This window comes from Aedes albopictus, chromosome 3 (genome assembly GCF_035046485.1).
Source record: "Aedes albopictus strain Foshan chromosome 3, AalbF5, whole genome shotgun sequence".
NCBI classification, from domain to species: domain Eukaryota; kingdom Metazoa; phylum Arthropoda; class Insecta; order Diptera; family Culicidae; genus Aedes; species Aedes albopictus.
In genome coordinates, this window is record NC_085138.1 from 428,208,146 (window position 1) to 428,280,234 (window position 72,089).

The 72,089-nt window shown below is 39.8% G+C and overlaps 1 pseudogene; it reads right to left on the bottom strand.

The window, feature by feature from the left end:
- Positions 1 to 13,617: 13,617 nt before the first annotated feature.
- Positions 13,618 to 47,085, bottom strand: LOC115268190 (chorion peroxidase-like; annotated as a pseudogene).
- Between the last annotated feature and the right edge of the window lie 25,004 nt (positions 47,086 to 72,089).

The window sequence follows — 72,089 nt, forward strand, 5'->3', positions numbered from 1 at the left end:
GAGTATCAAAAACACTCGCAAAATATATGTTTCAATTTTATCACGCTCCAGTATATCACGCTATTATTTTTTTTATTCGTGATATAATCGAAAAAGTACTGTAATCGTATACGATGTTGCATAAGATGATAAAGTGGAGGCCGTATGCGTGCATGCCTCCTTTTAGGCGCATGAAAAATATACGCATATCGCCTCCATTTTAACATCTTATGCAACATCTCATCAGAGCTGTACAATATCTGTCATGTCAGTTGACAACTGATATTGCACCTCCATCACTATCACTGCAGGCCGATCAATATCAAGACGACAATGACAGGCACTGACTTGATACTGTCCCGCACTTCAGATCACCATCACTGCAACTGAACTGACATTTTTGCGATACTTGCAAAGTGTTAAAATTTTTAATGATTAATATGCAATACAGTAATTTTTCGATTATATCACGAATAAAAAAAATAATAGCGTGATATACTGGAGCGTGATAAAATTGAAACATATATTTTGCGAGTGTTTTTGATACTCAAAATACACCTTAATACATAAAAGCAAATGAAAAACGAACGAGACATCAAACCACGCAATGGAAATTGAAAATTTCAAGCAGCATTTTGGAAAAAAAAGCCAACTGTCGATAAAGATCAAGAAGTCATCCTAGACTGTATTTATGTTGCATTGTAGAGCAATGTGAAGATATCCCTTCAACGCCTCAACTAACTAGTGAAGACGAAATGGAGCCACATGAAATGGAACGCATTAAGTCTGAAATGGCACTCAATAGTTTCCTCGAGTGAGCAAGCAATGAGTAGCATTTTCAGTCTTGAGTATTATTCAAATTATGACATCCATGCTGTCGGTATTTGCATGGTAGCAATTGATCATTGATCATTTCATAACAGCCGTTTAAGTGATTTTAATGATCTATTCTGACGAACATCTTTGGATTCTCTTATGCTAAGAAACTTCCTAAATTTATATGAAGTTCCGAACGGAATTCTATTTAGAGCTTGAATTTTGACATTTTATCAAACCAACTTTGATTGAAATGAGTTAAAATTGCAGTTTTATATAGCTTTTTGTTTGTTAGGTAAACATTTGAGATGTTTTAGAATGCGATTCTATATAATCAAGTTCAGTACCCGGTCACCTTTGTCACTGAAACCATTTAGGGTAGAAGCATTAGCTTTGGCCATAGTACAGATTGAAACCTTTCATATTGGCATATTGGTAGTTTTAATTGGTTCATTTGTATTTTTTTTGGGAAAGGTTTCCCTTAGACTGACGAAAACTGGTGAACGAACGCTACTAATGTGCAAAAGTACCATACTTATCACAATTCATATGTCCTACTTAGTTTGAAATATGCACTCGAAAATATTTCTATCAAATATCATAGCGTGATTAAATTGAAAAAAAATACCGTGCTAGAATCGAGCGTGATATAATGGAGCGTGATTAAATAGAACCGTGACAAAATCGAAAAACCACTGTACTTGTTATTTTGTAACACATACTAGAATATCATAACGGTCGGTGTTTATTTGTATTTTTAAATGGATTTTAAAGATGGCCTATCAGTGATATCTACACGCCATCACAGTCATTCCAGTCCAGCAGAGATGGAAAAAGAAAAGTGAAAGTGACTCAACAGAGCACACGCTGACTTGGATCGCAGTTAGCCTATCAAAATCGGCGATTTGCCTACCATTGATAGTGATAGAGTGCAACTCTGCATCTCATACGATCACTGGTTGACTGGGCTCTGAAGTACACTGAAGTTTTTTTTACGCGGTTTTTTTTACGCGGTCCGTCCTAAAAAAAACCGCGTTATTTCAAGACCCGTCGTAAAAAAAAACCGCGTTATTTCAAAAACCGTCGTAAAAAAAATCCGCGTTTTTTCAAAAACACGCGTAAAATAGTCAGCACCACTTCTAACGTGACTTGACTTTTTTTACGACGTTTTTTGAAATAACGCGGTTTTTTTTTACGACGGGTCTTGAAATAACGCGGTTTTTTTTACGACGGGTCTTGAAATAACGCGGTTTTTTTTACGCGGTTTTTTTTACGCGGGACCATTACCGTCGTAAAAAAAAACTTCAGTGTATTGGATGGATCAACGATCGAGATGCTCTAACCGTTACGGCTGTGCTGACAACTGTGAGCTTTCGCATCTGGCAGCACATTCATCAATGCGCTTTCATTCAGTGATGCGCCATTCATATATGAACACTTTCGTTAGTAATTAATCCTAGTTTCTAATTAATAAAGTTATTTCTCTACAGTAGTTTCCTGCACTATATAGTTTCCGCTGTTATACAAAGAATGGCCCAACAGGTTATGGTCCCGGTAGTGTAGTGGAAGCTGTAGGAACAATCTTCCGGTGGAATCGAAGTTGCATCTCGTGGAAAATTGTTCGGTTCGGTAGCGACGTCGCGTGTGTGTGAGAAGCAACATGGCGGACGTAAAAGTATCGTTCGAAAAATTGAATGACAATAATTTCGCGGTGTGGAAGTTCAAGATGGAACTTTTCCTGGTGAAGGAGGAACTGTTCAGTGTTGTTGTGGAAGACAAGCCCGGTGCGCCGACGGCCGACTGGATCCTGAAAGACGGGAAAGCTCGGGCCATGATCGGACTGGCTGTGGAGGACACGCAACTCGTGCACATCATCAGGAAGACGACTGCAAAGGAAGGAGATGTGGGACTCGTTGAAGAAAATTCATGAGGAGTCGTCACTGTCATCCACATTGCACGTGCTGCGAAAATTGTGATCGATGCGACTATCGGAAGAGGGTAATTTACTGGACCATCTGAACGATATGACGACATTGCACAATCAGTTGGAAGTGATGGGGGAGGGATTAAAGGACAGAGTGTTCATGGCGTTAATTCTCTCGAACCTTCCGATGGCGTACGGTAGCCTCATTACCGTGATTGAGAACCGACCGGAGGCGGAAGAGACTGTAGAATTTGTGAAAAGCAAATTGCGCGAAGAGTGGGGTCGTCAACAAGTGTGTGGGGGTGGTGCGGAGAGCAGTGAAAAGGCTCTGAAAATGGTGAGTGGCAAAAACAGATTCGAAAAGAAGAAGAAAAGTGCTTGCCATCATTGCCACCAGCCCGGACATTTCCAACGTGATTGTTCGAAGAGGATGGAGCAGTCCGACAAGGACAAGGTGAAAGACACGGGAAAACTGAACACGGTAGCTGAAGTGTCCAGTGGAGTGATGGAAATGTGTTTGGTCGCGGCGACTCCGCGCGAGTCTGGGAAGTGGTACTTGGATTCCGGAGCGACGTCGCACATGACGAGTGACGTGAAGCTGCTGAGAAACGTGGATCGAAGCAAGAGTGCGGAAATCTGTCTGGCCGACTGAACCTGCTTCAAGTCCGGTGGTTCTGGAACTGCAAAAGTGGCGTCGATAACGGGAAGTGGCATCCGGATGAACCTTACGCTGAACGACGTGTACCACATACCGTCCCTCGCGGGTAACTTGCTGTCCGTAGGTAAGATTTGTGATCTTGTGTACAGTGTGGTATTCGAGAAAACGGGTTGTCGAGTCCTTCGTGACGTCCTGGTAGGTGAGAGGAGCGGTGGGTTATACCGACTGAAGCAGTTCCCGGAGCAAGCACTGGCGTCGACTGTGAACCATCCAGAATTATGCGAGCATTTGTGGCACCGTAGGCTCGGTCATCGTGATCCGGAAGCAGTAGCGAAGATAGTGCGACACGAATTGGGATTCGGTCTGAAGCTTCAGAAGTGCAGTGTGAATTGCGTCTGCGGCGTTTGTTTGAAAGGGAAGATGAGTCGGAGTTCGTTTCCGAAGCAGTCCCAGAGTAAGTAGTCAGCGGTCGGAGATCGGACGTCGGTGGTCCAATGGAAGTTTCCACACCCAGCGGTAATCGATTCTACGTTACTCTGGTGGACGATTATAGCGGTTACACAGTGGTATATTTGTTGAAGGCGAAGTCAGAAGTTGACATGAAAGTGCGTGAGTATTGCAGTCTGGTGAAGAATCAGTTCGGCCGGTATCCTCGTATCATTCGTACGGACGGCGTTCAAGCAGTTTTTGGCCGAGAACGGGATCGTTTTGCAGCAAACCGCACCCTACTCGCCGCAGCAAAACGGTAAAGCGGAAAGGAAGAATCGGTACGAAGTCGAAATGGTTCGTTGCTTGCTTCTCGAGTCGGGCTTGGACAAAAGGTATTGGAGTGAGGCTTTGAACACGACAAACTATTTGAAAAATCGTCTTTCGTCGTCGGTTCGTGAGAAGACACCGTACGAGTTGTGGCACGGCAAGAAACCGTCGTATGTTCATCTGCGGGTTTTCAGTTCGGAGGCGTACGTCCATGTGCCGTAGGAGAAACGAAGGAAGTTAGATCCGAAAGCAGTGAAGTTGGTCTTCGTCGGTTACGCGGAGGGGAGGAAAGCATATCGTTTCCTGAATCCCGAGAACGATACGGTTCTGATTAGTCGTGATGCGAAGTTCGGGGAAAAGCGTGATGAAGAAGTGCCCCACGGGCGCCAGGAGGGACTGGAATCTCCTGAGGACGAAGTAGAAGTGTCAGTGGTTCCTGAAATGAAGAAAGAAGATGTTATTATTTCGCTTGAGGGGAAGAAAATTGAAGAAATTGTTCCAGAACCCGGAGCCGAAGAAAGTAGTGATGAAGAAGAAGCGGATGAAGAGCAGTTGGACATTTCTGAGTATTCGTCTGAAGGTTCGTTCATGGTTTTCCTATAGAAGAAATCGCAAGAAGGTCTCAACGGTCAACGAAGGGTATAGCTCCACGGCGTCTGATTGAGGAAATTTTCGTGGCAGGCACTCTTCCCCCAGAGGAGGAGATGGAGCCGAAAACGCTTCAGGAAAAGAGTGCCTTGAGCTGTGAAAAGAGTGCTGAGTGGAGAAAGGCCATGATGGAAGAGCTACGGTCTCACGAGGAGAACGGAACGTTGAAGCTGGTGGACCCCCGCCTCGACGGAAGTCAGTTGGGTGCAAGTGGGTCTTCAAGATCATACGGAACGCTGCTGGAGAGGCTGTGAAGTACAAGGCTCGTCTGGTCGCCCAGGGTTTCAACCAAAAGTACGGGCAGGACTACGACGAGGTGTTCGCACCGGTCATCAAGCAGACGACGCTGCGGACGCTTCTGGCCATCGCTTTGAAGAGGAACTTGGTCCTGAAACACTTCGACGTAAAGACGGCGTATTTGTACGGCACTCTGGAAGAGGAGCGTATATGCGGCAGCCGGGTGGCTTCGAGGTCGCAGGACAGGAGAGGAAGGTGTGTAAGCTGGTGAAGAGCATTTACGGGCTGAAACAGCCGGCTCGGTGCTGGAATCATCGTCTGCATGCTGTGCTTCTGGGGCTCAAATTCAGGCAAAGTCGAGCTGATCCGTGTCTTTACACGAAGATCGTTAACGGGAGGCGCATCTACTTGCTAGTCTTCGTCGCGATTTCCTGATTGGTTGCGACAGCGAGGAGGAGATCGAAAAGGTCTACGCGGCCCTGAACAAGAAGTTCGAGATGGCCAACCTAGAAGATGCGAACTACAGCTGTGTTCATGAAAATAGCAGTGAAAGCCGTTTTCCATACAAAATGACCAACTTTGGGCGATTGAGCTGAAAATTTTTCAGCGAACTACAAATATTGTGAATATTGTAATAGCAAAATCTGAGAATTTTCAAAGCACGTGGAAAAAAATTAAACACTATGTGAAATCGTTCAAAATAATAGCAGTGTAAATAAATTGAAATGTAGCTTTACCTTGAAGAAGCAAGAAATATTTTCGTATGCTATTCTAACAGTTTCCGCCTGGGTTACACGATTATGTTTAAATTTAAAAATTTTGAAAATTTTTGCTGGGTATAAAATATCAAAACAAACACTGCTATTATTTTGATCATTTTCACATAGTGTTGAACTATTTTCAACGTGCTTTGAAAATTCTCAGATTTTGCTATTACAATATTCACCATATGTGTAGTTCGCTGTTAAATTTTCAGCTCAATCGCTCATAAGAAAACAAAGTTACAGCATGCCAAACTTGGTCATTTTGTATGGAAAACGGCTTTCACTGCTATTTTTATGAACACAGCTACGAACCAATTACGGTCAACACACGTCGCTGATTGGATTGGAACGTGCGTTCAATAGAGTTGGCCACCTTTTCGACTTCCACTTGTCCCGCCAAACGATGCGCCAAATATTCCGCAGATATTTTACGAACAATAACGAACTACCTGAAAGAAACTCTGTAAGAACTTCTGGCGCTATTCTTGAAGGAACAATCTACTTATTGAATTTTCTTCTGATTGTACCGAAATCATTAAGAATGCTTAGTAAATGGTAGCGATGAAGCGGTCATGTAAACACTATTCAAATCACTATGTCACGTCAAGCGTCCAAAACTGTGTGAATCAACTTTACAGTGTGCATTACATATCGGCACCCAACAGTTTGAGAAGGTCTCGGGAAACCATACAATCACCATCACCGATCACCGGTGGTGCTGTCGGTACGCGAATAAGTAAGCCTGAGGGATTTGTTCAATGTTGGTGGCGAGTGGTGACGGCGTCTACCTAGTCCAAGTGGAACGGACAGGTTGATTTCTAAAACGGTTGCCCATTATTTATGGCTCACCAGGTGCTTTAGTTTTGTAATTCTGAGCCAATTCGGTATGCTTGGCTTCCATAGTGATTTATAAAATTAGCTCTTGAGCGAAAAGAGTTGGGGTTTCAAATTCTGATTGAGGCAAAAAAGTAAAATTTTCAATTTACTAAAATTGATTTCTGTTCCTTTGCTTTTTATGCTCAGTGATTCTACCAAGTCCAACTGTGAAGATTCTACAGTTTTTAATTTGAAAATATTCTTAAACAGCTATGGCAACACGACTTGCCAAACTCAAACAAAAACCTCTGCTCAGTTATTTATAAAAAAAAATGTATGCTTCTCGATCTGTCACAATGTTTGATACGTAAGTAAATACACTCGCACCACATTCCAAAGAAGCCTGTCATCGCTGTACTTTGCTCATGTAGCTAATTAGTACGATCGAATGAGTTAATTAATACCAATTAGATCAATTTAGCAGCTATCAATTTCAATTAACTGGTTTAGACATGATCTGACTATTTTTTCCGTTGTATACCGTACATAACTTAATCATCACCGGTGGCAATGAAACAATGCATTATGATGACATACCTGTCCATTTTTGTTCAACTCATTAATTTATCCACATAGCCACATAATGAGGTGGCCCTGTAATACAAGTTTATTTCATTAATTTGCGTACGTGTTTTAATAAATCGAATAACGCTGCAATTTCAGTGACCAGAGCAGGGTAGATGAACCAATTGTGGCAGCTGTTAGTATAACGTTGCATTTAAGGATCCTAAGCTTGTACTCTACAATGACATCGAAAATTGCCTTATTGTTATTTTGGAAGTAAAACTTTCATTACATTGCTGTTTACCCTATGTAACAAAACTTTCAGCAATATGTACGTGTCAAAAGACACGGGACCGACACTTGTTAAACGTTCAACCACAGAGCAGCAAATTTTCACCATTTTCCGGAGCATAATCATGTACGGCAACATCGAACATCTGCTCACAAGTGTGTACCTATGTAACTACGTGCGTATACCGCCACCCGTAATGATTGGTAGAGTAAGTGTACCAATTATGGCTATAGTACCAATTATTCGCCATAGTTAATTTTCACCCTTTAACGATGTAAATCAGCAAGAAAAAAATTTGTGAACAACAGATCACGTTCACAAAAGATAGTCGCTCTCATTTAAATTCCACATTTTCCTCAAATCATGGTAGAACTAAATCATTTTCCTTAAAATTTCTGCTTCCTTGCACCCTTTTTCGCCATAGTGTACCAGTTATGGCTAACCCCATAAGGAATGCATGCAAATAGTGCGAAAAGGAACCTAAGTCTAAAAATATGACCATAACTGGTACAGGGTTCCTATCATTGGCACACGCTGTAATCAATACTAAAAGTAGTTTTGGCTCCGTTTCTATATTTTTCCTGTAAAGTATGGAAACAAAGCTGTCTTTTAACTTATTAATGGCATTCGTTGGTCTTCTCGTTATTTTTGTATGAATAGCTTTCCTTAGGTAGTGCCATAATTGGTACACTTACCCTAGTACAGCGCAGACAGATTTGGTTCTTTGGTTTGTTTGGTGGGTTGGTTCAGTCGGCCGACATTGATGATCATCAGCGTCATGTATCCGGCGTTAATGATGTTGTAGAATGTTGTACGTGCAGTTTGCTTCCATGTGGATGCACTTGAATGAAATCGGGTATCCATATTGACTGAATTGTTATGATGGCCTGTATTGAGAGTGCAGTATGGAAACTCAGTGTCGTAATTGAGGGAAAGCTCAGAGGGAAAGGGTTAATAATAAAAAGTTTCAAATTTCAATATCTCAGAACATTCATCCTTTTCAAGTTTGCTAGAATTTCTCCACTTTTAACAGTGTACAGTCTCACGGATGTGTCAATAAATGCTAGAGTGACGACTGAAGGCCTTGGTGAGGTGATTGAAAGATGGAAACAGTAGTTTGAAGAACACCTAAATAGCATTGTATCACCTTGAGTAAATAAGGGGCTGTCCATAAACCACGTGGTCATGAGGCCGGGGGGGGGGGGGGGGGGGGGGGTGGTTCGGCCAATGACCATTTTGTATGGACAAATAAAAAAATTGTATGGACCAAAGACCACGCGGGGGGAGGGGGGGCTTGAAAAGTCCCAAAAAAATTACCACGTGGTTTATGGACAGCCCCTAAGTGTGTTCTGAAAAATTTCTTCTCGGTCATCTTCATTCTTCTTCTGGCGTAACGTCCCAAATGTTACAAAACCTTCTTCGCAGTGTTGGTGGTCTAGGAGCACTCCCACAGTTATTAATTGAGAGCTTCTTATGAACCGACAGGGAATCGAACCCATTACTCTGAGCATGGTCTTGTTGATTAACCCTTCCGTTACCAACCCCCCTAACGATAGGGCGAAAATACACTCTTTTCGCTATAACTTTTTTGTTTTTCAATATTTTTCAACCATATCCTTCAGGTTTAGGGATTTTCCAGAGATTTTTGGAATGGCTACCTGGTTCCGGAGTTATTCCGGAATTTAAATGGGTCATTGGAATTGGTCATATTGGATAAAGTGAATTTCCGATATGAGAACAGTTTAGTTTTTAGACCTAAATGAACTAGAATGATCGAAACGTATGTCTGGAAGTCCATACCGGTCAATAAGTGCCTTGGAACCAGTTTTACGGATTTTCCGTGGAACCGGTTCCGGGTCAATTTTTTAATATGATTCAATACCATCATGCAACACCTCAAACTTCGTGATTTTTCAAGATACATCATTCTAAACGGTTTTTATGTACTTAATCCGAAATACTTTTGGTCATTTTGGAATCGATAAGATTGTGGCCTGGGATTTCTCGAGAAATTTCTCATGGGATTCCTTCAAGAACTCGTTTCGACCTACCTCCAAGAATTGATTGCCTTCTATTCCTTCAGGGACTCTTTCACGGATTTCTCCAGAATACTCCCAAAGATTATTCCAGGGATTTATATTCAAAGAACATCTTTTAAGATTCCTCCAAGCATTCCTTATGGGATTTCACAAGAGAATCCTCTAGTAATACCAACTAGTCTTTAGAATAATCACTATAAGTATCACCAGAGGCATTCCTGCAAGTATCTCAGCAAGAATGTCAAGAGAAATCTGTAGAGGTTTTCCTGCAGGTATCATAGTAAAACTTTCTGGAGGAGTCCTAGCAGGGATTCCTAAAAGAATCATAAGAAGAATCGCTTGCGGAATCCCAGCTGGAGCTCCAGGAGGAATTCCATGGGAATTTTTTTAGATATCCCAGGATATAGTCTGTGTAGTAATTTCTCGAGGAAACACCACAGCAACTTCTGGGAGAATTGTAGAAAAATTGCCTTGAATCATCTCAAAAGTTTTCGAAGGAACCTCAGGTGAATTTTTAAGAAGAAACCCTAGATGATTTTCGGGAGGTATTACAGTAAAAATTTCTGGATGAGTCCTGGGTGGAATTGTTGGAAAGAAGCAGTGGTTTGAGGAATCTAGCAGGAGCTCTTTCAGGAAGGCCAATTTCTTGAAAAATTTATGAGGGAATCTTTGGATAAAAATTCTTTTATAAAAATACCTGGAGGAATCTCCGGAGGTACTTCAGGAAGAATCGTAGGAAAAATCTCTGAAGGAATTCTTAGAAGGATTCTGAGATTTATCATTGTGTAAATTTCAGCAGAAGTTATAGGAGGAATTGCTGGAGGAAACTATGTAGGACTTTCTAAAGAATCCCCATCAAAAATTTCTGGAGAAATCCAAAGAAAAATTCGTAGAAAAAATATCTGGATATCTAGAGAAGTCCCTGGAAAAACCGGTAGAGGTATTCTGGAGGAACTCATAGAGAACGCCCTGAAGAAATCACAGGAGGAAATGCTGAAAAAATCTCACGAAGATTTCCTAGAAGTAATCCAGCAAGAATGCCAGGATAAAATCCTTTAGGAATCACTAGAAGAGCTCCTGGAGGTACCATAGTTAGAATTTCTGAGACAGGAATTGTTGGAAGAACTGCAGGAGAAGTTGGTTGAGGAATCTTTGGAGGAAGGTCATGAGGAGTTTCTGCAGGTATTTTAAGGAATTTCTGGAAAAGTCTTTGGATAAAATCTCTGGAGGAATTCCTGGATGATTCGTTGCAGAAATCCCTGGAAGAACAACCGAAGAAATTTCGGCAAGAATTCCAGGAGGGTTGCCAGGCGGGATCCCAGTAAAAAAGCCACGATAATGCTCTAGAAGAACCCCTAGCAGAATTTTTGAAGTTTCACAGTTAGAATTACTGGAGGAGTCCTAGCAAGAATGGTTGAAAGAACCGTAGGAAGAGTTTGTTAATGAATCCCAGCTGAAATTTCTGGAGGAAGTTCACAATGAGCTCCTGAAGGAATCCCGTGAGAAATTAGTAATAGAATCCAGCGATAAAATCTCTAAATGAATTCCTAGAAGAATCGCCGGAGGAACTTTTTGCAGAAAGTTCAAAACATTGCCTTAAATAATTCCAGCAAATATTCTTGAATAAATTCCACAAGAAATCACTAGAGAAATTCTAGAAGAACTCCTGAAGGTACTAATAAAGACAAGAACTTTTGGAGTCCTAGGACGATTTGTTGGCAGAACCACAGTTGCAACTGCTTACGAGATCCCAGCTGGAATTCCTGAATAAAATCTCTGAAGTCGTTCCTGGAGCAATCACCGGAAGAACTTCTGGAAAAGCTTAGATTATATCCCAGGATTCCCCCACAAATTTCTCATGGCAATCCTCCAGGAGCTCCTCTTGGCTTTACTGAAGGAGTTCCAGCTGGATTCGTCAAAGCGATTCCTGCTGTGGTTCTTTCAGCAATTTCTCCCAGGACTCATCAGAAATTCTTACTGTTATACCTAATTCTTCTAGGGTTTCTTCTTATAATTTCTGCTAGGGTTCCTTCAAAAACTCTTGGGATGATTCAAAGCAATCTTTCTACGTTTAACGTTTAACTTTATCCTGGGATTTATCCGAAAATTTCCCATGAAATTCCTCCTGGAGCTCCAGCTGGGATTTAACAACCAATTCCCACTGTGTTTCTTCCAGGAATACCAGGAGTTTTATTGTGATACTTGCAGGAAAACCTCTATGGATTTCTCTTGACATTCTTGCTGGGTTTCTTTCGAGTAGTCGAGAGGAAAACAAGGATTGCAGAGCGAAAGGAAGATTAAAAGTGTGAGGAAATATGAAAAAATGAATGGCATAACAACAAAATGAACAAAAGAACGAAGTGGTGAAAAGAAAGACTGTAGCCAAATGAAAAAAAAAGTGAGAAGAAAAGAAAAACGACAATATGGGTGAAACAATTTGAAGATGGTGAAATTTGAAAAGAAGAATGCGCGAAGATAGAACAATGCAAAGATAGTGCTAAAAAAAAAAAATCCAGAACCCGATGCAGCGAACCCAACGATACAGCAGAGGATACATAGCAGGAACCCATCAGAACCAATATCCAGCTAAACTGTTTCTTTTTTTTTATTCATTATTAACTGACACGAATGCACTCTTAGTGTAAAATGTCATAAATAAAAAAAAAAAAAGTAGTCTTCTCAGGATACTTCCAGAAATGCCTCTGGTGATACTTTTGGTGATTTTTCTAAAGACTAGTAGGTATCACTAGAGAATTCTCTTGTAAAATCCCATAAGGAATGCTTGAAGGAATCCTAAAAGATGTTCTTTGAATATATACCAAGAGGAACGCCTAGAGAAATCCCTGGAATTGCAGGCAATCAATTCTTGGAGGTAGGCCGAAACGAGCTCTTGGAGGAATCCCATGGGGAATTTCTCGAGAAAACCCAGGCCTGGAGGAATCGCCGGAGAAACATCTGGAAGATTCTCAAGAAGATTGTCTTGAATAACCTTACCAAGAATTCCTGAAAACAAAACCCAATATAAATCTCGAGAGAAATCCCCAGAAGAATTGCGGGAGGTATCATAGTAGGAATTTTTAGAATAATCCTAGGAGGAATTGCTGGAGAAATCTCTGCGAAAATGTCTGGTGAAACTTCAGGGTTGCCTGGAAAAAAACCCAAGAGAAGCATATTGAAGAAATATCGGGAGGAATCCATAAAGGAATACCTAGAGAATTCACTGGAAGAATTGATAGATGTATTCCTTGAAAACCCCATGGAGAAGGCCTTGAAGAAATACCAGGAGGAAGTATTTTGGATAACACAAAAACAGCTCAGAATGATGTATCTTGAAAAACCACGAAATTCGAGGTGTCGCATGATACTGTTTCGTTCACATTCGAAAAATGGAACCCGGAACCGCTAGAATCAATTCTCGGTAATCAGTTTGTCGATTCCAAAATGGCCAGAAGTATTCCATACAACGCAAAACTAGCACATAATGGTGTATTTTGAAAACCGCGATGTTTGAAATACCAGATGACAGTATTGCACCATTTCCAAACCTTTCTTTGGTAACGGAAGGGTTAATCGCGCAACTACCACTCCTGCTATATGAAGTCTTAAGTGCTCCTAGAATACATCATCAAAATGATTCTGAAAAAAGCTTTTAATTGTTGGAAATCGACCTGGCTGGCTACACCCATGCTGCTCCTGTCGAAACAACCGACAAAAAAAGTATAAATTCGTTTTAATTACAATTAATTAATGTAATTCCGATGATAATTTGGTCTCTCAGCACGTCCACAGACTTGGGGCGGAATGGACCAACTTTCCCGTCCATTTTCGGCGGTAACCATAGCCGTCGCTTCGAATATCACTCCGATAGGTGTAATTGGTATAAGTGTCAATTTCGTCCGAGAAACTGCAAACCAATATCCTACCTGGTCCCTCTTATTCGACCGAGAGAGGAAAAAAACAACATTTTCCAGCTTGTCGGACTTGCCGGGCCATTGACTGTCTCGGGACGGACAAGGTGGGGTCGGGCCTGACGACCTGGCGGAAGCAAAAGGTCAGTGTGGCTGTGTGGAAAGCCCAATTTATATGTTTTCCAGTGTGCGATTGTCTCCATCAGATGGGGTAAATTACGTGAAAACATTCATTATTTTGGCGCGGTATCGTGTCGGTAGGGTGTCGTTGCTGGTGGTGGTGGTGGTGGTGGACGGTGGTATTTGCGATGTGTCTGAATGTTGCCACGAACGAATCGATACGGTTGGCTGGGTGGATGGTGTCAGAATTGGCCGCCGGCAGAAAGGTGTAAGATAAATTAATTTATCATGTCTCACCCGGACAGCTGCCGCCCGGCCGGCGATGGGCTGCTGTTGGTAAGCAAACGAAGATAATTTTAATTACTCGTTTCGAGTGGCGAGGCCGCTATATAGCTGTATGTTTTATTTGTCCTGCATGGTGTTGTTAATAATGATGTGAGGGGAAACATTCGCGTTGCAATTAATGGTGACAATCTGTGAAGTAAAGTGAAGTCATATGTACCCAAAACTACTGGAAATATCAACATGATAATAACACTAGTTTACAAAATAAAACGAATGTCATGAACTTCTGTCAATGACCAAAATTTTTGAAGCATAATTTAGTGCTGATTTCGAAACCGTGATTCAAAAAAATTAAAGTAGAACAGTTTTAGAGTTTTAGCTCAATATTGAGTTTTACAACTTTTTAAAATATGGAATTTAACAAAATTCAAATATCTTGCGTTTTGTTCAACCAATTTTAAATCTTTTTCCATAAATTAAAAGCTGAATATAATACCATTCGATCATATGAACGCAGGTTTTGCGTCAGACTGATGAAATTTAAGATATTGGCGAGTTTTGGGGACGATCTCCTTAAATTTTAGCAAATTTTCCAAAAATATATGAAGCAATGTATTTTTTTTTTTTTTGATAAGAAAAAATCAATTTAAAAATTCTCTCTCAACGTTTATTTGACGAATCATATGTAGGCGAGTTACAGTAAAAAATTCAGCACAATCGGATCATTGATTACGGAGAATGAGATGTGTGAAATGAGCGACTTTGCATAAAAATAGAACAAAAATTGATTTCAAATCATCAACCTTGTATAAAAAGTCGAAAAAATTTCCGCTCTACTGTATTTTTTTTCCTTCACGTTTTCGAACTCAGGGCATGATTCTTCGCCAAAAACGATCATCAGCTTACCGAGTTCAAAAATGCTGTAAACTAGTGTAATCTATGCAAAGGTTAATTTAGTAAGTTAAGTAACAGAATCTTTGAATATACTTAGTGACGATTTTGGTTTCATTATCAATCCCTCGACTTCTTTTACATGTCTTCCCTTTTAAATTTATTTTGAATATGTAATGTTAAAGTCGCGAGAGAGCGATCGAAAGCATGAGGAGCCAAAGCCGTAGCCCCTCAGCGCTTTCGGCTCTCGAGAAGGAAGTAAGACGCTTATGTAGACGACTCAAATGAGCGTGACTGGACTCCCTAACTGACGAAAGCGAGAAAGCACATTCATCGCCTTTACCATGTTTCACGTCCCCTTAGTGGGACTAAGATGAAAACTATGATGCCCGTGAGGGACACATCTGGACAGCTATTGACCGACCCGACTGACCAGCTGAAACGCTGGGTCAAGCACTTTGGAAACCTTTTTCAAGTGTCGGCCACGCCAGAAACATCTCAGCATGATATGCCAAGGGTTCGATCCGTGCTCCACCGAAGCTCCATCATTGCAGGAGAGGAATTCCACGGAGTCATGTCAGTCGATCCTGAGCGACCATTTCAAAAATATCTGAAACTTTGCACAGTTTTTCAATTTCATCTAAATCGCCATTTTTCGATATCAAACCTTCATATTCACTCACGACTAACTTTTCAAAAGGGTGTATGCGAAAATAGTTCAAAAATATTCTAAAAGCTGTACAGCAAAAACGGATTGTTTGATTGTTATGAATTTTTCAGCAAAGTTAGATAACTAAATGATGATTCCTTAGAAAATATACACTGTAAAAAATTTCTTTTTTACTATAAAAAAATATGATCTTTGTCACAAAAACTCAAATATCTCAGAACCCTATCTTTTTACCAACGTCAATTTTTTAGGGAAAATGGCCCATTATATCAGCTATCTCCCATAAAATTTTGGTGATGGTAAACTGATAAACAAAAAAGTTATGACATTTCAAACATTTCACAATTTTTACATTTAGTAACAAAAAAAATTTTTTTTCTGTGTAAATTATTTGGAGAACTATATTTTGATGCTGATTTTATTGTAAAGGCTACCGGATGAATTAAACAAGTAGTTTTCATGATATTTTTGTTTGATTATTTATAATTACTATAGTATCTATTTGAACCTTAGACGCGATCCAGTGTTGTGATCAAAAATATTGAGATTGTCATACTTTTTATTGTACGTGACTGGTGAAAAAATCCCTTGATAGTGTTGAAAAGCTGTTGATCATAAGAAAAATGGAATTAAACTTATTTTGAAGACGAAAGCTGCATAATAAAAGTTTTATATATACGCGTATACGTCTAGTTGATCTGCAAAAAAATACCTCTTAGAGAACAGACTTTATGATCGGAAAAATGCGAGTAACTTCAACAACAACAAATGCATGAGAGGTACATACCACAGACAAACAGACGAAACGCCTAGAACAATTTTCGTGAAAATCCATCGCCCAGTTCACACTACCACCACCTGGTGGAAATGTTTCACGAAACACTGCGTTGTGCAATATCGTCATCAGAAGGCGCTAGTGTGAAACGTCAAACGCAAAGAAAAACGATGGGCACTCTTCTGGTTATGAAAGCCACAACCAAGATTCAAAATGATCGTTAAAGGCGTGGTCAATGAAAATTTCGTCAGTGTTACGTTTGTTTGTCTGTATACAATAACTTATTGCCCGGTGGTGCTTAACATTTAACATGTAAAGGAATAACATCAATAATAAAATCTCAATTTTTGGCCTAAGTTACCAGGCGAATAACTTTTTTCACAAGCGTCGGATCACTTTGCGGTCTTCGGCAAAGTTTCTCGGCATATCCTAGGCTATACTTTAACGTTATTAGTTACATGGTATTGAACAAAAGAATTCAACTTATGAGTAAAATGCAAAAAAGTACGTTTTCCCATACTAACTTCCATACAAATTTCAATCGCAATGCGGAATACGGGGACGCAACCAATCGCTCCCAAATTTTGCACAGTTGTTTTGGGCGCTAATATAGATTGAAAAAGCTTTGTTCCGGGTTGATACGATCAAGTTTAAAGTTTCTCCATACAACGTTGACCCACTCTAGTATACATACCATGAAAATGCTCACGAAAAAGCAAAAAAATACTACCGCTATGGATATTAAAAATTTTATAGTAAATTTTTTCTTCGTCCAAGCAAACAACACCAAACTAGTCAGTTAAAACTAATAAGTGATTTTGTTTATTATAATCTAACGAACAACATGAACAGTCGCTTTCTCAAAGGTCTTCAACTCAACGCTCTCTTGTAGACCGTTTGTGAAAAAAAAATGTTCAAAAGAGTTACGAAATCTCATAGATAAACTGAAAGAGACTGGTTATGCCCAAATTGAATACAAATTTACGCATTTGCACGTCCTGCCGTCTAGACTTTGACAAACGAGCTATCTGTATATCATCGGTAAAGCAGGGCGCAGGAAGTTCGAAAACGACAACAACTGAGAAATTGCCAGAAGTGCTAAGTGCAGAGAGTCATGCCACCGTACCATCAGCGACATCTGTTTAAACAATTTAATCACCCCTTTTTTCAAAAATGCTTTGAAATATACTTCAACATTTATACCCATTTCAATATTTTTAACGTTGCAAAACACGCTTTCAACATTCATCTTGAAGAAGAGGGAAAACACTTGTCCTCAAATGTAACAGCAAATTAATCAATAAACGACTAATGCGCGGAGGGCGTGATAAAATCGGAACAGTACTGTACATATAATATACATAATACATAATAAAAACAGATTGTTTTACTCACGCAAGGCCATTAACAATAAAATCAGCATCAAACTGCGCTTTCCGGCCGAAATAATTTACACTAAAAAAAAATTATTACTAAATGTGAAAATTGTGGAATGTTTGAATTGTCATAACTTTTTTGTTTATTAGTTTATCATCACCAAATTTTTATGGTAGATTGCTAATACAATGGACCGTTTTCCCTAAAAAATTACATTGGTAAAAAGATAGGGTTTTGAGATATTTGAGTTTTTGTGACAAAAATGATATTTTTGCCTTTCTCGTACACTAAGTGTACTGGAAAGGCTATATGTTCACTCCAAAAATGACTTTTTGATAGGAGGCCCGGAGATTCGAGTCACATATACCAATCAACTCAGCTCGACGAATTGAGGTGATGTCTGTGTGTGTGTATGTGTGTGTGTATGTGTGTGTGTATGTGTACAAACGAACTCACGTCACTTTTCGGCAGTAAATCTCAACCGATTTTAATGACCGACGGTTCATTCGACGCGGATTCTGGTCCCATTGTTTGGTATTGAAAATGGTTCGGATCGGTCCAGCCGTTCCGGAATTATGGCCATTTAGGCGTTCCGGATCGGTACCCCAGGAAGGGGCTAGATATGAAAATGCAACAAACCCACGCAAGCGACACATCAAATCACGGCATTTTCGATAATATGGTGAACGGTAAGCAAGAAAATAGTCTCAGACCATATCTGAACCGGTAATGTTCCGGAACCGGTTCCGAAGGTCCCACCAGAAGTGGCCAAATATAAAAGTGAACCAAACCCATACATGCGACTCATCAAATCGCAGCTTTTTCAATAACCTGATGAACGGTTAACATGAAAATAGTCTCAGATCATATCTGAACCGGTAGTGTTCCTGAACCGGTTCCGGGCGTCCCGCCGGAAGTGAACAAATATAAAAATGAAACAAACCCATGCAAGCGACACGTCAAATCGCGCCTTTTGCGATAACCTGATGAACGGTTAGCAAGAAAATGGTCTCAGATCACATAAGAAACTACCGGTGTTCCAAAACCGGTTCCGGAGGTCCCGCCGGAAGTGGCCAAATATAACAGTGAAGCAAACCCAGGCATGCGACACATCAAGTCGCGGCTTTTTCAATAACTTGATGAATGATAAGCAAGAAAATAGTATCAGACAACCTAAGATTCTACCGGTAGTGTTCAGGAATCGGTTCCGTATGTCCCGCCAGATGTGGCCAAATATAAAAGTGAACCGAACCCATGCATGCGACACTTTAAATCGCGGCTCCTTAGGCGATTTGATGAATGGTTAGTAAAAAATAGTTTTAGACCATATTTGAGACAACCGGTGGTGTTCCGGAACCGGTTCCGGGTTCCCTCCGGAAGAGACCAAATATTATTTTTTTTTGTCTTTATTAACGAGATTTTTAACTCGAAGCTAGTTCATCTCGGGACCCTTCCCTTCCGAAGGAAGAACCTACATTTTGTGAATATGTCAGGAGTGGGATTCGATCCCAGGCCCTTGGCATGATAGTCTTCCCGAGCAATGTCTGACAGCAAATTGAAAACAAATTTTGATGTTGTGATATTGCGAATTATGATAACTCAGGTTGTTGTCGTTTTGGTCGTTTTAACGGTTAAAACATCAAAAATGAGAGCAGAAAAATGTTCCCGTAACAGCAAGTTGAAAACTATTACTGCTATCAGTGATAGCAAATTAATAACTGTTTTTGTTATCAGTACGATAAAATGGAAAATCGTTAAATATAAGGATTTTCGATTGATAAGAAATCCTAAATGCCATAAGATAATTACACTAATGGTAAATTCTTGTGGATGATTATACAAGGTTACCTAGAAGTTTTGAAATATCTTAAAAACTTATTTTTTATAATAGTTTGAAATGACAGCAAAACGAAATCTAAATTTGAAATCAAATTTAGTCACGACAAACTGATATCAAAATGTGATATCAATTTGCTGCTGATTACAAATCGAGTTCTCGATTTGCTATCATTTTGTTGTTAGACTCTGCTCGGGTTGTGTTCTAACCATCAAACCAGGCCCGCTCCACCGCCAAATATTTAAGTGAACCAAACACATGCATGCGACACATCAAATCGCGGCTCCTTAGGTAACCTGATGAACGGTTAGCAAGAAAATAGTCTCAGACCACATAAGAAACTACCGGTAGTATTCCAAAACTAGCGTTGGGTGCTTCGTCGGAATTCAAAAGTGAGAAAAATTAAAGCAAGCGATAGATATCTTGACAAAACTAAGACGATCTCATCCAATCACACCATTTCAGATACCTGAGATGTAATAATGCAGAAGGATGGGTCAACGTTGTATGGGAAAATTAAAATTTAATCGTAATAACTCCGAACAAACTTTTTCAATTCTCTTTCGCGTCTAAAATGACTGCATAAAATTTTTGTGCTACTGGTTGCTCCCTCACGCACTGTAATGTGGTTGAAAGTTGAATGGGATTCAGTATGAAAAATTTCAGTTACTTGCATGTTTTAGTCAAATTTTAAATGCATGATAATAAAATATAGCGTGTGTAGAAGTGTGTAGAAAATTCTTTGTCGAAAATCGTTAAGGTATCTGTGTTTGTGAAAAAGTTGTATCGTCTTGGTGTTGATCGGTCTCCAACGATAGTGAAGGAGGTCAAGCTGTCAACTGAGAGATCTGATATTTTCCAGCTCTGCCTATACGTTGAACATAACGTCGGAATATGTGCCATCAATAAGTTTAAAGTCAATTCAATGATGCAATGATGGCTCTGATAAAATTCTAAGTAAAGTATTCTCATGATTCAGGAACATTTTCAGCTCACGTCAACGAAAACGTCATGAGTACATATTCGACGAGAAAGGCACTATCACCACTAGGTGGATCAATCCGGGTTTTTAATGCTAAAAAAAGATTTTTTTTTCACAGTGTACATTTTCTTAGGAATCACCATTTAGTTATCTAACTTTGCTGAACAATAAAATCTGCATCTAACTGCGATTTCTGATCGAAATAATTTACACAGAAAAAAATATTTATCAAATGTGAAAATTGTGAAATGTTTGAAATGTTATAACTTTTTTGTTTATTAGTTTACCATCATCAAATTTTTATGGTAGATTGCTAATACAATGGACCGTCTTCCCTAAAAAAATTACGTTGGTAAAAAGATAGGGTTTTGGGATATTTGAGTTTTTGTGACAAAAATGATATTTTTTAATGTTAAAAAAGATGTTTTTTCACAGTGTATATTTTCTTAGGAATCACCATTTAGTTATCTAACTTTGCTGAAAAATTTATAGCAATCGAACGAACCATTTTGGCTGTGCAGATTTTTGAATATTTTTGAACCATTTTCACATACACCCTTTTGAAAAGTTAGTCGTGATTCAAAATAAAAATTTGATATCGGAAAATGACGATTTAGATGGAACTTGAAAACTGTGCAAAGCTTCAGTTCAATAGAAAATCATGAATTAAAAAATTTCCTTAATTTTGATGCTGTTGCTTGGAATCGCTCAGGAGATAGAAATAGCCAACCATAGCATGGGATGGGTGACAAAACGTCGAATGCCAAAACGTCGAAAAGTGTGTGAGTGTTTTTTTTTTTTGAGATTTTGTGTGGATCGATTTAATCCTGTTGATTGCCTGAGAGGTGTGGCGATACGGTAGATCCACCAAGATCCTGATGTGTTGTTTCAGGGAGCCTCAGGAAGGCTTCCCTCTGAACTAGTCGGCAGATACAAGTGAAAGAATGAGTATCCTTCAAAAGAATAAAGAACTCACTATTTGCTTAGATTACTCGTTTTCGACGTTTTGGCATTCGACGTTTTGGCATTCGACGTTTTGTCTTTCGACGTTTTGTCCCAAAGCCCATAGCATGACATCGAACAGGGCCCCGGGGGTCAATCGCATATCAACCGAGATGCTCAAAACTGATCTCATAGTATCTGCATAACTGTTGCATCGGAGTTCCATGACACTTCTGGCCGACTGGATGCAACTCGTCTTAGTAAAGGTACACAAAAAGGGTGACCTGACTGTATGCGATAATTGGTAGAGCATCATGTTACTGTGTATCGTTCGGAAAGTTCACTGCAAAGTGATCCTTAACTGGATACAAGAGAAAATTGATGAAACTCTCCGACAAATGCAAGCCAGATTCTGTGCCGGACGATCCTGTGCATATTGTCACTTCCGGATCATATTGCTTCCACAGCCCCATAGAAGTCCTCCTTGTGATTCGCATTGGTACAGATGATACTGGCCAGCGTGGTGCGTTTCAGCTTGACCAGCTGCTGTAGAGTGATTTTCCCCTGGACTATTGATAAGATAGTAACGATCGGGCAGACAGCAAGACGACGAACGTCGCACCCGCAACGGTACCTTCTGATGGAAGTTCCATCATCGCACTAGGTCGTATATCCACACCGTCTGGGAATTCTTAAGCCTGCGTCAATGGTGCTCCCACTTCTCCCACTTGCTGACTGAAATCAGTTATCCTTCTCAAGCCGGCCCACTCTCTGCAGTTGCTGTACAGACACATGACAAAGCATGCCAATTCCGACCTGAATGGTTTGCGTCCTTTGAAGAGAAACTGCGTCAGACCGAACGTGATGCAACGGTCCATCTGTTCCATCATCGGTTGCTGATCTAACGAGAACATCATTCGTAACTGTTCGGTTCAAGGATATTGAAGATGTCCTTGATGGAAACGTTCTCCGGTGGTTCTTCTCAGGTGAGGAATCTGAAGAAGCTTTCTATAAGAGTAATGTCCGTAGCGACGCAGCCAACAATCGATTGCATATGCTGTTGAAAGTTGTGCTGAAGTAGAGGCGATATGCGTACACTTCACACGCAGTTAACCCGGAAGCGGTCGCGTCGTATACTGAGTACACGCACAATTTTTTTTGTTTTGTTTTTATTACGCTAGCAACCCAACTTCCGGAGCGATTAGTGAAGGGGAGGGAAGTATGGAAGAGAAGAAACGAAGAGAAGCGTGCCCGAGCAGAGGAGAATACCGAGTTAATAACTACGAAATCACATAACCAGTTTTTATATCTTGTTTTGTTATTATTAAATTATCAAGGCATAGCTTTTCCATAACAAATTTTGTTGGACAATCTCATTTTGTTATAATCAAGCTATTGATATACATTAACTAAATTACATTTATATAACATGTTTTGTTGTACTCTTGATCAACTTATCAGCAATAATACAACAGTAACAAATTTTTAAATCACAGCAACAATTCGACGATTATTACCTGTCTCTTTGTGTTGTTCCATTTTTGTATTCAGGTTAGAAGTAAATTTCTGAACGACTCCTTTTAAGAATTCCTTAAATAATTTTCGGATAAGCACTTGGAAGTTCTGGAGGAACCTTTCGATAAATCCATGGAGAAGTCTTCAAGAGAACTTCTGGTGCAATTTTCTTAGAAATTCCAAAGTTAATTCTTCGGAGCAATGTTTAGAATTCTTGGCAAAATCTTTTGAAAAACACCTGGAGAAACATTCGGAAAAACTTCTGATGAAATCCTCAAAGAAATTTTCAGAGAAATTTTAAGTTGAACTTCAGGAAATTCTGAAGAAATTCTTGAAGGGATTCTATGCAGGATTCTGGAGGAATTTCTAGAGGAGTCTTCGAAAATCCATGATAGATTCCGTCGAAGAATTCTCGGAGAAATTTCTGGAATATTTTTGAAGCAATTTATGGAAAAGTTTATGATCAAATCTGTCGACGAATTTCTGGAAGAATTTTATGACAAAGTCACTTGACAAACACAAAAGGAGTTTTTGACGGAATATTTACAGTAATAAATAGAGGAATTTTAGAAAAAAAATTGCAAACATTTCTAGTGAAAGTCCTGTAGGAATCATCAGAGGAAGTTCAGGAGAAATAATAGCAAACTTTTTGGCGGAATCCTTGTAGAATCCAGGAGGAATATTCGACACAATTCTAGAATCCAGGGAAAACAGGAGGAATAAAAACAAAATTTCCAGAAAAGTTGTAATAATCTGTACAATATTTCCAATATCCCAAACATTGTCTGCAAAACTGTTGAGCATTCTAAAAATTCTTCAGTTTCTACGCTAAAAAAAAACAAAACAAAAGTCACAAACTGCTACCGACGATCAAACTTTTTCAAATACACGTGTTGATTTCAAAACCGTGCTCCGAAAACAATAAACGTAGAACCTTTTATGAATTACAGGTGAAAATCGAAGCTCGTCGTATTTGATAATATAGAAATTACTAAAGTTCGATTATCTTGCGACTTCAAATCTCTTAGAATTTAATTCATTCTGAATGAGCTGAATATAGTATTCTTCGATCATTTGAAAATATTTCTTACGTCAGAATCAGCAAGCCTCGTTGGATAAATGTACGACTCGTGCTGAAAAAATCAACTTTTCGCAACTCGTTACATAAATACCGTCGATGGGGGTGACAATGGGTCTGGGGGGTGAGATTGGGTCAAAACGGAGAAACATAAAACTTGAAATAACTCATCAACTATCGCTAATTTATATTGAAAACTTTATATTATTTCAAAGAGGAGATGTTTTTAAACGTCATGATGCAGAATAGAATATTAAGCAATAATCATTTTTTGTTAAATTTGTGGCTAAACTTATGTGATGAAACTTCTAGTAAATCACTCTGAAAAAAATTCTCCTTCGCAATGTTCCACACAAGCACCTAACCATAAATTTTCTTATAAGGAGTTAGCTGTAGGTATTACCTGGTTGATGCAACGAAAAAAGTGGGCTGTCCTTGCACTTTTAATTTAAAAATTCAATATTTTCGACCCTATGTCTAAATATTAAGAATGGGGGTGAGATTGGGTCAAGCAAGTTATCGAGTGCACATAACCTTAACTAAAAATTCATCTTGTTATCCAGTCCCCATTTGACTTTAAAGTGGTTCCATGTTTACCGTATCTTCATAAAAGCACGCTTTTTTCGAAAATATGTCGAAGAAGTGTCAAGCGAGTGTGTTCATACGTTTAGTGCCTAACATCATTTATAAAAATACACCCATGCGTTTGGACAGCTCCTCTAATCATCATCTAGCCTTTGGTGTACTGCATATTTGTTTAAATGTTATTGTGAGAGATGGTCTTACAATGTGAAATGTCGTGTAACATAATATTTGAACGACCCTCTATCTTGAGAGGCCAATGATCATGTACATAAGAGTTTATAACGGAGGGTTTGGTTAAACATACTAAAAATTTCATGTTTTGCCTTTCTCGTACACTAAGTGTACTGGAAAGGCTATATGTTCACTCCAAAAATGACTTTTTGATAGGAGGCCCGGAGATTCGAGTCACATATACCAATCAACTCAGCTCGACGAATTGAGGTGATGTCTGTGTGTGTGTATGTGTGTGTGTATGTGTGTGTGTATGTGTACAAACGAACTCACGTCACTTTTCGGCAGTAAATCTCAACCGATTTTAATGACCGACGGTTCATTCGACGCGGATTCTGGTCCCATTGTTTGGTATTGAAAATGGTTCGGATCGGTCCAGCCGTTCCGGAATTATGGCCATTTAGGCGTTCCGGATCGGTACCCCAGGAAGGGGCTAGATATGAAAATGCAACAAACCCACGCAAGCGACACATCAAATCACGGCATTTTCGATAATATGGTGAACGGTAAGCAAGAAAATAGTCTCAGACCATATCTGAACCGGTAATGTTCCGGAACCGGTTCCGAAGGTCCCACCAGAAGTGGCCAAATATAAAAGTGAACCAAACCCATACATGCGACTCATCAAATCGCAGCTTTTTCAATAACCTGATGAACGGTTAACATGAAAATAGTCTCAGATCATATCTGAACCGGTAGTGTTCCTGAACCGGTTCCGGGCGTCCCGCCGGAAGTGAACAAATATAAAAATGAAACAAACCCATGCAAGCGACACGTCAAATCGCGCCTTTTGCGATAACCTGATGAACGGTTAGCAAGAAAATGGTCTCAGATCACATAAGAAACTACCGGTGTTCCAAAACCGGTTCCGGAGGTCCCGCCGGAAGTGGCCAAATATAACAGTGAAGCAAACCCAGGCATGCGACACATCAAGTCGCGGCTTTTTCAATAACTTGATGAATGATAAGCAAGAAAATAGTATCAGACAACCTAAGATTCTACCGGTAGTGTTCAGGAATCGGTTCCGTATGTCCCGCCAGATGTGGCCAAATATAAAAGTGAACCGAACCCATGCATGCGACACTTTAAATCGCGGCTCCTTAGGCGATTTGATGAATGGTTAGTAAAAAATAGTTTTAGACCATATTTGAGACAACCGGTGGTGTTCCGGAACCGGTTCCGGGTTCCCTCCGGAAGAGACCAAATATTATTTTTTTTTGTCTTTATTAACGAGATTTTTAACTCGAAGCTAGTTCATCTCGGGACCCTTCCCTTCCGAAGGAAGAACCTACATTTTGTGAATATGTCAGGAGTGGGATTCGATCCCAGGCCCTTGGCATGATAGTCTTCCCGAGCAATGTCTGACAGCAAATTGAAAACAAATTTTGATGTTGTGATATTGCGAATTATGATAACTCAGGTTGTTGTCGTTTTGGTCGTTTTAACGGTTAAAACATCAAAAATGAGAGCAGAAAAATGTTCCCGTAACAGCAAGTTGAAAACTATTACTGCTATCAGTGATAGCAAATTAATAACTGTTTTTGTTATCAGTACGATAAAATGGAAAATCGTTAAATATAAGGATTTTCGATTGATAAGAAATCCTAAATGCCATAAGATAATTACACTAATGGTAAATTCTTGTGGATGATTATACAAGGTTACCTAGAAGTTTTGAAATATCTTAAAAACTTATTTTTTATAATAGTTTGAAATGACAGCAAAACGAAATCTAAATTTGAAATCAAATTTAGTCACGACAAACTGATATCAAAATGTGATATCAATTTGCTGCTGATTACAAATCGAGTTCTCGATTTGCTATCATTTTGTTGTTAGACTCTGCTCGGGTTGTGTTCTAACCATCAAACCAGGCCCGCTCCACCGCCAAATATTTAAGTGAACCAAACACATGCATGCGACACATCAAATCGCGGCTCCTTAGGTAACCTGATGAACGGTTAGCAAGAAAATAGTCTCAGACCACATAAGAAACTACCGGTAGTATTCCAAAACTAGCGTTGGGTGCTTCGTCGGAATTCAAAAGTGAGAAAAATTAAAGCAAGCGATAGATATCTTGACAAAACTAAGACGATCTCATCCAATCACACCATTTCAGATACCTGAGATGTAATAATGCAGAAGGATGGGTCAACGTTGTATGGGAAAATTAAAATTTAATCGTAATAACTCCGAACAAACTTTTTCAATTCTCTTTCGCGTCTAAAATGACTGCATAAAATTTTTGTGCTACTGGTTGCTCCCTCACGCACTGTAATGTGGTTGAAAGTTGAATGGGATTCAGTATGAAAAATTTCAGTTACTTGCATGTTTTAGTCAAATTTTAAATGCATGATAATAAAATATAGCGTGTGTAGAAGTGTGTAGAAAATTCTTTGTCGAAAATCGTTAAGGTATCTGTGTTTGTGAAAAAGTTGTATCGTCTTGGTGTTGATCGGTCTCCAACGATAGTGAAGGAGGTCAAGCTGTCAACTGAGAGATCTGATATTTTCCAGCTCTGCCTATACGTTGAACATAACGTCGGAATATGTGCCATCAATAAGTTTAAAGTCAATTCAATGATGCAATGATGGCTCTGATAAAATTCTAAGTAAAGTATTCTCATGATTCAGGAACATTTTCAGCTCACGTCAACGAAAACGTCATGAGTACATATTCGACGAGAAAGGCACTATCACCACTAGGTGGATCAATCCGGGTTTTTTTTAATCAATCTTTCAATGCGTCCCTCCCTTATTGTAATCTTTCCTCCTCCAGGAGAAGGTTGAAACATTAAATGAGGATGATTATGGTGCCTAAAAATGGCGATACAACATACAAACGTCATATTATCAAATTTCAACAATTTTTTCGGTTGTATTAGCCCTTTTAGGTGGATTTATCATCTTTTAAAATTACCTTAGTTTTTATTCGTCATGATTACAATGTATTTTGAATGGATTTACTGGATATGATCAATAAAATTAACTTATATTCTTAAATAGGCGACTTCAAATACTTTGACCCATTCTCACCCCCTCTAAGGGGTGAGATTGGGTCAATTTTCAATCATTTGTAGATTAGTAAGTAATAGATATAATGTGATACTTTCTTGCTAAACTATCATTACCACATAGAAGAGTATGTACACCAAATAAAAAGTTATTCCGACTTCAATTGCATTAGTTATTTAATAAACAATCTTTGAGTATCCTTTTTTGACCCATTCTCACCCACAACGACGGTAACTATTTCGATAGTGTTTATAATTTTAAATTTTTCAATAGTTTTTTTTTTGTTTATTCCTAATTTATTTTTGTCCCTCTCCCCTCGTACCTGATGAGAGGTCTCGGACATAAAAGAATAATATTTGCATCGGCCTAAGTATTATAACTTATTTAGTAACGAGTTTAATATCATAGCAAATTCTGCTCTCCGATTACTATCAATAACATATTAATATCAAAATTGGTTATGTAAATATTTTCCGAGTTCACTGTTATTAAGTTGTTATTGACACTAACAAAACAAGTTACTGAAATGGTTTTCCAGGAACATTTTATTGTTATGGAATTTGTTATTTTGCCGCTTATGACAGGCAAGTTTATAACACAATATGTTATGGTAATCACTTGAAAATAATCGATTTATTTATTCAGTTATTTTGCCCAAATAACACAGCTCCTTATGCTGTTGTTATTCCCTTCTGCTCGGGTGGTGTCGCTGAAGGTGGTCAAACACGCAACTGCTCGAGGGTTAAATGAAAGCATGTACGCATGAGGCCTCCACTATGGATAGCAGCTAATTTTACATCATACACGTCATCGAGCGAAGATTCTGGTCGTAACACACAGCAAATAATTTTGTAATATCCAGGCGCGTAATTCCTGACGATGTAATAATTTTCGAACGTAATCTCACTCGGATACGTCGTTTTCTAACAATTATCACACTCACCATGTACGTACTGATTGGCACCGGTAAGTGTCAACAAACCCATTCCAGCGGATATTTAGAAGCAGTATCATATTTATCACCACCCTTCTAACTCGGTGAAATAGCCGAGAGGTAAGGGGCACGCCTCACAATCAACGAATCAGTGAACGATTCCATGCCAATATTTTACTTATATATGATTCATCTATCGATCCAGTTCTAGCGATTGTAAGACCCACTTTGAACCTGTGGCGGCTTATTTACTGCGTGGAAAGGATGTAATTGTACCGTCACTTTTACCACGCGACTGATGTGCAGCAAAAATGATGTGATATCACAAGATTTTTTTTTTGCTGTGTAGTTGATGTACAATCCAAAGGACCTACCAAGCCCAATTGCTGTACTATATGGTGACCAAACAAAATTGGCAAGAACTTGTTGAAGCTTACGTTCTAGAGTTCGACAATGATAATCCTTTGCACTTCTTGGTAAAGCCGAGCATTGCCCCAGTGCGGGATGACCTGATTCAAGCCCACTGCCAGTCGACTGTGTTCTCTCATGAACATGGTTCGTCCGAATGTTGCCAGCTTCATAACAAACCCGAGCTCAAGGGACATGAACTCGACGATCGGAAATAGAACCGTCCATTCAGGAACGAGTCACGTGGCCTACCCTGTTGGAACGTCCGTGGTGCTGCAACCACATCATCAATCGAACCGTTGACATAGTCAGTGGACGCATCGCGGAAGTGGGTCACCGGATCGGCTTGTTTTGAGTATCCTTGGACAAACCGGATCTGAATCAGGTTCAAGCAGAGTAAAACGGATTATTTGGGTTGACTTCAATCGGAAAGCTTGCAAAGTGGTCCATCTTACAGGATATTAGGCCGCGGATCCTCAAACGGGAAAAGCTCAATGGCAACAGTTATGGCGCTGGACAACAAATTTCCTGTCATCGGATGTATTCTTGGAGCCCTCATGCCATCCTCGTACAGCGTGTTCAAAACTCGGTCAAATGACACACGATCCTTTGTTCGTTCGGTAGCAGGCGTTGGCATTACATGATACAGGTGGTATACACCGCTTCCGTATTACCATAGGAACTCTTGCAAACCGATCACCTTGACATTCCTCTCAATCAATGCTGGGCGCAGTGGAGTATGGTTTCAAGTTTATTTTTGTAACGGCTTCCAAGGTGCAATCGAATGACACCAGGCACACTTCAGTTTGTTCGCATCCATTGCCTTCATCATGTTTGGGTATGCTGCCGTGAATCGCATATCTGTCCCATTTGCATAGGAAATCCAGCAAAGATGGGACTGATATGCGATTCACGGCAGTATGGCTCACTAATGAAACTATTGGTTAGTATTAGTGTTAGGTATTGGTTAGTATTAGTGTTAGTATTAGTCTGAGGTGTTCATTATTGTTAGTATTAGTGTTAGGTATTGGTTAGTATTAGTGTTAGTATTAGTCTGAGGTGTTCATTATTGTATTCTCATCAGCTGAAGTAGCGAGTGACTTGTAAACCATAAGAATTTCTTTGATTCGATATCAACAACCCGAAGATCGTCGACATCACCTACACAAATCAATCTCTTCCCACACTAAAGATGTGCCATATACGTGGAACGGCGCATACTGTAAACCAGCCAGCGCACCGACACCGATGGATTGAGTACGGCATATAGTTACCTTCTCTCTTCCATCAAACAACTGCAAGCAGAGAAATTCTCACGGTTTGCAAGTCACTCACAGAGTACTTCAGCTGATAAGAATAAAATAATGAACACCTCAGATTCTCTCTCTAACACCCATACTAACCAATAATTTCATTAGTGAGCCATACCCAAACCCGATGTAACCAACTAGTGCCAAAATCCTAGAACCCCCTTTTTCGAAAAACAGCTGATTGAAAAATCAAATGCAACCGTTGAGAACATTCCGGTAAAGACAGACGTAAGTCCAGAAAGCTATGAAACGCACAAAAAAGAAAGTGATGTGACTAATACATCTCCCATTTAGCGATGCCCGACCCGAAACCCTTTAGCTACCGACTTTTTATATTTTGTAAAAAATATTTTGACTTGTTGTCTTAATATAGAGTAAGTTTGTAATTGTCCAAAAAAAATCCAAAATTTTGTAATTAATTGAAATAAATTTTTGCCCTAAAGAAAGCCCCATCCCGAGTCGAAACGTAGGCAAAGATAACCCATAGATTCCTCCTGTATTTTTTTTTTTTATTTGTATTAACGAGATTTTTTGCTCTAGGCTAGTTCATCTTGGGACCCATGCTTTACTTCCCTTCCGAAATTTCCGAAATTTTTGAGTTTGTCGGGAGTGGGATTCGATCCCAGGTCCTTGGCGTGATAGTCACGTACTTCAAACATCACACCAGGTACACTCCACGCCTTCTGAAGTTGATCTACGGATTCTTTAAAAAATCTATAAAAGATTCATTTCGAAATTTTCTCAAGAAATTTTCTTTAATGTCTTACAAATTCAGATATTTCATGCGCTATTCCTTCGGACGAAAGCCATCATTTTTAAAAATTTTGCATAGATTGCTCAAGAAATTCATCTATGAATTTCTTCAGAAATCTTTTCTAATACCTTCATAAGTACTTTGGGACTAAGATTCATTACATATTTTACTGCTACAAAAAATACGACTGATTTCTTTTAAAATTCCTCCCGCGATTTCTTCAGAAAGTCTGTCCCAGTATTTTTTTCGGGGAGTTATTTGTGACTTCCTTCCTATTTCCAAGGATCTCTTTAGGAAATCATAATTTCCATGAAAATTTCTCCATTGTTTTCTAAAGATAACCCTAGAACTCACTTTAAGATTCAAGTATTAAATCATCTTTGGATTCCTTCTTAAATTTCCTCAAAAATTCTTATGGAAAATCATCTAGAAGTTGCTTTTGAAAGTTCCTTCAGAACATCTTCCATGAATTGTTTAAGAAAATCCTTAAGAATTTTATTCTGTTTCTAAAATAATCTCTCTGAAAAAGCTTGCAAGGGTTTCCTCAAAAGCTCTTTAGAAATATTTTCAGGGATTACTTTTGAAAATTAGAAATGCAGAATTTTGCCAGAAGTTTCTCCAAGGATTCCTGAAGAAAATTTTCCACAGACCCCTCCGTAAATTCTTCCAAAGTTCCAATCAGAAAAAATCTTCCAATGATTCCTTAAAAAAATCTCCAGGGGTTCCTTAAGATATTCCGTCAAGAATTCCACCAGAAGTTCCTCCAAGATTTTTTTAGAAAGATTGCTATGGGTTCCTTCTGAAACTTCACCAGGAATTCCTCCAGAGATTCCTGTAGGAATTCAAACAAACATTTCTTCAGTATTTCCGTCATACATTCCGTCATACATTTTGTGACAAAACCTCTAAAAACAAAGACAGGCTTGGTGGTCTAGTGGTTACCGCTTCTGATTCGTATGCAGAAGGCCATGGGTTCAATCCCTGGCCCGTCCCTTTCATCTTACTTTGTAACTTTCTATCCACTTTTTCTCTCTGTCTCTTCTCTACATATATAATTCTTGTATAGTCATATGTTCATAGCCATCGATATAACCAGAAACGAATTGCAAAAAAATCGTTTCCCTTCCTTCCAACTTCCACAGCACAGTGTATGTAACGCCTAAAAGTTACGCAACCAAAGCGAACTGTGCCGCCGATCCTTCATAGTAATTACCACACAATCTATCACCTTACGAACACTATAAATATCGCCTATCCATGGATAATTACACTAGTTTACAAAATAAAATGAAAGTCGTGAACTTCTGTCAACGACCAAAATTTGTGAAGCATAATTTAGCGCTAAATCGTGCTTCAAAAAATTTAAAGTAGAACAGTTTTTTAGTTAAAGCTCAATATCGAGTTTTACAACTTTTAAAAATATAGAATTTATGAAAATTCAAATATTTTGCGTTTTGTTCAACCAATTTTAAATCTTTTTCCATAAATTAAAAGCTGAATATAATACCATTCGATCATCTAAATGCAGGTTTTCTCGTCAGGTTGATGAAATTCAAGATATTGGCGAGTTTTGGGGACGATCTCCTTAAATTTTAGCAAAATTTCCAAAAATATATGAAGACATGTATTTTTTCAAGAAGAAAAAAACAATTTAAAAATTCTTTCTCAACGTTTATTTGACATATCATATGTAGGCAGTGCCGGATTTAGGCTTCGGGGGGCCCGGGGCAAACCCTATAGAGTGGGCCCCCAAAAGCAATATTATAAAGATATAAACCACACATTAACTTTTTTGTCAATGCTGTGTAATTCGTATTTTTTTTAAATTTTAACTGTTTTTTGTTATTTCGGAAGAAACTATGCTACTGTTACGCATTTGTTTTGTTCATTCAAATATTATTTTTTTTTCATTTCTTTTCAAATGCTTTTGTGATGTAGTATTGTTCTTTGAAACATTCAGGCCAAATTTTGCATACTTTCGATGTTCTATAAAAAGTTTATCTCTGGGTTAGGGCTTTAGTAGGCAAATGTAGCAAAAAATGTTCAAAAACGTCGGTGAACCCCAAAATATAGATATGCATAACCGTTGCTCCGAGATGTTTTTGGAAACTAGGTTCGCAAAATTGATCCGAATTCCCCTAACATCTCCAGTAATCATTATCATACCTTTCCCATGATAACATCTGTCCTTGACGAACATGATGAAGATGGGCTCAATTGTTTTCAGAATATTAGGTTCTATTGAACCAAATACAAAGTTTAAAGAGGCTTTAGAGAAATTCGCGCACACCAAAACTAGCAAGAAACATTTTTTTTCTAATTGTTGAATACTGTATATCTCTTTAGAGATGAATTTGCTGCAATCAATTGTTAAAATGAATTCCTCAAAATAGTCATTCTGGGAAATTCACTTCAATACTGAACAATTCTATTAGGGGTACTCACTAAACAGATTGAATTGCTGCGTAAGCCATGATTTTCTGCTTATTTGAAATGTTTCATGATTTTGCGAATGAAATAATCAAAGATTGCCTTGGTGATAGCGACGTTTAATCAGTTTAATCAGTTTACGCTGTTAAGTGAATCCCCCTATTGTTTATTTTTTTGTTAATTTTCGATGAAATGGCCAAATTATTTAACATGTTTAATGGTTTTATAATATTTATAATATTTATTTTACAATGTTTAATGGTAGCTCATACTGAAGAAAAAATCATACAAAAACTGTCAATCCATTCTAAAAATAGTTCCAGTGTACCACAAGTTATGAAATTTAGGATTTTGATTTGTTCTCAAGTCCTAATTTGGATTATGAAATAATCTGGATACCTTAAGGAACCCAATTACAACTAGTCTAGGATAAGTGCATTTTATATGGTTTCGTGGAACCAAATATATATAGTACTTCGAGATTATTGGGGGGCCCCCTCAATCGGGGGGCCCGGGGCACCTGCCCCCTTTGCCCCCCCTTGAATCCGGGCCTGGAGGCGAGGTACAATAAAAAATTCAGCTCAATCGGAGCATTAATTACGGAGAATAAGATTTGTGAAGTGAGCGACGTTGCTTAAAAATAGAACAAAAATCGATTTCAAATCATCAACCTTGTATGGAAAGTCGAAAAAATTTCCGCTCTACTGTAATTTTTTCCTTCGCGTTTCTGAACTCAGGGCATGATTCTACACCAAAAACGATCATCAGCTTACCGAGTTCAAAAATGCTGTAAACTAGTGTTATAGTGTTATCACCGACCCAACTGTGACTCCCAGATCTCCCATCCTTTCCGTTTAACAAATACCCCAGTCCGTGTTGGTTGTGGGGATGCAGAGGTGATCTCGGTCTTTAGTAGCAACAACCAGCACACTCTAACATTCCTTTTCCTCCCCAAATGACTATAAGGACGTGGCCAGCGCCGTTATTGATCAAAAATGTATTAGCTGCACTTTGAGAATAAGTGGAGTGTCCTAGCCCTTATTCATTTGTATCTCAGTGTAATTGGTACCAGCTCAGATCAATCACGGAGGAGCAACCATTGACATGTATAGTCAGATTTGATCGTTGATCGTTGATAACCTCTAAGAACAACTCATACAGCTTGCCGTAAGAATTCCTTAAGAAATACCTCAAGAGTTTTTTCTATGGAAGTTTACAGAAGGCTTACTTTACAGAAATTCCTGCAAAAATAGGTCCACAGTATGCTGCAGAAATACTTTCAGAAATACTTTCAAGAGTTTAATAAACAGATTTCTCCAGGAATTCTTCTGACATTCCTTCAGGAATGACTTAAAAAATGTCTTCTTTTGAATTTTAGGGATTTCTCCAGGAATTTTAACAATGGCTTACTTCAAAAGTTCTTTCGTGAAATTGTTAGTGTTTGGGAGTGAGCCCACCTGTTCTGGCTACATCATTGGATTAGATTAGAATCTCACCACAATATTTCTCCTCTCCTATTGAGAAAGGAAACAATGACGTCATTCGCAGGAACGTCACCCAATGTAAAACATTAGACTCTAGATAGCTTTAGTAGGCTCTAGCTCTTAAGAAAGGACGGTTGGAGAAGAGCCGAAACGGACTATTATAAGGATTTAAATGTGGATTGTATCGTTACGTGTTAGCTGTAAATAACTGTTTGTAGATCCTGTAAATATATGTGACTTTGATAATAGTAATAAATGTGTAATATAAAAGACAATAAACGTGTTAAGTGTCGGACTAAATGTTGTGTTATATCGTGTGATACAAGAAGATACGAATTGCCAAATGTTTGGATAAACTACAACCCCTGGATCTTCAACCCCATTCGCTGCAGTGTGCCTATCAACCCCAGGCGATGTTGGTAAGGGTCCGGTAACCCAACAGTTGGATTTTTTTCTTAAAATTTCTTGAAATAGGGTAAGTGTACCAATTATGACTATAGTACCAATTATTCACCATAGTTGATTTTCACCCTTTAACGATGTAAATCAACAAGAAAAATTTTGTGAACAACAGAACACTCATTCAAACTCCACATTTTCCTCAAATCATGGTAGAAATAAATCATTTTCCTTACAATTTCGGCTTCCTTGCACCCTTTTTCGCCAAATTGTACCAGTTATGGCTAACCCCATAAGCAATGTATGCAAATAGTGCGAAAAGGAACCGAAGTTTAAAAATGTAGCCATAACTGGTATATGGTTCCTATCATTGGTACACGCTGTAATAAATACTAAAAGTAGTTTTGGCTCCGTTGTGATATTTTTCCTGTAAAGTATGGAAACTAAGCTGTCTTTTAACTTATTGATGACATTCGTTGGTCTTCTCGTTATTTTTGTATAAATAGCTCTCCTAAGGTAGTGCCATAATTAGTACACGCACCCTATACTACAAAGTTTCCCGTGATAATTATTTGATACTTGATATTTGTTGTCTTTCCAAATCGTGACAGATATCAAACCGTTCAAATACCAAACCAATCATGAGAACCAATAACAACCACAACAAAATTATCCACAAAAACAATATCAAGCCAATTTTGAATCATATCTCAAAACATGTATCATGCCATGCCACAGAGTGCCTTTTGCCATGTTTGAGTTTTGGTGTTAAAATAACCACCTTCTGCGTTTTTTCAGTCGTATAGCAGTCTGCTAATCGGTTTTATTGTTTCAAACCAAAACATTGTAACTGATAATATTGTGTCATGTTGTGTTACTTGGGATATATGCCAGTGAAACCTGGTGTGTATCAGCGCAGATGCCTGCGATACATCATTCGTGCATGATGGCCTCAAACTTGTCTGGTTGTTAGAAATAACCAAACACTTGACCATTTTGAGTTCATCAGAGAAATTATTACGCCAGAAAACGTTATCTAATTCAGACAGAACTATAGCCTGAACTGTAATTCACTCGACAAACCACAATTCTGAATATTTGATTAACCAAAATGCATATGTACAACAGACATCAGCTCAAGTAACGACTGGCTGCCAGAAAGCGTCTGTCAGTCGGCAGAGAACAACCGCACAAAACTCCGGCCCAAATACCGTACCCGTCCGTACCTCCATCGTACAATTTCGTCACAAGTCAATCTAGCCCATTTTCGTTTGGGCTGGAGGACTCTTCTGAAATCTGAACAGTAGCGGTGATCCACTGATGTGGAAATGAGTCCATATCCTATGCGCCACATACTTGACAGAGTTGGGGTTCAGTCAGGGTCGGTACTAGTTGTTTGTCTGAGATTTGAGTATGTTCAAACTTCTGATAAACTGGTAGATTCTGAACTTTCTGAAAAACCCTTAATTTCATGTAATGTTTTATCCTTCTGTGTTTTATTCTCAATTTTGTTTGTAATGCACTTTTATCCTACGACATTAGTCCCAACCCTGATCGTACACCCATCTTCCCATGGTCTCGGCTTGAATGCGTTGGATTATTCGGTTCAGTTCTGTAGATTGGTGCTTCACATTCACACAACCATCCCCACATGCATGATATTTCCCAAAAACTACCCGACATGAATTGTCGTCCTCGTGGTTGTTGTTGGCATTGGCGTCGTCACCGTCATCATCGTCGTCGTTGTCGTCGTCGTCGTTGAGCTTTGAACCGTATTCGTTTGTGCTGAAGTTGAAATAGTTGCTTAGGATTTGTCGAGGGGGTGAACGGAGTGTATAGATGTAAATTCCAGGCCCAGGAAAATTTGCATGCTGACTTCCGTTCCGTTACCACTGTCAACGGAAAATCTGGTTGAACTGTTTGCTTGAGAGCAGAGCGGTGTGGCAGACGGGGCTCGTTAGATTGACTGCGGCCGACGAACATGGGACCGGTAGACAGAGATTTCTGATGGAGATGGTGCGGCGCCACGGCGGTGTAACGAAACCTCGCATGAAATATGCATCAGATAAAGTGGCGTCTATTTATGAAAGTGGGATTTATGTCTGCTCTGTTGGCTGATGGAAAAGAGTTTGAGTTTTGTGTTCCCTTGTCCAATCGAATGAGTGACGCTGAAAATGCATAAATTTCAAGTTAATAAAACAAGATGTTTGGCAAATTTCACTGAGTTGGATGACGGTGTCTGATACGATGGAGGATAACGTCGATACTGTACTAGATTTCGCTCGTAATGTTCCATGTCAACCAGAAAAAAAAAATGATTATTGGTGCTTGCACCAATGAAAGTGCAAATTTAGAATCTCGCGGTTTCAAGGTTTGCACAAAACCGAATATATTCAATTTTTTTGTGTAATAATATCGCACATACTTATTTCAGAAAAGTCCACTGAAACAGTATCAGCAAAACAAGGAAGTCCGGCAAATTCAGTTACCGCCGTGCAATACCTCCAAATATAAGTTTCTTTTATTTGCAGATGAAATTAGCACTCGGCGAAAACCTAATTAATTTCGCTTATTCTAAATCATGCACATCAACGAAACAGCACGCGAGGATTACAGCCGAAGAAGCCATTAAACCGAAATTAATATTTTAAATCCTACCACACTGTAAATTATTTCTCTGGCTTCAGCCAGGCAAGCTCTTTTGACTCCCGAGTGGAACCGGTAGTGGAACAATTTCCCCCCACACACAAGGGTCCCATCCATTTAATTTAAAACTAACAACAGTTTCCGCTTGGAGCAAACCACATCATGTAGACACTTACACACACAACCGGACCCACACATACACACACTGATTCCCGAATGGAAGCGTCGCCTGCAGAAGGATATCACCGCAACGTCAGACGACAAATTAAATGTAAATTTAAAACAGCTTTCCATGGTGATCTCCGGGGTATGACGGTGGCGGCGATGGCTAAGTTGAGCCGGCTGGCATTCGGAATGTGGTGTGAAAGGTTCTGAGACAGAGGGTCGTCGTCGCCCGGCTTGCATTTGCAACGATGCGATGGTTAGGCGGGGGCTGACTCGTTAAGTGTGGGTGGGATCCGAGTGGTTGGTGTGAATCCCTAAAAGCAGGAGCTCCTCCCGACGACAACAAAAACGACATCAACATATGTTGAACCGGCTGCAAGTATTTCAGCCGGGTGCACTGCATGACGCATTCTCACTGGAGGCAAGAAAGCATTGATACGGTTGCTAGAAAATCTCGGTAGATGAAAATTAAAACTACACCCGTGGGGCGGCGTCGGTGGTGATGCCTGGTTGGTTATTACTGTATGGGATCAGAAATCTGATTGCTGAAAGTATACACATCGTCATCAGTCAGAGCATGCATGAGCATGAGCATAGATGACCGCACAATTCGTAGTTGCTACTCCGTGATTGACCAGAGCAATCGAAATTGCACAAGGAACCAATGAATAGGGCTTGGGACTAGCTTACTATTCTCAATTTCCACAGGTCGAGAGCTCTCAACTTTAATAAGGTCAATAACGGCGCCGGCCACGTCCTTACGGTCATCGAGGATGGAAGGGAATGTTAGTAAGACAAACGTTGTTAAAAAGACCGCGAATCGCTGCATCTCCACGTTTGTCTCAGGAAGGAATTTTTTGTTAGTAGGGTAAGGTACATTGTCAGTCCGGGAGTCACCTATGGTTGGTGATATGATTTGACAATGGATCAATATACACAAACCGCCGTTAACAACCGACCACTTTTCGACGCAAGAACTAGCCAAAAAGAAAATTCTATCGCGCGTCTCCACTCCACTAGGGAGCAGAAACCTTTAGTCTATTCCACACAGAAATACACTGAACGCGACTCACTTGTCGGCGCCCGGATTTTTTCTCGACCGGCGAACCCGAACTAACATTTTTCACTCTTTTGTGTAAATGCAAAAAATGAAAGAAAATATTTACTATCAACTAAAAGTGTATTGGAAACTAGCGCCGAAGGGAAGCGAAAAATTCGGAACCGACTCAACCACGGCGCGCGCACACTCGTCCCGTCGTCGGAGCCCCGCAGAGAGAAGAGAAAAAAAAAACAAATCGCAAAAATCTAGCAAAGCGAGCGCGCGAAGCTTTGCTCTGCCGAACTACCGCACACTACTGACTGCTTGGCGTCCCGTCGTCGGTGCCCCGCAGAGAAGAAAAACAAATCGCAAAAATCTAGCAAAGCGAGCGCGCGAAACTTTGCTGCTGCCGAACTACCGCACACTACTGACTGCTTGGCGTCCCGTCGTCGGTGCCCCGCAGAGAAGAAAAACAAATCGCAACAATCTAGCAAAGTGAGCGCGCGAAGCTTTGCTGCTGCCGAACTACCGCACACTGACACTACTGACTGCTTGGCTTCCCGTCGTCGGTGCCCCGCAGAGAAGAAAAACAAATCGCAACAATCTAGCAAAGTGAGCGCGCGAAACTTTGCTGCTGCCGAACTACCGCACACTGACACTACTGACTGCTTGGCTTCCCGTCGTCGGTGCCCCGCAAAGAAAAACAAATCGCAAAAATCTAGCAAAGTGAGCGCGCGAAGCTTTGCTGCTGCCGAACTACCGCACACTACTCTATACACATCGTCATCAGTCAGAGGCTACACAAACTTAACATAACCACAAAATGGATAATACATACAATGCCCAGCAATGGTAAACGCTAGTTCTAATTGTTAATGCTGGAAGCTTAAGCTAAACTCTAATGATAAATGCCAATGAATCATGCTCGATATTGCGCATTGCGCAGTTAAAAGTGCGACGAGGAAGTGCGGAAACTCAAATAAAAGTGCGATTTGGTGTCAGATCGTTTCGGTGTCTTCACCGCACTTATTCATTAGCTCATGATGAATAAGTGCGGTGAAGACACCGGAACGATCTGATGCAATATCGCACTTTTATTAAAGATTCCGAACTCTGTCGCAGTCCAGTTAGTAATGCAATAAACTATACTAATGCCAAATTCTGCGTATGTCCTCATTGGGAATAACACAGGAGATAAACGATGAGCACCTCAATGGCGACGTTACAAGTACCGAAGGAGGCGTGGTAACAGATCTAGGAGTATGTGCATAGGACGAAAGACTTCCGGCCCCTGACCTCCAAGAGATTGAAGAGGAGGTTGGCCGGTTGAAAACGACGAAGCCGCTGGAGCAAGATCAACTACCAAGCGAGCTTCTAAAATGCGGTGGAGAAGCACTGGTGAGAGCACTTAGCCAGCCTTAGCCTGATCGGTAAGGTAAGGTAAATGCTAAATGCTAATGCTAAAGCTAAATGTTAAATGCTGAATGCTAAATACTAAATGCCAAATGCTAAGTGCTAAATGCTAAATGCTAAATGTTAAATGCCAAATGCTAAATGCAAATGCTAAAGATAAATGCATGAATTCTAAATTCCAAATGCTTAATGCTAAATGCTAAATGTCAAATTCTAAATGTTAAATACTTAATGCTAAGTGCTAAATGCTAAATGCTAAATATTAATGCTTAAATGCTAATACTAAATGCTAAATGCTAAATGCTAAATTCTAAATGCTAAATGCTAAATGCCAAATGCTTAATGCGAAATGCTAAATGCTCAATGCTAAACGCTTAATGCTAAATGATAATGCTTAATGCTAATGCTTAATATTAATGATAAACGCTGATACTAAATGCTTACTGTACATATGGATATAAGTCTAAAGAAATGTTTGCGAAACTCTGTGGAAAATATAACAATTTCAACAAACACTTTTGAAAAGATGTTCTACCAGAAATGTTAGGTATATAAATTCTCTTTAATTTTGCGTGCTTGCAGAAATTTGTCACCCAATCTGCTGCTGATAAAATTGATATTCCAAAGATTTATTAAAAATATATCATCAAAACTTTCCCTTTACCTATTCAAGTGAATGTCTTATTTGAAAGACAATTTCGTCAAGAATGTGTTGATATGGTAAACAGGGATTCTGGGAACATTGGCCGCCGGGAATTTACTACACGAAGCACCATATCGAACATCTGGTATGACATTATACAGGGGATAGACAAAATTATCGGGACAGGTAAAATTTTCACTTTTCAAAAAATGTTCAACAAGCTGTTACTTTTCGAAAAGTGTATCGAATATTCTCAAATTTTTACTGTAAGTGCATCAACTAGTTGTGTATCAGTGGTCCAAATTTGGGAAAGATCGGGCCATTTTCCACGAAGTTATAAAGATTCATAAAAAAGGTAAAATTATCTTATAGCCAACTTTGAGCTGTTATATCTCCGGAGCTAATGAACCGATTGCAATGTAATTTTGACCATTCATGACTTATATAATGAACTCTGAAAAACATTTGACTTAACTTGAAATTTTTAACAAGAGCAAAAACTATAGCGATTTTATTTTTCTCACGATTTTTTAGCAAATTGGTCTATTTTTAATATGCATTCCATTACATTTTCAATTTGTTGGCGGCTGTGTTGTTACTTTCCATCAAAACACATTTATACATAAGTCAATTAGAGGGAAATTAAATGAACTATAATTTGCATCTTGAATTTTGGAACGATGTTAAAGTTTTGGATATTTTGGTGTTTTATTAGAAAAATAATCTAATCGTTATAATTTACTTCCGTGTTAAGAATTTTAAGTTATGTCAACGGTTTTTCATAGATCATTATATAAGTCATAAATGATCAAAATTTCAATGCATTCGGTTCATCGAATCCGGAGATATAACGACTCAAAGTTGGCTATCAGATAATATTACCTTTTCCAAGAATATTTATAACTTCGTGGAAAATGGCCCGATCTTTCCCAAATTTGGGCCACTGATATAAAACTAGTTGATGAACTTACAGTAAAAATTTGAGAATATTCAATACACTTTTCGAAAAGTTACAGCTTGTTGAACATTTTTTGAAAAGTGAAAATTTTGTCTGTCCCGATCATTTTGTCTATCCCCTGTATTTTGTATAGTTGTATATCTAGCGATCTTGACCATTCTAAAAGTATACTGTCTTCGGGTCTCCAGTTGGTCTAGTGGTTAAGGCTTTGGATCGCCAATCCGGAGACGGCGGGTTCGATTCTCGTTTCGTTCGGGAAAATTTTCTCGTTTCCCTGGGCATAGTGTACCATTGTATTTGCCTCAATATACAAATTCTTGCAATGGCAGGCAAATGAAGCCCTTCAATTAATAACTGTGGGAGTGCACAAAGAACACTAAGTTGAAGTGAGGCAGGCCGAGTCCCAGTGGGAAGAAGAACTGTATTTGGCAAAGTTGCTCAGAAGACCAGGAACTTCTCCTGAGAAAGCAATTTTGTTCAAGATTGACTCACTATGTGGCGCTAGTGTTATTATAAACTTCCACTTTAGTCTAAGCTTCGTGTAACTCGTGTTCTGGACCGCTTAGAAGGCTACTGCCCAGGTAACCAATAAGCGGTTAAAATGACATTAATTTGGCACTATATGAGTCTTTACAGCAGATCATTAAATGCTTATCTGCCGTATATGCGTCATAAGTGGTAATTAAATGCAGGTTTTGACCCGATATACGGTTGATTGAATGCTTATCCCTCCAATCCCCCAGATTGTCAAAAATAAAAACAAATATTTTCCCCTGCCCATTTTACGGCTTCCCTTCTCTTTTATTTTTTCTTTCTCTCTCGTGGAACTTTTGCGGCTCGAGACATGGCAGGAACTGCCGTTGTTGATTTTTTTTTCTGATTTCGGCCGAATTAGGATTCAATCCCTCGATCCTCGGGTTGACGATGCTGCTGAACCGCGTTACAGGGTAAGCTATAGAAAATTAGATAAGGTGCGTTGGATTTTTGATCTATTTAAGGCTAACACCGGCAGTTTCTTTGTTATTTTATGGGTTCGGCATTCCGGGCCACTTAATAGTGTCGTCGGCAACGTTAGTGAGACGCTTGGAAGTGTTCATTTAGAAAGCAGTCTTTGTACTCATTCTCGTTGGGCTTTAACAGACTTGTTCAAAAAAATAAAAGCTTTCAAATGTTTTTGAGATTTTTTCATTCTCTTTGAAAATTTCCATGGAAAATTTCCAAAAAAAATCATTTGAAAATATTGTGTTAGTGCCTATTAGTTTATTCACCAATTGCCTTCGGAACTACTGCGACAATTCTTTTGGTAATCGATTCAACACTTTCTTTAGAGACCCTTGCATAACATTCAAGAACTCATTCACTTAGAAATCATTCATTAATTTTTTTCGTCAGAAGAAGAAAAAAACCAGAAATAAATTTAGGAAATTATTCGAATATTTCTTCGAAAAATCATTTGGTGCTTCTCCAGGCAACCATTTTAGATTTTTTTTTCGATTCGAAATTCGATTCGGAATTTCTTTGACATTTTTTTTTTTTTTTTTGGGAATTCATATGCAGTGATGCTTTTGGTGATTCTTTGAGTCATTTTTTTCTGAACAATTAATTTGAAACCTGCATCAGTAATTGCGATGATTTCTTTCAGTAATTTCTTCGACAATTTGTCAAGAATTCTTTCAGCAAATTGCACTTGATCATTTGTTTAGCAATTATTAGGTGAATTCACTCGGAATGACATTATTTTGGCCATTTATCCTACGATTTTCGCACAATTTCCTACGGCATTTATTTTTCGTTTATTACTGCAGAAGCGTTAAAAACTTTATTGTGAAGTTCTCCGGCAATGTCTGTCTGCTATGGCAATTATTTGAGAATTTCTTCGACAATTTCTTTGAAAATTCCATCGGTGATTGCTTCGGGAATCGATTAGGTTTTTCCTTTAAGAGTTGTTTCTGTAATTTCTTTTGGAGTTCTTTTGGAAATGCCATGTTTTATGTTTTTTTTCAGCAACTCTTCAGAAAATACTTTAGGATGTCCTGCCATTTTTTCTTAGGAATTCCCTTTGCCATTTTTTATGGTGATTTCATTGGAAATATTTTGGCAATTCCTGTAAGTGATGCCTCAGTTATTACTATGATTTCTTTTGTAAATTGCTTTGCATAAATTGGCAATAATCTTGGTTTTGAATATACCTTTGGTAATCTTTTCGATATTTACTTCAGCTAGCCTGTTGTTGATACATGGAAATTTTTGAAGTTGCAAAAGAATAACAAATGGAATTTTCAAAGTAGTAACACACGGATTTTTTTAGGCTTTAAATTTATTAATTTTAATTCATTCGCCTTCAAACGTACGGAATTTCGAAAGGATAAAGCAAATGAATTTCAAGTGAAGTTACCAGAGAAATATACAAAAAATTCCTGTGAAATTCACGAACGAATTGTTCGAAAGTACGGGTAAAGTAAAGTATTTCGAAAGAAACTTTCGAACAAATTACTACATCAATTGCCCAATAAATTACCAAATGAATTGCCGACGGAACTCCCAAAAAAAAAATCTAAAGGTAATAACAAATAGTTTTGGCGTTTCAGTCTATTCGGGGTCAAAAACAACTAAATGTTTTCTACTTCCAACGTTTCGATCCTTATTGGATCTTTCTCAAGGATCGAAACTTTGGAAGAAGAAAACATTTAGTTGTCTTTGACCCCGAAAAGACTGAAACGCCAAAAACTATTCGAAAGTATTCACAGCAGTCGTCGTCATATAGGTAATAACAAAAGAAATCTCGTTGGAGTTATGTGACCAATTTCCAAAGCAATTGCCTAGAGATTTCCTAAAATAAATAATGTAGATAGTAATAACCTAAACCAATTCCTTAAATAATTGCCGAACAAGTTTCCAAAAGAATTATCGCAGGAGATTTAAAAAAAAATGCCCAAGAAAACCTCAAAAAGCCGGGGCCCGTGGCGTAGTTGGTCACACGTTCGCTTCATATGCGGATGGTCATGGGTTTGATTCCCAGCCCCGGCACTTGCAATTTTTCGTCAGTTGCTCTTCATCGAGAGCGGCTGACACTGACCCTCTTCTGAGTCCCATGGCTCAAACGGACCCGGATACCTGGACATCGGCGAACTGCTACTCATAATGGACCCCCAATCGGACTGGAAAGGAACAACGGCCACCTATCATCCTTCTGCTCATCATTCTACCATGTATAGAGTAGAAAAAGTGAAAGCAGCAGAAAGGCAACCAGTTCGATAAAGTATAATAGAATACATCTAGGCGCTGTACAATCTGTAGGTACAGCTGTCAATTGAAATCGCTCACGTAGTGCCCTAGTGGACAATAGAGCTGTAAATTAGGTTAAGTGATTAAGAATAAAAAAAAAAAAAACCTCAAAATATATGCCACAGGAAATTTTGGATCATATCCAGTAAAATTGCTGAATTATGAAGGAAGGATATGCTGAAGGAATTCTGCTAAAGGTTATTTCAAAGACATTTCCAGAACAATTTGGAAATATCGTGAAGTAATTGTCAAAGCATTTATCAAAGAAATGCTCAAAAATCAAAAGAATGGAATTGCCGAAGAATATCCCAAATAAATTGTTGTAGTATTAACTCTAGGAGAAATTTATGAAAAGTTTGTAAAGAATTTTCTACAAGAGCAGATTGAAGGTGTTTCCAAAGAAATTTTCCAAGTAAATGCGAACAAATTTAGAAAGAATTTTCTTGATAATGGAATGGCCAAATGAATTGCGGAATCAATTTCCAAAACAACAAAAAATGGCTGGTACGGCTTCCAAAGGAATTGTCAAAGAAATTATCAAAAAATAATGCATACACTTTGTGTATGCTTTTTAGGGGCTGTCCATAAACCACGTGGTCATTTTTTTGGGACTTTTCAACCCCCCCCCCCCCCGCGTGATCATTAGTCCATACAAAAATTTTTATTTGTCAATACAAAATGGTCATTGGCCGAAACCCCCCCCCCTCCTGACCACGTGGTTTATGGACAGCCCCTTACACTAAATCTTCATGAAATTTGGAATGCGTATTCTCTAATTAATATACTTTCAGATTATGCAAAAAAGTTCGATTTTCGAAGGTATATAACCCTTTAATTCAAATGAGGTCAATGTTTACTAGTTAAAACAGAAAATGTGACAAAAAAATAAACCTTCTGTGCTATTTACTTTTTTAAGAGACGTGAAATTGCTGATAGGTTACTTACACCACCCAGAAAAATACCAAAAATATCCATCATACACCACTCTGTGCTTCTCAGGAAAATCTCTACCAAAAGAAATATTCATGCACGTGAAACTTTCAGCGTAATTGAATAAATCACAAAACTTCTTTACTCCGAATGCCATTAATAGATGAAATATGTCCTTTTTTCACTTCTCTCTATTCACTCCACCGAATACCGAAATGTGTTGAGTGAGTTGAGTCGAGTAGCTATACATTCGTAAAGCCACCCGCAAAAAAAAATCCACTTATCGTTAAAACATATTCCACCACACCGCCGCCCTGGAACAACTCGAAGAAACCACTCGCAATCGTAGAGTGAATATGATTATGTTTATTTACATGACGAGCTTGACAACGGCGATGAGAACCAACCGTCGAAGTTTCCGTCTTCGACGACACCGTCGTCGTCTTTGTCGCTTACCGGGGCACGGTGCCATGTGGTGTACAGCACACAGAGAGGTACAGTGCCATGTTAAGGACTTCATCGTCGTCAGTGGCGACAGTTCCACCGCCAGGCATAACAGCTTCTTCTCCGGAATTCCGATCCATCTGACTCTATTTGAATTCTGGCATACCGCCCTTTACCACCCACGGTGCTGCGGTGGCAGCCCAATAGTAGTCAGTCAATCGGTATGCGCTATTAGCAAGTGTGATGAAAGTTTCCCGATTGATGTCTTTCGTATGTCAATCTTCCGTACCGTTCCATTCATGCGCTGCTTTCACGTCCTACGTATGGGGGGTCCAACCAAAGACGTCGAGGAAAAAGAAAACCACAGTCGATTCATCTACGGCGAGACATAAACTGTCTTATGAGACTTTGAAAACGATTATGTACTACATGATTCGGGAGTTCCAATTTCAGATTTCTTCAGCTATAGTATAGGAATACCAGTCCTTTTATGAATTCCATCTGAAAACCCTTTCAATATTCCATCAGCAATTACAATTGGGCATTTCTGAATTTTCGAAAGGATTGTTTGAGAAATTTGACCGAAGGAATTCATAAAGGAATTGCTGAAAAAACTTTAGAAAGAACTTTCAATGAAATTTCCAAACAAATTGTGGAAATAATTTAAAGTGAAATTGCCGAAGATGCTGCCGTTGAGATATTCGAAATTTCGAAGATATTTTGAAACGGAATCACCAAAAACATAAACTTAATGTCGTTAAAAAATTTAAAGAACCTATCGAAGGACTAACTGAATAATTTGTGAAAAAAACTAAAACAATTCACAAAAAATAAGGAAATTTTCAAAGAGTACATTCTAAGAATTTTATGTTAATGCTTCCAGTGATCAATTCGCAGGACTCAAACTCAAGGGCAGCAAAACGGTGAGTCGATAAGGAGAGCGTTCAGTATAGCTCTGGTCCTCACAAGTTCCTACCTCATGCTTCCACGGGTCAAGCGATGACAAAGACCGCCAGCTAAGAGTTGTGTGCTTAGCTGGTAGTGCAGCCTGGGCAATGTTGTCCTTCTGACTTCAGCTAGATTGAGGAGGTACGATTCGTGCGTCTGTTCACCAAGGTGGTGCGACTCAAACAGCGTCTGTTCTGACATCCAGCGGCTGAGTAAGAAACGCTGCATCACGCCCAGCTAGATCCAAGGTGGTAGCCCCACCAGCGTGGTCGTCCCAGTGTTGGTTGGGACGTTAAACAGAACTGGCACGATGGCCCTCCGGCAAGACAGGAGTGTTGGCGTAGCCACCCGTAAAAATCCCCATTGCGAATGGCATAGGAGAAAATACGACTCGATACAATCGGCAAAGACCCACGCGACGAAATAAGGACTACGATTGGAAACTTGGAACATGGAATTGCAAGTCACTAGGTTTCGCAAGATGTGACAGGATAATCTACAAAGACCTACATCCCCGCAACTTCGACATCGTGGCGTTGCAGGAACTTTGTTGGACTAGATAGAAAGTGTGGAAAAGCGACCATCGAACGGCTACCTTCTATCGAAGCTGTGGCACCACCAATGAACTGGGAACAGGATTTATAGTGTTGGGCAAGATGCGACAACGTGTGATCGGGTGGCAGCCGATCAACGCAAGGATGTGCATGTTAAGAGTTAACGGTTGTTTCTTCAACTACAGTATCATCTACGTCCACTGCCTACACGAAGGGAGACCTGATGACGAGAAAGAAGCGTTCTACGCGCAGTTAGAGCAAACATATGATGGTTGCTCGCCGCGTGACGTGAAAATCGTTGTCGGCGACATGAACGCGCAGGTAGGAAGGGAGGAAATGTACAGACCGGTAATCGGGCGAAACAGCCTGCACGCCGTATCGAATGATAACGGCCAGCGATGCGTAAACTTTGCAGCCTCCCGTGGTATGGTAGTCCGAAGCACCTTCTTTCCCGCAAAGATATCCACAAAGCCACCGGGAGATCGCCCGACCATCAAACCGAAAACAAAATCGACCACGTTCTAGTCGACGGTAAATTCTTCTCGGATATAACCAACGTCCGCACATACCGCAGTGCGAATAAAGATTCGGATCACTACTTAGTCGCTGTATGCATGCGCTCAAAACTTTCGACAGTTATCACCACGCGTCGAAGTCGAACGCCGCGGCTCAACATCGAGCAACTTCGTAACGTAGAAGTGTCTGAAGACTACGCGCAGCAGTTAGCAGTGGCCCTACCAACGGAAGAGCAGCTTGGCGCAGCTACACTTGAAGATGGCTGGAGGGCGATCCGTCATAGGTACACACTTATTTCTGAATTGCTTGTTCGGTACTTTTTTGACGAGATTATAACAGCAGTACGATCTCGGTAGTATCGGTAATCGATTTTACTGAGGTTCAGTAAAACAACTGTCAAAATCGTATGGAAAAGGTAAACAATGCATTTTTGCTGAACGAGTTCGGTGCTCAGCAGTTTTAATCTCGTCAAAAAATTACCGAACTCGGTAATCAAAATTAAGTGTGTAGTACTTCGGCTACAGCACTAGGCTTCGCGACTCCGAATCACAGAAACGACTGGTACGACGGTGAATGTGAACAGTTGAAAAACGAGAAGAATGCAGCATGGGCGAGCATGCTGCAACACCGTACGAGAGCGAATGAGGCACGTTACAAACAGGCTCGGAACAGGCTGAACTCAGTGATGAAGAACTCGGATGAAGAAGCGCCAGCAGGAAGAACGAAATCGCGAAGTGATGGAAGAGCTGTACCGCGCTAAGGACACACGAAAGTTCTACGAGAAGCTGAACCGCTCGCGCAGAGGCTTTGTGACACAAGCCGACATGTGCCGAGATAATCACGGGAATATTCTCACGAACGAGCGTGAGGTGGTCGAGAGGTGGCAGCAGCATTACGATGAGCACCTCAATGGCGACGTTGCAAGTACCGAAGGTGGCGTGGTAACAGATCTTGGAGTATGTGCACAGGACGAAAGACTTCCGGCCCCTGACCTCCAAGAGATTGAGGAGGAGGTTGGCCGGTTGAAAAACAACAAAGCCGCTGGGGCAGATCAACTACCAAGCGAGCTTCTAAAATACGGTGGAGAAGCACTGGTGAGAGCACCACACTGGGTCATTACCAAGTTCTGGGAGGAGGAAGTATTACCGGAGGAATGGATGGAAGGTATCGTGTGTCCCACCTACAAAAAGGGCGACAAGTTGGATTGCGGGAACTATCGCGCAATCACACTACTGAGCGCTGCCTACAAGGTACACTCCCAAATTGTATGCCACTGTCTATCACCGATTGCAAGAGAGTTCGTGGGGCAATATCAGGCTGGATTTATGGGTGAAAGCGCTACAACGGACCAGATGTTCGCCAACCGCCAGGTGTTGCAGAAATACCGCGAATTCAACGTGCCCACACATCACTTGTTCATCGATTTCAAATCGGCGTATGATGCAATCGATCGAAAACAGCTATGGCAGATTATGCACGAATACGGATTCCCGGATAAACTGATACGGTTGATCAAGGCGACGATGGATCGAGTGATGTGCGTAGTTCGAGTATCAGGGACACTCTCGAGTCCCTTCGAATCTCACAGAGGGTTACGGCAAGGTGATGATCTTTCGTGATTTCTTTTCAACATTGCTTTGGAGGGTGTAATAAGAAGAGCGGGGATAAACACGAGTGGGACGATTTTCACGAAGTCCGTTCAGCTGCTTGGTTTCGCCGATGATATTGATATTATTGCTCGTAAATTTGAGACGATGGCGGAAACGTACATCCGACCAAAAGTGAAGTCAGGCGAATCGGATTATTCATTAATGTGTCGAAGACAAAGTACATGATGGCAAAGGGCTCCAGGGAGGAATCACCGCGCCCGCCACCCCGAATTCATATCGACGGTGATGAAATCGAGGCGGTTGAAGAATTCGTGTACTTGGGCTCACTGGTGACCGCCGACAACGACACCAGCAGAGAAATTCAGAGGCGCATTGTGGTAATAAATCGTTCTTACTTTGGACTCCGTAGAACTCTACGATCGAATAAAGTTCGCCGTAACACGAAGTTAACCATCTACAAAACGCTGATTAGACCGGTCGTCCTCTATGGGCACGAAACATGGACCCTACGTGCAGAGGACCAACGCGCCTTTGGAGTTTTCGAACGGAAGGTGTTGCGTACCATCTACGGCGGACTTGGAGAAGGCGAATGAACCACGAGCTGCATCAGCTGCTGAGAGAACCAACCATCGTCCATACCGTGAAAATCGGGAGGCTACGGTGGGCGGGTCACGTCATCAGGATGTCGGATAGCAACCCGACTAAAATGGTTCTCGAGAGTCATCCGACCGGTACAAGAAGACGTGGAGCGCAGCGAGCTAGGTGGGTCGACCAAGTGGAGGACGATCTGCGGGCCCTACGCAGAGTGCGGAACTGGAGACAAACAGCCATGGATTGAGTGGAATGGAGGCGGCTACTATGTACAGCAGAGGCCACCCCGGCCTTAGCCTGATCGGTAACGGTAACGGTAAACTCAAGTTCCTCAGCACAATGCGACTAAGACTAAATGGCTAAATGCGTAGTGACACTTACCGCATAAATAAATAAAACATTACCGGTACCTTAAGGAAGTCACAATACACATAAACGAAACGTTCGGATAATCCTCTGTTGAGCTCTTTCTTCCAAGTCTAAACGCTTCATCCTCAAATAAATTTTCGTTTCTCTCACTCCCGAAAGATAACAAATGAAAAGATGGAAAAACTCCCATCAGGAAAACGTGCTGGGCGCCTAGCGAGCAAAGAGTAAGATTTTACGAGTTTGTCTTCGCCAACAAAGTTGTTCCCTCCCGCAAGTCAAAACGAATAGAAATGCCAAACCTGGCAAGAATCGAAAAGATGTGTGATGTATGTAGCTATGATGTGTGTGCGCGGGCGGGTGGGTATCGGAGTCTGTTTTACGAGCATTCAACGAGGGGCACGTGAAATGAAGGGAAAATATGAATACATTTCTCTGTCGTCGTGACTCCGGTAAGTGATTGGAAGCATCTCGTTGGGTAGTTTTCTTCTCATTTTTTTTTTCGTTTTCATTTCTCTATCGTTTGTCTATTGGAACGTCACAACATTTCACGTCCCGGAATCAGATGGATGCGGTAAAAAAAACCAAGAGCAATCCAGGCAAGCTTTCAAAAGGAAAAAGCTTTTCCTATCGCTATCGGAGGGAAAAAGTTTTTGATTGATTACTTTGAAGGGTAGCACAAATAGCCTCAGGAAAAACGAAGTGAAATAGAGGAGTGTATATGTTTTTTTTTCTCTCTCCCTGTCTGATGTGCTATCGCACAACTTTCAGATGGAGTCGGTTCATTTTTTATTACACCCATAAACAAGAAATTGGATTCCAACAATGCCGGTTGCCACCGACTGAGTGGATGCTCTTCCCAGCATGAGGGGCGCATTTATCCGCAGTTTTCCTGACCGAGGGGGGTAAAACAGTTGGGAAAACTTTGTTGTGTTTCAAATTGGATCTATTTTGGGTGATGTGGTTGAGCTCTTGTCACCAGATCTATGTATGCGAACAGTTTTGCAATGATTTATTTCGAGTAGACATTACAATTGGGTATATGATTCGTGCATTAGCAGGGTCTAATAGCAGTGCATACTAGGATATTACCCATCTACGCTTTTTTTTACAAAGCTCTCTTCTTTGAATTTCAAGGAAAACGAGAATAGCTAAGCAACTAACCTAACAATGACAAACAGTTCAAGACGTGGACAGGGAGTGCATAAATTACGCTACTTCAGCGCAATCATCGGCCAAATCTTTGCTGCTATCAAGATTGGCACATGGTGTTTTTTTGGCTTTTCAGACACAAGAAAAGCGTCAATTATTCTATCGTTGATCGGCAATGATTAAGAACAATCAACGCTTTTATGTGACTGAAAGCCGAAAAACCACAAATATCAAGATATAAATTTCAGATTCTACTGCGTATTATGAACTACAAGTTGGATCATTTCCTAGATCAGTTGTTGTACACAATCGACCCAAGCATCAGCTACGTCAATGCAGTAGAAAAAGCTGGGGTCCGTGGCAAAGTGGTCACACGTTTACTTCAAAGGTTGATGGTCATGGGTTCGATCCCAGCCCCGAAACTTGCAATTTTTCGTCAGTTGCTCTTCTTAAGACTTATAGATGATCCTCAGAGGGCTCAGAGAGCTTTCAGATGCGTTTTGTGAGTTTAAAGCACTTTCAGAGGAAATTAAAATGGTTTGAACCCTCCTTTTGTATTTAGGCCATCTTTGACCAAAACCGTGCACTACGTCAGCGAGCTGTTTCCACCGTAATGCAATAGAAAGTTAATGGGGTGTTTCAGATGAATTCAAGGAACTCCAGAGCTGCACCTGAAAACTCCCTTCATCCTGAAACTTCTTGAAACGTCGCTCACATTCTTTATGAAGCACCCCATGAATCCGCCTAAAACGTCATTGGAACTTCTTAAATCCTATTGAATGGTCTTGAAATGCTACTAAAATCCCACCTGAACCATTATAGGACTATCTTAAATGTCTATAACACTCGCTGAAACTCTCGTAAACTCACTGAATCACCTTCAAACATCCTACAAAAATCCTCTGAACAACCTTAAACCCTCTTGAAACACTATGAACCCACAGAAAACTCCGAAAACTCATGAGTTACCTTGAAATGTTTCTCTAACCACTCTTGAAACTCATAATATTTCTCAAAACGCACCTAAAAATAGGTAAGCCCCCTGGTGACCCAATGGAACGTTACAGAAATGCTCATAAAGCCGTAAAACGCTTGTAAAGAACCTAGTTCAGCCCCATTAAAAATCCTTGAGACAGCTCAAACTCGCCTGAATCCTCTTGAAACCCCCAAAACATCCTAAACACCCTAAACACCCTAAAACCCTACGAACCCAATGAAAATCTCTAAAACCTACTGGATTGCTTTCAAAAGCTCCATGAAACCCTGAATTTCCGTGCAACCTCCTGGAACCCCCTGAAACGGATTGATATGTCTCCATAGGCATCTCTGAAAACACTCTGAAATCCCCGCAGATTCTAATTAGTGCGCCAGAAACCCTATGAGATACCATGAGAGGCCTCTGAAATCCCCCTGATTGAACTCATGGATGAATATCAAAATGAATCTAAGGGAAATTCCCGAAGACATCTAAGAAGAGTTTTCTTAAGGACCTCCTCTTCAGATATTTTTAGATTATTTCATTAGAGGTGGAGCGGACCTGGCGTGATGGTTAAAGCACGTGACTATCACGCCGAGGACCTGGGATCGAATCCCACTCCCACCGAACTCACAAAAATGTGAGTTCTTCCTTCGGAAGGGAAGTCAAGCGTGGGTCCCGAGATGAACTAGCCTAGGGCTAAAAGTCTCGTTAAAACAGATAAAAAAAAATCATTAGAGAAATACTTTTAAAAATTCCAAATTCAAATAGACAATTATCTGAAGGAGCCTCTGTTTGAATTATCGCAGAAATCTTTGTTGAGCTTGACTCTGACAAAAATCATGCAAGATGGAATCCATGGAATCGATTTAAAAGACACTACACCGTCTTCAGCCAGGGGCTGCACAGACTGAACATTACATACACGAGACAACGGACAACACACATAACACCCAGTGGCCCAACGGAGATTTTTCCGTCTGACGAAAAGGTTTCTCCGACTGGAGCGGGAATCGAACCCGCACTCCGAGGCTTACGAAACGCCTAGACGACTGACGCCGCTAACCGCACGGCCACGAAGTCCACGAATTCCTGCAGACATTTCTTCGGGAATTTCTAGTAGAATATCTGGGAAAAATCGGAAGGAATCTCGTAAGAAGTTCGTAAAGGAATACCTGGAAGATATTTTGATGAAACAATCCTTGTAAAAACCTTTCAAATAATCCTGAATATCATTGAGAGGTTTCTAAAGGAATCCCCTAAAGCAAATTCATATTGAAATTTCCGAAGAAATCTGTCGTAGACTTTCAAAATCAATATTTCCACAATTGTTCAAAATTAATTCTTATATGTAAGAAACCTTGCAAGAATTTCTGACAGAAAGGAGATACTAGAAAAATTTCTGAAGGAAGATCCACGGAAGATTTTCCAATGTATCCATGAAAGTTTTTAAATGAAACTTTCAGATAATATTCATACTATTTGCATGGAAGACTTTCTGGAGAAGGGGTACGGTTATGAAAACAAATCTATGGAGGAAATTCTAACAAATGCATGGAAGGTTTTCCAAGTGAATCCTTCGTGAAATTCCTGAGAGAACTGTTGCAGCAATTTCTGATATAATCTTTGATGAACTGCCTGAAGGGATATATTCTTAAGTTTCTCTAGAAATCTTTAAAATATTGGAGCAGCCACTAGAAATATTGCTGACGAAATCAACGGAAAAAAATCATAAGGAGAACCCAGAAATACCTGATTAATGTGTATAAAAAAGAGATGTCGAAGTCCCTCTTCCGCATTTCCGTCCATTGCCACTGCAATTATGCAAGAAACTCTGGAGGAATCCCCGGAAATACTTCTTCAGGAACTTCAGATATAATCTCTTGAAAAAAAAAAACCGAATGAATCTCTGGAGGCTTTCGTGTACATATTCCTAAAGAAACTCGTGGAAGAGTCACTAAAGATACCACTGAAGCATTATACGAAACAATCTTCGGAAGATTCTACAAAATGATCCCTGAAAAAAATCTGAAAAATAACCTGATGAAATTGCAATAAGAATCCAACGGAGACTTTCTCAATAACTGTTTGAGATTTTTCTAACAAGTTTAAAAAATTATTTCTTAAAGAATTTCTGATTGATTTTATAAGAATCGGTGTAGGAATTTAAATTTAAGGATGCAAATTCTTAGTGGAATTCAAAGGAACCGTACTTAACCCGATTTTCTTTCTAAATTAATCGCTGGAAGAATTACTAAAGGAATCCTTGAAAGATATCCAAGATGCTGACGGAAGTTTTCAAAAATCCATGGAATTTTTTTTATGAATCTCTTGGAGAAGTTTCTGGAGAAATATTTGGGCCTATTCCTTAAAAATTCTCTCAAAACCTTTTAAAAATAATGTTTCTAAACAAATATATGAAATTTCAAGGAATTTCAGAAAAAAAAAACTAAGAAAGTTTCTCTCTAGGAACCTTTCCTGAAATTTCTGGATTAATCTGTTTACGAATTTCTGAAAGAATTCCTGAAGGAGCTACTGTAATCCAAATGCTGAGCAGAATTCTTCAAGCAATCCTAGCAAGAAATTTTTCAAGGACTTCTCAGTGGAATATTTGAAGAAAGACCTGGAAGAAATCCAAAAGCAATCCCTGGACAAAATTTATGAACGATTTCTCGGAAAGTTTTGTGAAGAATCCGTGGATGGGTTTTTTTCTGAAAACCCACGGAACAATTTCTGAAATATACTATTCGGGCTTCCCGCATACGTTTGGGGTAGAAGCCTGGAAAATTTTCTAAGTAATTGTCTTGAGACGTTTCTGTCAAAGTCTCTAGAGCTGCATTTTCAAAGAATCCATGAAAAAATCCTGTATGAATTTCTGGAGTTACTCTTGGAGAAATTTATGAATCTCCGAAAAACTCAGGTGTAATTTGTGAAAGATTTTTTGAAAATCTCACGCAAGAATTACCAAAAAAAAACTGAATGAATTTCTGAAGCAACGCTCAGAGAAATGTTTGATCAAATATCTAGAGGAGTGTACGGAGGAAACCCTGGACAAATTTCTGAAATAATCTCTGGAAGAATTTATACAGATACTTACTAAGAAATTTCGAAACCAAAATCAATTCAAGGAATATTTCTTTACTTTGAGAGAAATTCTAAAAGAATCCATGTGATCCCAGAGATCCTTATGCGCATGGTATGCTAAAAATGCAAAACTCGCACAAGTAACCTTTGGTAAGGTGAAGAATTTAAAAACGTTAAAATACACGTTAGTAAAAATTTCAAAAATTAAAAAAAGCCTCCTCTAACCTACCTTTGTATCTATACGGCCAAAAAATCAGAAAAATTCTATAAACAAATTAATGGTAGGTATTCAGTTGGCCAGAATAAAAATTTCTCAGTATAATAAGAAAACATTTCTCACAACATGAAAAAGCAAACAAAAAATAAAATGACAAAGGCAATTTTTTGAATAATTATGAGGATGCATTTTTAATTGCGTTATTAAAAGGAACACGATCACTATAAAAAAGGGAGCTTTTACTTTGAGCAGCTTGTGCTCAGCCGCCTTTGAACCGATATTCAAGTTTCTTCCAGGAATATTCGACCCAACTTTTCTACTTTTATTTTATTTAAAATTCATGTTTTAAGGGATGCTTATTTTCTGTCAAGAATAGTTTATAAAAAATCCCATTTTTTGTCAATTGCATGTACACAATACAAAATATTAGTAGCCATCTGGACTTTTGATCGATTACGGAGCTTGACGAACAAGCGCTCCAGTGCTCTTACCAAGCATCATAGAGAGTCGGGGTCTTCAGCAAAGTTGTCTAGATCGATAAGTACTAAACTTTTATGTATTTAGTTTTAATCTAGATCTGCTTGAACTGATCTGGATAAGGTGTATCTTTCAATACGACATTCTAGTACGACATTCTAGTATTCTCGATAATCATCCTGCAGGGCTGACGTATTAGGTAAAGTGCTTCAGAATGATTGGTACTATATTCTTACGTCTTCGGTTTTGGTCTAGATCAGCTTTAACTGATCTAGATCATTTGGATCTTTCGATATATTTATCTAGTATTCTGAGTTTGCATTTTGGACGGTTCGAAGAAGTACCCTTTATTGATTGGTACCACATTAACAAGCCTTTAATTTTGATCTAGATTGGCTGTAACAGCTCTAGATTTTTTTTATCTTTCTGTATTAGCATTTAGCATTAGCATTAGCATTAAGCGAGTCGCACAAATTCGTAGGTAGTACAGTTCAAGACCGCTGCTATGAGGGTTGTCTCCTTCCCGTCCGAACCAAAGCACAAAGATTTGGGACTAATCTCTGACTCTTAGACAAGATTGACGCAATCCTCCAATGGTCGAGCACTGTCCTGGCCACGTCCTTGCGACTGCTGAGGAATGGGAAAGGATGGTTAGTTTTGGATACCTATGAAAAATGTAGACAACTCTACGATCTCTCAGGCCTAGGTGTCACGGGAATTTGGGTGCTGTTAGTGGAAGGGTAAACTCCAAAGGATACGCTTGGTCAACGTTCAGACACACCATTGTTAGACTTCTTCGATTCAGTTGTCTGCCCGATTCGTCCTGGTTTCCTCGTCATCTTGATGGCATTTGGTTGAATTCTAGATTCTTCGGTTGGTAATCTGAAATGTAAAATAATATTAACATCGTACGTCAAATAAGCTACATATTAGTGATACCACAGACAAACAGACGTAACTCTTAGAGGAAATTCATCAAAAACTTTTGCCCGGTGTCATTTTCATGAGCACACTGCCACCTGTTGGTAGAACTGCGCACGACACTGTCGGCCATGATGGATTTGGATTTGACGTTTTGCTGACACGCATACTACTACACAAATGGCCTATAATTTTCGTTTGCATCAATCAGCAACGTGTACACTGGCAAACGTCAAAGCGATCGAACACTAGTGCATCTGGTGGAACGATCGCGCAAATCAAATGATATTTGAATTGATCGTTAAATGCATGTGTCAAGCTATTTTGAAGAGTGTTACGTCTGTTTGTCTGTGGTGATACGCTCGCCCCAGTTACTATTTTATAATATTTTTTATATCATGCGATAAATTTACCTGAATCCTGCTGAAATAAAATATTAATTAGCAGTACACTGAAACAAAATAAACTACAAAACACAAAAAAGTGAATCAAACTTTGATCTTGGAATATTTATAAATACGGTAAATATCAAGATCAAAATTTGATTTAATAGGTCTTATACCGCAACGCACCATTCTAAGGTGATCTACCCACGTTACGGGTTGTTTTTTTTTTTTATCTTTCTGTATGTCTATTTATTGTTCTGCATGTGTGTGTATCCTACTTGATTGCAGTCTTCAGTAAAAAACTTAAGGTTGATAGTTGCTACATTTTTACAACTTTGTTTTTGGTATAAAGCTGCGGTAATTGATCAAGATCGTTTTTTTTCTTTATATGTAACTCTTCTGAGCTGTAGATGCACATCTTGTAGAGTGAAGGACTTCAATAAAATGCTTCGGATTTATTAGAAGTGCATTCCAACGTCTTCGATTTTGATCTTGATCTGCTTTAATTGATCTAGACCAGTTCTATCTCACTTTAAAGTTCTGGATATGCATCTTAGAGGGTTGCAGTCTTCAGAAGAGTGTTATGCATCGATAACGACTTCAAATAGATCTAGATCAGATCTTTCGATAAGCCTCTCTTGTGCTCTTAGTGTACTGCAGGAATTTGAAGGTAATGCAACTCAAATGAGTTGCATTGTGAACATTATGTAACTATTTTTCATTATGCAACTCGTTTCTGTTGCATAATGCACCAGTTCGGAAAAATGGCCATTATGATACCAAAATTAGTTATATAATATAGAAATAATAATACAGAATTGCATAAAAATATGTAGGTGTACGGGTGTTCTAAACTTAAAAAAAAGGAAAAAGGTCGAAGAACATGTCTGTCAAATGATACAAATTCTAAGTGGAATTTAAAGGAACAGTACTTAACCCGATTTTCTTTTACTGATATTAACCCTAAAAGGAATACCTTCATGGCCTCAGTTTCGTCACCTCACTGAGTGTGTTCCATCAAAGACGAGCTCTGAAAGGCGCCTGGGGTCCAATGGACCCCAGGTATCCCTTTTAGGGTTAAGATCAAAATCTACCCTGGTTGTGTGAAAAGTTCCATGAAAATTTTAGAGGCTTCAGAAAACATGTGCACTAAAACCTCTTTTTATGAATTTTTAATTTATACACCTTTTTTATGCCCTGCATAAAAAAAGAAAGCTACTCAGAACCAATATTGTGCATAAGAATATTTAATAATGACGGGAACTATTGCAACGGCGGCCAAGGGATGTTTACAGAGGAGAGTAAAGGAAGGTTACAGGTTCGTTTTTGGGTGTCTCCGAAGGTCTCATGTGCGTTACATAGGGTCCGAGTGGGTCTTTAGGGGGTTTCGGAATCATTTCAGGAAGTCTCAGAGCATTTAAGGCTGACTTCAGAGGCGTTACGGAGGCGTTTTCAGGAATTTCGGTTTAGGAGGATTTTTTGAGGCATTTCAGGATGTTTCAGACCATACTTGACGTGATTAAGAGGCGTTACGGAGGAGTTTTCGGGGGGTTCGGAGCTTCTCAGGTGCGTTACATGGGGTCCGAGGGGGTCTAAGGGGGATTTTGGAGGCATTTCAAGACGTTCCAGAGCATTTTCGTGGGATTCAGAGGCGTTACAAAGTATTACGAAGGAGTTTTCAGAGGTTTCGAAGCCTCTCAGGTGCGTTACATGGGGCCCTCGGGGGTTTAAGGGGGATTTTTGGGGCATTTCAGTAAGTTTCAGAGCAGACTCTGAAACACCTTCAAATGTCCCTCAAACCTCTTGCAACGCCCTTTAAAGGCATCTGAGATCCCTTGAATTGCCCCTAGGACCCCTTGGAACGCCCCTGAAATCCACTTAATACTATTGAAATACCCTAGACTTCCCCGTAATCCCATGAAAACACCAAAACATCTTGACAGAACACTCTTAAAAGGCTCCTCAAATCCCCAAAAAAAACCCTAAAATGCCTCTGAAGCCTTGTGGGAACTTTCTGGGAACTCAACTGCCCAGGAGCAAGACCTATTCTTACGAACTAGATTCTTTTATTAAAGCCCAAACTGAACCTATGCATAAATTTCCCTCTTTTTATACCTTTTATTAATTTATGCACATTTTTAATTGATGCAGTCCCAGAAATGTGCATAAACAGAGGTTCCAGTGTACAATAATTTACAAAAAAAAAATGCGATTTTATTAATAATTGAATTGGTTTCTGTTTTCATTTCGCATAAAAAGGCGCATAACTTTTAACGTACTATTTCACATTCGTAGCCATGTTAAATCACCGTTCCATGATATTTTCAGATCAAATTGCATCATTATCTGAAAATAGGCATCCGTTCTACGCTGTTTAATTATATCAACACCCGCTGATTTGCGAATCCCAAAACCACACCTCTCACTTACCATTTCTAATGACAGCCGCTTGGATGACATGATTTGCGCCTTCTTCGAAGCAAATCTCGAACACATTCAGGACTGGAAATTGGTGGTTTCTTACCGAGATCTTATCGAATTATCTCGATTCTCAATTCTTCTCTACCCTCTAATGGAGCAGCCCGGCGATGATGGCCCACTCACCACCTACAACCGTCGTCACCCACCTTCAACCTTCTAACGAGGGCAAACGAGAACCGGAATTCGATAGGACATCATTTACATCCTCTCCCGTGTCTGCTGGCCCCCAGCCAGCAATGCTCGACGCGGCTATCGTCTGCCCCATGGTCTGCCCAGGCATCAGAAGTGCTCCCCAGATGAAGAGGCGAAAATCAGAAGCGTGCTGCTGCGCTTTGACTGCGGAATCTTATCGTGACTTCAAAAGCGAATCCCACCCACAACCTGCAGCAGCAGCAGCAGTCTCGCAGTCTCGGAATTAGGTATGCCATAATTATGAATAATGAATTGGCTATTTGTATCCAAGTGGAGCATGGTTCTAAGTGCTAGAACTAGGAGGAACTGATAGCCGTTCGTCTGCTGTCCAGGATTGGAAGAGTGGGTCCCGTTCGTCGGATTGGTGGCGTGAGCGTGTCAAGTATCATGCTGACGGGAACCGTCCATGGACTTCAAGTGGCCCTTCGGTTGGTAGTTGTGAAGGTAAGGGCTTCTGAGAGGACCAGATTAGCTTGTAAGTGGTGTGCAGATCAGAAGTGTGTGGCCAAACAGATGCTGGAGTGTTGGTTGTGTTGAAAGGAGACACAAAGGGAAAACTGCACAGCTATACTTTTTTGCAAGAAATCTGTATCATAACGTGTTGTGGTAAACGAAAAAAAAAAATCAAAGAAAACTGGTGAAGATTTCAAGGCTTGGCCAAATTTAGGAATCGTTCTGGAATTCTTGAGATTCATGTGGAATGTTGGTAATTTAGTTTTCCTTAAGAAATGATAACGATTCTCAAGCTGGCAGAACAAGGCCACTATTTTACTCGCGAAAGGAGGGAAACCTGTAGCATTTTATCGCAAACATTTGATACAAAAAAAGATCGTCCCTAAACTAAGCAGACATCTTACATAAGCCATCAATCTCATTTTCCTTCTATGCCACTCATTCATCCGATTCAGATACCTTCCTTAGTCAACAGTTATCAAGACCATCAATGAACTCCCGGTTGAAACCCCACTTTTTCCCTTTCAGCCAAAATCATTCTAGTCAAATATAAAACCTGGTCGACCCTTTTTCCCATGTTAAACCTAGCATCCATCGTGTTTTGCCGAAAGGGCTCGGATCCTTCCGACTTTTTAACGCTGGAGTTTTTTCTCTCTCTCTCTCTCGGTCAACCATCGTCGCCGCCATGACCCGCAAGGTAACAACCAACATGCTAAGATCCCGACCGTCCACCGAAATCACTGCAAAGTGGATGATGTGGTAAATAAATTTTCCTGAATCAGCTCCCACATCAGCACAGATACATACAGAGCTCGGTGATCACTAAATGAAAAACATGGATTTTGTCCTCGAAAGGATGATGACGGGCGCCGACGACGACCGACGATGAGTGGGAATTCCGTTCATCTCTGAAGTACCTTCAAAATGCAGCCAGGTCTTTTTTTGCAGCTCGTTATCATCAACCCTTCTGGGGGTTGTGCAAGAACCACTGAATTGCATCAGTTTTGAATGCAATAAAAACAACCATTGACTATTGCGTGAAATTTTTCATTCCATTCCAGAATAATTCCAAGGTGCTTGGATGGCTTTGACATTCGTCATGAATCATGATTGCTGTCAATTATAGAATTATCGCTTTTCTTTTCTCTCCAAAACAGCAGGGTCATAGTGCAAAAGTTGTAAAAAGATCGGGTCACATATTCTATGAATAGCCCCCTTGTCTTTCTTCTTGTTTGCCATCGGTACCATTTGTTTGAAATGCTAAAATCATCAGAATGATTGAAAGGACAATATTTACTCTACCCCGTCCGTCCGTCCGTCTGTCCGTCCGTCTGAGGTTGCAGGTACCTTTCTACATCCACCTTTTTACCTATACCTACTAAAACCCCACGTCTGGGAACTGAATCAGACTGGGGCACGTCTATGTGGGTCCAACAACCATGAGGAAGGACCTAGAGAAAAAAAACCGGAAAGAACACACTAGAGAACATCATCCCCCTTGTTGATGGTTGAATGAACGGAAGAATGGGAGAAGCCATTCAGACGAGCATGAATTATGCGAGCAGACTGTAATCGATTTTGATGGTGGCTCTCCAGATGGTTTCGCTTCCTGCCCGCTTAAGTTTTTCATCGTCTCTTGCTCTATAGTGCTGTCTTCCTGCCACCAGAACTAATCCCATGTTACGTAGGTGTGCTATTTTTACATGAAATCTGTATGGCAAGTCCACGGGGTTGCGAATTGAGCACTGGATTCGATGGACAACAAATGAGTAACACGAAGTCGTGTTTGTTTATTGAACATATCATATGAATGAATTTTTGGATCTTGTTCATATTGACACCTTACCTAAGGGGCTGTCCATAAACCACGTGGTCATTTTTTTGGGAATTCTCAACCCCCCCCCCCCCCCCGCGTGGTCATTAGTCCATGCAATTTTTTTTATTTGTCCATACAAAATGGTCATTGGCCGAACCCCCCCACCCCCCACATGACCACGTGGTTTATGGACAGCCCCTAAGTATTAAAGATTTGAATTTCACATGACTTATATTCGATTATTTAACAGTTTGGGAAAGTTCATGTATAAAATGAGTAAAATTAGTAAACCACAGAGGACAATGGAGGAGCGAAGGAAAACCAAAGTCGCGATTGAGCGAGTGAAATCATGAAGAGCCAAATCCACAGTCCATCATCCCTATTAAATTCTCGAGAAGGAAGTGAAACGCTCCAATAAACGGGATAAAAAAGCGTAGGCACACTTCCCAGCTGACGAAGGTAAGAAACCCGCAACACGTCATCTATGCAGGAGTTAAATGGATGCTACAATGCCCGCCATAAAATACATATATAGACAGTCAGTGGGGAGTTATCAACAGACCCGGCTGACCAACTAAGACGTTTTGGAAACCACAGGCAGGTTCCAGGGGGTCTCAGGGGTGCTTCAAGGGGTCTCATGAGGTTTCAAAGGAGTTCCAAAGGTTCTCAGAGGCGTTTCAGGAGATCAGGAGTGTTCAGGGAGTCATAGGAGGTTTCATGGGCGTTCCAGGGAGCCTCAGTGCCAGTGGGGTTTCAGGTAATCTCAGGCGCGTTTGAGCGGATTCCAAGTGGTTTAAGGGGTCTCAGGTTGTAGAGGTCTCAGCGGGATTGAGGAGGCTTCATACGGAGTCATGGATCTCAAGGGGCCTCAGAGGTGTTTCATGGTGTCGCGGAGGGTTCCAGGAGGTCTCATGGGCGTTTCAGAGGTTCCAGGTGGAGTGAGAGGCGTCTCAAGGGCGTTCCATCAGATCTCAGGGGGTTTTGGGGGTCTCAGAGGCGTTTTAGGGGGACGCAGGCTGGGATAGAGTGCGGCTCGAAACTGTTTGCGCGCCACACATGCTGCCACGAGACAGCACAACAAACTCGAAAGAGGTGCGTACGCGCAAACGATTGTGTGTTGCATACTTATTTTGCCATGTGCTGGAGGTCTCTTGTCTGTTGAGCTGTGCCGTATGTGCTCTCTCTGTTCCTGGAATTGTGCTTGTCTCTGTGCTGAACTCTTCGCAAGATTGTTTCAGGAGCATTTCAGAAGAGAACTAAGGGAATCTACAGGTACAAGGGTTTCTGAGTATTTCAGGAAATCTTTCAAGGTGTTAAGGTATGAGTGGTGTAGCAAGGCACTTCGAGATATTTTAAGCATGTTTCAGTATCATCGCAAGAGGTTTCAGGGGTTTCAAAAGCATTTTGGGGGTGTCAAACGGGTTCATGGAGCGTTTCAGTGGTTTTAGAGGCCTGCCGAAGACTTCAGATGAATTTCATAAGCGTTTTGGAAGAGGGTTTCAAGGCGTTTTTTTGGGGCTCCAGGGCGTTTAAAAAAAATGTAGTGTCGCTCCAGAGGGTTTCGCACCCTTGTGGGAGCTTTCCAGGTTTTTTTTAAGCGTTTTAGGTGGTTTATTGGGTAAATCTGTATGGAAGGCCAATTGCTATCAATTGAATAGTCGTTTGATTAGAGTTGACGCTAGTCACAAATTGAAATGCATTATTTCTCAGTAAGTATTCTCCACACTACAACATTTTTCCATTTGGACATGTTTAAGTTGATTCGAATGGCAATCAAAGACAAACCAATTATTCATAAATGTTCGGTTCACCTAATTCTGAGAAAAACAAATTTAGAAAACGGCACTGCTCAATCGTTTGCGCAAATATATCCAAACGTGGATAGAGTAGGTCAAAACACACACATTTTTGGCAATGTTAGACCGATGCAAATATTTAATTTGTTTTATGTAAAATCCCAAAATATTTAAGGGGCGAAAAACAAACATGGCGTGAATGGCCGCCATTTTCAATAGAAAAAAGTTTTCAAGCAACAATTTTTTAATATTTAAAAATTATTTTTTCAATAGTGGTTATAATTTTATTTTTTTCAATAGGTATTTTTCTTTTTAATTCTTTTGTTCCATATTTATTTTTGCCCTTCCCCCCTCCTCGAAAAAATAAGGAAAATAATATTTGCATAGGCCTCAATTGTAAATAAAAAAGTACAATTTCGTTCCAATTTGGCACTGCCCATAAACTACGTAGACTCATTTTTGGTCATCTCAGACCCCCCTCCTCCTCCTCCGTAGACTTATGTCCATGCAAAAATTTGAAACTAACAGTCAACATTTTAATTGTTTAAATCCCTAACTTTCTAAATAATTAGGATCATGAGATACAGAAGGTCTCAGGGGTCTCAAAAGGGTTCCAAAGGGCCTAAGAAGTGCTTCAATGGGTCTTAGGGGAATCCAGAGGCGTTCCAGAGCTTCCCAAAGGCGTTTGAGTAGGACTCAGAATTGTTTCAGGAGCTTTCAGCGTTCCAGGGGGTCTCAGGTGGATTTAAAGAGGGTCTCAGGGGTGTTTTAGGTGGTTTCTAGTGTTTTAAAAAAGGTATCTGAAGATCTTCGGGGCGTTTCACGAGTCTCAGGGAGTAAAAATTGATTTCAAGGGCATTTCATAGAGATAATGAGGATTTAAGGTCTCAGGGAGTCTCTGAGAAGCTCCAGGAGCGTTTAAGGGGTATCAGAAGGATCCCAAGAGGTCTCAGAGGTTTGCATGGAGTTCCAGAGAGGTTCAAGGAGCTCTTAGAGGTGCTCCAGTGGGTCTCAGGTTAAGTACGAGAAAATGTAAATTTACCAAACGAGCCACCCCTTGTTTGTGCATCCAAATTAACTTAAACTTACATGATTTTTTCAAAGAGTGTATATTCAGAATTCTGCATTTTCTCACGGGAATTTGAGTGTTATTTGGGGCAGCGTTAAGTCTAAAGAATATGTCTGGTCAACGTTTAGGCACCAAAACGAAATACTGGATCAAACGCACCAAATTATACGAAATCCGGTGCCCTGGAGACGAACATGTTGACTTCAATTTGTGTACTGAGAAAACTTGAAAAATAAAAGAGACTGAATGTTCATTAAATGGCAAATTGAGAGATAAATTTGTAAGAGTTTTTGTGGGATTCGAACCCTCAACTCTGTATTCGCGAGACTGGCGCTTTAACCAACTAAGCCACAGAACAGATAACGATTTTGCGAAATACAAAGCCAAACAGACTCCTAGTCCACATCATGAACATTCCGAATCAACAATAGTGCGAATAAGCGTATTGCAATTTACATTCGTCGATACACTTTCGAGTAAATCTTCCAAGAAGAAAAAGAAATACTCACACGTCAGTTTGCATGGCAGTTAGCAGCTGAAGGAAATAATTGTATGCATTGCATTAACCGAGAGAATGTGTTCAATGTTGTTATTGTTTGCGGTGGCAAAACCCAATCTATGGAAAAAGCGTTGCGACAATATTTTTGTGGGTCAAAATTTTTCAAGTGTGAGTCTATTACGGGGTAAAATCCCCAATAATGTTAATCGCATATTTTTGTATAAATCTGTCATAAAACAGAAGTTTACTTCTGAGACAAAAACATTTTTCACTGTTGTGTACGACACCTGTCCGCACATCGCACGATCTGCATAACTTAGATAGGTTCGGTAACCATTACCGATGATCCAGTACAGTTTATTGAACGTTCGGTAATTTGCTGAACATTCGGTAATCTGAACTTTTACCGAAAATACAACAGCGCAATACGGTACTTTATTTTGAGTGTCTTGGTTGCCAACGAAATATTTTGCATAAATCTGATGATGTCTGTGTGTGTGTATGTGTGTGTGTGTGTGTGTGTGTGTGTATGTATGTGTGTATGTGTGTGGTCAAAATAAACTCACATCACTTTTTTGAACTAAACCTCAACCGATTTTAATGACCGATGGTTCATTCGACGCGGAATCTGGTCCCATTGTTTCCTATTGAAAATGGTTCGGATCGGTCTAGCCGTTCCGGAGTTATGGCCATTTAGGTGTTCCGGACCGCTACCCCAGGAAGAGGCCAGATATGAAAACGCTACAAACCCATCCATGTGGCACATCAAACTACGGCATTTTCGATAACTTGATAAATGGTAAGCAGAAAAATAGTCTGAGACCATATCTGAACCGGTTGTGTTCCGGAACCGGTTACGGGTGTCCCGCCGGAAGTGGCCAAACATAAAAGTGAACCAAACCCATGCATGCGACATATCAAACCGTGGCTTTTTCGATAACGTGTTGAACAGTAAGCAGGAAAACATTCTCAGACCATATCGGAACCGGTAGTGTTCCGGAACCGGTATCAAATGTCCCGCCGGATGTGGCCAAGTATAAAAGTTAACCAAACCCATGCATGCCACATATCAAATAGTGGCCTTTTTGAAATCCTGATGAAAAGTTAGCAGGCAAATATTATCAGACCATATCGAAACCGGTTTTGTTCTGGAAACGGTTCCGGGTGTCCCGTCGGAAGTGGCTAAATATAAAATTGATCTAAAACAAAGTCTAAAACCATGTATGCGACATATCAAACCGCGGCTTTTTCGATATCCTGATGAGCAGTAAGCAGGAAAACATTCTCAGACCATATCTGAACCGGTTTTGATCCTCGTGTCCCTTCAAAAGTGGCAAAATATAAAATTGAACTAAAACCATACATGCTACATATCAAACCGCAGCTTTTTTGATAATCTGATGAACAGTAAGCAGGAAAGCATTCCCAGACCATATCGGAACCGGTTCCAGATGCCCCGCCGGAGGTGGCCAAGTATAAAAGTTACCCAAACTCATGCATGCGACATATAAAATAGTGGCTTTTTTGATATCCTGATGAACGATAAGCAGGAAAATATTCTCAGAATATATATCTGAATCGGTAGTGATCCGGAACCGGTTTCGGGTGTCCCGCCGGAAATAGCCAAATATAAAAGTGAACCAAACCCATGCATGCGACACATCAAATCGCGGATTTTTTGGTATCCTGATTTGGCAAAAAAAAAGTTTCCGGCCATATTGGAGACAACCAGTAGTGTTCCACAACCTATTACGGTTGCCACATCGGAAGTGGTCAAATGTAAAGGAGAATCAAATCATAAATTCGACACATTAAATGACTTTTTAGGTAACCTGATTAACGGTTAACAAGAAAAAAAATCATAGACCATACTTTGGAAAACCAATAGTGTGCCGAAACCGGTTCCAGGTGCCCCGACGGAAGTGGTCAAATGTAGAACGGAACTAAACGCATACACGCTGCACATAAAATAACGGCTTCTTCGATAACGCAAAGAACGGCCAGCAAGAAAATAGTCCCAGGCCACATTTACCGCTAGTGTTCCGGAACCAGTTTCGAGTGCCTCACCGGAACTGGCGAAATGCACAAATTAACGAAACCCATGCATGCATTACACCAATTTGCGACTTTTTAGAAAAACTGATTAACATTATGCATGAAACTAATCTAAGGCCATATCAGGGACAATCAGTAAGTGGTAAAATGTGAAATTGAACCAAACCCATGCGTGTGGTACCATAAAACCACGCTAATTCGACAATGGTTGCTGTCAAATTACCTGGGTAAACTTTAAATTCGATTAACTATTTTAGTTTTGATTAGATTGCAGGATTTGTTTTTGAACACACATTTTACAGATATTGTGGTGGTACGAATTGATAGCTTGTTCATTTTACGATTGTTGGCTTCCGAAGTTCACGGCGGTTGATCACCAAACGGATCAGGTGTCAGAAAGCACCAAATTTGAACTTCCGGAAGTAGCAGCTGCACGAGGAGCCGTGAGTTGTGAGTTGTGAGTAACATCACAATATCGGATCATTCGTATTTGAAGTGTATTACACTGTGACATTTGATCATTTTTTAATTCGACAATGTCGAATGAGCGGGGTACGAATTAAAAAGTGTCGTATTAAAGAGTGATGAATACGCGGGGTTTGACAGTACATCAGATAGCAGCTTTTTTGATAACTTTTTCTTCACTATAGACTGTTTCAGAAATTATAAATACACTAACGATTACCTGCCATTTCAATTTGAGCACATTATCCAAAAAAGTTTCTTCTAGCTCTAATAGTAAACATGCTAACGAAGCAAATAATACCAATTTTGTTGATGTTGTTGGTAAAAGTTAAAAAATAAAGCTCTGTAAACAAGATGATCAAAATTTGAAGTTGCACAAAGTGGTCAAAAAATGTAGCATAGTAGAAAAGAAAAAAAAATCTCACAGATAATATATTTAATTTCCAAACACAATAAAAATTGCTGTATCGATAATAAAAGATATTTCTCGATTAGTAAGAGTAATTTTTACTGGAATATTTGATCAAAAACCACCATTACGGGCCTTCTCAAAACAAAAATTTTTGTTTCAAATTTCTCACCATCACCAGTAGCAACAAACATTAAGCAAACGAATGTCTTAATTACTGCTTACTGCATTCATTTTTATGGTATGACAAGCTTTGCCATCTGAAGGATCGAATGAGCTTAAAATATAAGTTTGTTTAGATTAAATGCGTTCAGGAAAGCTAAGAAACTGTGTGGTAGTTCTTATGTTCCGTAGAAAACCTCAAAAAATGAGAAACTTGATCTCCGGAAAAATGTCGTGGAAATGCCTTTATCGATTTTTCCCAAATTTTGATCAAGGCATTCCTTAGACAACTTGTTGAGAAAGCGAATGTGATAAAAATTTAGATAATTTTTGGTATTTAGTGATAAATAATGTTGAAATCATTAAAAAACACCTTTGTGCAAATGCAAATTTGAAAAATTTAGTTATTTGTTAGAGAACTCAACTGTTCTTTAAAATATCAAGACAATTGAAAGGAAATATAAAAATATGGAGTACATTATGCTATACTCTGAAAGAAGTAGGTAAACATCATTTGAACAGTTCATTTAATTTACAAAACAAAGTGTATTTATAATTTCTGAAACAGTCTATACTTACGTTCGTGTTTTCAACGGTCAATAAAATATAACCTAAAATGTGCAGAAAAAAACTTTGTCGAAGACCGCAAAGTGACCTGTGATTATGTAAAAAGTTATATCTTAGCTTGTCAGTATCGTCTTGATATTGGTCAGCCTCCAATGTGTGTGAAGGTGCTCAAGCAGTCAACTGAGACTTCTGATATTATTCAGCTCTGCTTATACGTTGAACATAACGTCGGACTATGTACCATCAATAAGTTTTAAGTCAATTCAATGATGGCTTTGATAAAATGCTTGCGAAAACGAACACTTTGACATACGTCGACGGAAAGATCGTGAGAACATATACGACGAGAAAGGCACTATCACCATAGGTGGATTAATTTGGGTTTTTTAATAGTTATGGAGCTCAACGTGCTGGATCATATATGAACCCGGTTTGCGACCCAAAATCTGTCTCTGTGAGACTCATAGGTTTGCTTATGAGACAGTCCAAAAGTTAGGTTTTGTTTCGTTGCATAAGCGTCAAGTACCATCAAAGCTTTATTTAGTGAACCATTGTTTGTTTGTTCGGTATTTATGGACGGATCCATTTTCAGGAAAGGGTGGATGGCTGCCTAGCTACAAAACACCACCCTTATTGGGTATAGGCATATCATTCCAGTATCATAATAATGACCCAATATATATGTAGGTATTTGCCTGAATTGGTTGAAAAAACATGGCACGCGACAGTGCATCGATAAAAGCTAACGGACAGTGGATGTTTGCTTCCTCTGCATAGTCAAACAAATTTATAGAACTCACACAAACCATGTTTACCGAGGCAACGACAGCTGTTGACTATTATTTCAATTTTCCTTCCATCCCAATACACAACCAATCGAAGGTAGTTGTTGAAATAAATAATTGTTTTACTATGGTTCGTCTGGAATATAAACAGAACCCATCATGGACATATTAAACAATTGAAGGATATCCGTTCAACCTCGTTCAACATGTGAAGTATCCGATTCAAGTACCATACGAAACTCCAGTCGGTGACCCTACTTGATCCGATGCGATTGCTCACACTACAAACATATTGATTGGTTGCCTGCTCGAACTGATACAAAATAGAGCCCACCTCAAGGGAATCCGAAAAATTAATGTACGAAAGCGATGGGCCACCGCCAACAGTAAACATGTACAAATTTCATAAAATTCGATATTGGTCTGTGGACAATGGAGCTTGTCCGGCCAGTGACCACCACCCCCAGTCCGAATCCCAGCGCACCGCTTCCGGATTGCGTGGTCCGATTGATCAATCATGCAAAAAACGCAAATAAAAAGTGGTTTCGAATGAAAATATTGTTCAAATGAGCGAAAGAGGCCTGTTGAGTGCAGGCA